Source organism: Ixodes scapularis, unplaced genomic scaffold (assembly GCF_016920785.2).
Source record: "Ixodes scapularis isolate PalLabHiFi unplaced genomic scaffold, ASM1692078v2 PGA_scaffold8__174_contigs__length_109621045, whole genome shotgun sequence".
Taxonomy (NCBI): Eukaryota; Metazoa; Arthropoda; class Arachnida; order Ixodida; family Ixodidae; genus Ixodes; species Ixodes scapularis.
Genome location: NW_024609883.1, coordinates 67,154,913 through 67,227,001, shown reverse-complemented (window position 1 = coordinate 67,227,001; position 72,089 = coordinate 67,154,913). Strand labels below are relative to the sequence as shown.

At 45.4% G+C, this 72,089-nt stretch overlaps 2 protein-coding genes and 1 non-coding gene across 3 annotated transcripts in view; 1 reads left to right on the top strand and 2 right to left on the bottom strand.

The window, feature by feature from the left end:
* Positions 1 to 71, top strand: part of LOC115311298 (putative nuclease HARBI1) — an 870-nt gene extending 799 nt beyond the window's left edge. The window contains exon 1 of the mRNA XM_029969919.4: positions 1 to 71. This exon is cut by the window's left edge and continues 799 nt beyond it. Within this exon, the coding sequence (XP_029825779.3) occupies positions 1 to 71 (71 nt within the window).
* A 22,656-nt stretch (positions 72 to 22,727) lies between these two features.
* LOC120839665 (alpha-1,6-mannosyl-glycoprotein 2-beta-N-acetylglucosaminyltransferase-like) lies at positions 22,728 to 51,947 on the bottom strand. Its single transcript, XM_042287017.1, has 5 exons — positions 51,735 to 51,947; positions 29,248 to 29,454; positions 25,517 to 25,614; positions 24,412 to 24,511; positions 22,728 to 22,862 (listed from the first exon to the last, which is right to left on the bottom strand). The coding sequence occupies exons 1-5, from the start codon at positions 51,945 to 51,947 to the stop codon at positions 22,728 to 22,730; spliced, it is 753 nt and encodes a 250-aa protein (XP_042142951.1).
* Positions 51,948 to 71,940: 19,993 nt separating this feature from the next.
* Trnav-cac lies at positions 71,941 to 72,013 on the bottom strand. The gene has a single exon. It is a non-coding gene; the product is annotated as a tRNA-Val (tRNA).
* Positions 72,014 to 72,089: the final 76 nt, after the last annotated feature.

Here is a 72,089-nt window from a genome sequence, read left to right as displayed (position 1 = left end):
AGCTGGCAGACCACTTCATCTCCCCTAGGGGAGCCATCCCGTGGCAACACGACATAGTGACGAGGGAGTAGACGACGACACAAGGTTGTTATCAATGCTGTTCAATTTTTTTCTTTCCTGGCAAATAAATTGTATATATTTTCTCTGCTCTGCTTGCTTAATAGGGTTGACCGGCAAAATATATTTCGCAATCCCTCGTTGTTTTCACCTTCAAAGAGCTTACCTGTGAATTTCGTTGTACAGGGGAGAGCGAGGTAATTGGCACAAGCGAGGAATATTGGCCATCCATGTTTTTCGCTTACCACTGAGATACAGGCACGCATAGCAAATGATTGGCTTCTTATTAAGTGAACCCGCAGGAATGTAGTAGTGGCTCACTTGGAAAATAGGACAGCTTGCGTATTAATTACAAAAGTCGGGTTTAATCTTTTCATTTACACCACAAAGGAGTAAAATAACATTCTAGATGTACTTTCGATAAGCCTGCTTTTCTACTTGCATTTTTCTCGGAAATATAAACAGGTTTCGAGCAATGCGTGCCACCCACGAAGCGAATGTAATGGGTAGAAAGCATGTTTGATTAACGGTATTAGCGCAGGCTGTGTGTCTGAGTAGCAGATGATGCTATTATGTGCACTAGACATTTTGCTAATTTACACAAGCACCAAAGATCATGCCGGGTTTGCAGGTACACTCGCTGCGCAAGGTATCGTCCACACTTGTGTGTACCTACATTCCAAGCCAATTCCTTGACGCTTGGGGTAAATTTGAAAAATGTCTGTAGGTGTTCTTTCAAGCTATTTTATGTGATAGGCATCCCTGCAGCTTGCCTCCAAGAACAAATTCTGAAGTATTGAACTAGGGAGTTAATAATATTCAGATTAACATAGACTGCTTCACAGATTATGTCTTTTTTTCTAACGATGTAGTAGAATTGCATAAGCAGAGATTGCTCTTCGAAAATGTAGTTCATATTAACAGAATGTGTATATTATCAAAACATTAGTGGACACGTGTGCCTTCAGATGCACAAAGGTCGGGGGCGTTTTATTTCTGCTGAAATTTACATTCATACTCATACACAATCTGCATAACACAAGCCCTGAATTGGGTAGTGGTGACCTCGTCCCAACGATCTAGAGATTGTGCTACAGAGTAGGCAAACGCCTCGTTCTGTGTCATTTTAGTCCTTAAATGATTTAGAAGTTCTCTCTCCATTGTGTCAACCTCCCTTCTACGTGCAGAATGGGGGGGGTCCTGGGCACCTTTGTGACTGGCCTGATGACCTCCTCGAGGTGCTTGATGTTGATACAACCGAGGTGGACGGCGTGGCTGGGACAGGAGCCTCGGGGCTGCACTGCAGCTCTTCTTGGGCAGGCTCGAAGTCAGTGGGAATGGTCGAGTCGTCAGGAGAAGATTCCACCATTTCCATTAATAGACACTGTGCTGTGTCGCCCACAGGTGGTGTCTTTACGTTGGTGGTTGCCCTGCAAGTGGGATTAACATATGGGAGAGAAATTTAGTTAGACAGCAAATAAGGACTCATGTTTTGTTTACATACTTTCTGGGTCGGATATGTTTATCGTAAAACGACATCATTTCCAGGAAGGCCCATTGTTTTTTCCGGACGAAGCCACTGCCACTCCTTGTGGCAGCTTCAATGGCGCGGACCTCCCGAACATACCTGTCGCGTACAGGCTTCCACGCTTTTTGTGCGTCCTCACCTGAAATAAATATGTCAAATTCAGTTCTGCCAAATGCAGACGTGATACAAAAATAAAATGCTGAACAAGTTGCCATGTCAGGTAAGCCGCTTGCACTGCTTTTCTGTTTGAAGGCCTAAATAACTAGAGCGCCTCAATGTCTTTCTGTTTGGATGATGCCATCGTTTGTAGTACCCGATGGCGACAGCACGCGCTCACAGGGAAAATACAAAGAAATCGCAGGAAGCAAAATGTCGCCGTAGCTACACCGTGGCCGTAGCACAGTCAGCGCCACGCGCGCGTGCAGGGACACGCTCTTTTACGCGCTTCAACACACACACACACACACACACAAAAAAAAGCGTTCGAAACAAAATGGCCAGATGTCGTCACGCCAAGCAAAGCGCACATGAAATCACCCTAGTCAACTTACCGGACTTCATGCCGCAGGCAATGCGCACGGACTCCCAGGCATTCTTTTTTCGCTTGGAATCCCTGTACTCTATAGAGAACCGACGTCATAAAGACACTCGCGCTCTCTCACCGCTTCAATGAGCCGCTCAACCTCGTCCGTCGTCAGATCGCTCGGTTCGCACTCCGCGGCACCTCCGTTCGCCATTTTTCTTTCCAACTGACGCTCGCGCGAGGAATTCTGGGTGACGACCCTCGTCGGCCGACGCCGAGATTCGAGCAGCGCCTACCTCGACGTGAGCTTCGCCGGCGCGCGCCGAGGCGCGTTACGTTGCGAGGCGGTCCACTTGTGTTCGGAGTATAAACTCTCCTTTCGCAGCAACGTCACGCAACGCGCTCGGGAGCGCGCGCCCGTCGACGTTACGTTGGAGTATAAACAGCCCGCCTCGACGTGAGCTTTGCTGGCGCGCGCCGGGGCGCGTTACGTTGCGAGGCGTTCCACCTGTCGTCAGAGTATAAACTGTCCTTTCGTAGCAACGTCAGGCAACGCGGTTGGGCGCGCGCGCCCGTCGACGTTACGTTGGAGTATAAACAGCCCTTTAACGCCATGAGGTCGCGCTTCTAACCTTCTCCGCGGTACAACATAAGGTGAAACGGAGTGTAAGGAGTATTCACTGGCGGCCATAGCTGTGTGCGTGAATGCTGAGCGCGTGCTGACGGCGAGCTTCCACAGTTCTTTTGCAACGTGCATTCCGCACCATCAAGAGTGCCGGTCTTAGCAGCCTATTGATGTGAGCTCGTTCTGAACATGCGCTCTAAACAGCACCCACAAATATGGCGTCCAGTGAATACTCCCTATAGAGCCACTAAATGAGCTGCGCTTAGAGCATCGACACCCTGTGCCCTCACATCAACGTTACTAAAACACTCAGTTGGGAAACTCGCCGTCGAAACCTGGGCTGCTGGCGTCCACCGAGACCGAGCTAAATACGACAACAGCGCCACTTTTTATCCTTTGTTTGTACTGTGGTCACATTGAGCTTTTAGAAAGCATGTTTTTGAGTAAAAACAAACGGAAAATACTTTTTGTGTAAAATATTTTGAAGTTTAGTACAAAATGAAGGGCGCGTGATGTTTTTATAATCTTTAGTTTGCAATGTTTTGCGGAACAATTAATATTGTTTTTATACAACCATGCCTCGGCGGTGCTTTCAGGTAGCGCGTCCCGACCTAGGTGCATTTTAACTTCGGTAGTAATTCGCGGCGCGTTCGCTGGGGAGACGGGGGTGGCACCCTTGCAACCTCATCCGCTGTATCTGTTTCGGCGCCGAAATGGCCGATTAAAGCCAAAATAGAAGTAACGTGCAGTTCCTCGAGTGGCCGCTGCGGGAGAATTGGCGGCGTCGTGTTCGCCATTAGCTCGGTTCTGGAGGACAGATCGGGGCCACTTTTTTAGAGCAGTCTTTATGGCACTTTCCCAACTGAGTGGTTCTAGTAACGTTGCCTGACATTGTTCTGGGGGCCGCCATTTTGGTGCTTGTGCAGAGCAGACGCAACTGCCATCTTCATGATTAAAAAGAGCGATTTCCTCAGCATCAGCTTTGGTGTTAGGAAGGCCGAACAATGTTGCTTTGCTCTGTCGCGAACTGTTTAAACATTTGTGGAGCGTTTTCTGTGATTTCGGATAAAGCTTCAGATAACTTGCAACCATGATTTTAAGCCACAATATGGCCAAGTGTCGTTACTTTGAAGTGTAGCTTATTTAGTAGCACTATTGTGAACCACAGTTATGCCGGCGTCACGTATGCGTGGAACGCCTTAGTGAGATCGGTTTATTCCCTGCTGCAAATCACTCCCCAGGCTCGAAGTCGGGCAGTGCCACGCATTGGCCACATTCGCACCAAGTACACACTTTGTGCTTGACGTTTGCGCGTGTTTCAAGATCTTACCTATTCGTGTTCATGAGATGAGCGATGTGTTCAGCCAGGAGGAGGGGCGACGACTCGGCGACATCTTTGTGCGAATCTGTTTGGTGGTCGGGCTGTCGTACGGAATACATCCTAATTGTTTGGATCGGTAAAATTATTTTCTTTCGGTGTTAGACACATTCACCGGTACCGCGAATGACAGACCTGGAGTAGTGGTCCAACGCCCGTCGTCTGCCACCCCCGATTAGTCTGCTTCGTCCTGTCCAGCCGGCGCCTTCCACGGAGCTCCCGCGATCCCGCGATACGACGCCATGTTAAAAATTACGCGGTGCATGTGACTTTTTTTAATCAACGTATTTGCAGTATTTTAGAAGCCACAAAAATCGGTTTAGTATTTGTTTCTATTGCTATAGGGAGTATTCACTGGACGCCATATTTGTGGGTGCTGTATAAAGCGCATGCTCAGAACGAGCTCACATCAATAGGCTGCTAAGACCGTCACTCTTGATGGTGTGGAATGCACGTTGCATAAGAACTGTAGAAGCTCGCCATCAGCACGCGCTTAGCATTCGCGCACACAGCTATGGCCGCCAGTGAATACTTCCGATTATTGAGTGTGTGCCTTCGATTACCTTCGATGACCCACGACTTTCATTACATTTGGTGGTTGCCAGAATGGTACGTGACCACAAAGAAGAGAGTGAGCGCGACCCAGACGGGCCAGTTCTCGAACGGCGGTTTTCGGGCGAAAAAAAGGAATAAACGAATTTTAAGCCGCAAATAGTTTATAGACACTTCATAGACTGCTCCATATGCTCCTTGTGTGCTAATGTCATTTTACAGAGATAGCAGTCAAGGGTTCTTCCCACCACTGGAAACGACGTCCGTTGTAGTTGCTGTTGTTGTAGGGAGTAGGGCGTAGAGTGTCCGTCGCCCATGTTACCAAGACCTTAAAAAAGATCGTCCGCCACTCGTGGTATTTGAACCTGGGTCTGCATGCGTGTGAAGCCGGAGCGTTACCACTGCACTAGACCATAGCTTTTTTTTTTCTTTATTGCCTGCACTAGACGGCAGCTTTGACTAAGCTGCCTTAATGTACGTCCTCCTGTTTAGGGTGATACCATTCTCCAATGCCTATGGCACGCACTCTGGAAAAGTACACAGATAGCCGATAACAAAATACCGCCGTAGCACTGCCAATGCCAACAGCTCGGACTCGTGCAAGGAGACGAGCTTTCACACGCGTTCCGGTAGAAAAAAATAAACAAAATCGTTTGGAAGAAAATTGTCAGGTGTCCATTTTGTTCCAAACGCTTTAGTTCACGGACCCCACGGTACGCGATGTCTATTAGTTATTTCGTCGTGATGTGTGCTCATTTCTACATTACCACAGAAGCATAGTATAGAAGATCCCGTGCTCACTTGCTATTGTAGAAGTACTCACAAGAGTATGCAGAAGAAATTCACTAGGTGACGGCTCCCGAAAGTCTTGACGTGGCTCACTAATTACGCAATCCTAGTGTTTCTTAAATTAAAAAAAAAAAAAAAAAACAAGAAAAAATTTGTTGTCTCAGGTCGTTACGCCCTGTGGGTAAACCAATTTACAATGCGTCGCAATGTTTGCTGGCCCACCATAGGTTGTGCCATCAGACTGTTCGTCTTGGTATTTACCTAACGGAGGACGAGGCCTTTAAAAGCAATGACACTTACATTTGTCAATCCAGCGTTTTTTTAACAGTCATGACGTGAGACACATGTATTCATGTTGCATACGAAGACGGCGCGATTCTGCCACCAGGTATGGCTCGCGGCGCAGAACCCAGGCATCCTGAGCTCAGTCCCCACCCTTGCCATTTCCCTACCGCATGGACCTCGTACCGGCATGCGGTTATGTATTGCTACTGCGTGATGTACGTTAAAGACACAAGGCTAGCGGGGGCAATGCACTGCATAAAGTTTTCATGTACAACGGATACACTAATCGCACATAGGGATGATAAACTTTCCTCTGTCTAAACGAACACATAACAGAATTATTTTATATGCCACACAGGGAGTGTCAGTAGTGATAATCGCACGTCTTGATAAGTGTACAAACAAGAGCATTTTGAGTTTAACTTGACGTTCTTTAATATATCTATAAATAGAGAGTGCTTAGGCAAAAACATACAACAGGAGAACATCGCATCGTGAGGCATCAATTACCAACGTTCAGGTTGTGCGACGAGTCATGGCCATGCAAAGATGGTGGTCCCTGATGTCTGACCAACCACCACTTGGCTTCGGAAGGAGCATGTCACCTTGAGTAAAAGCAACGAGGGGCATCTGTCTTGTATCGTTTAGTCCGAGGTTCTGAATGTGGCCCCGTGCTATATTGAGCAGTGTCTCATTCGCCGGCTTCGACTTCGTGTGGATGCCACTGCAGTGTGGTGCAAAAAACAGGCACTTAAAACCGAGTAGGTTGCCACAATGATCATTTTCGTTGTGGAATACCTTAGGAACACAGATACCCTATGTTCTTAAGGCATCCCATAACCTGAAAGAAGAACGTGTCGAAGTGGTTTTGTATTCCCGTTTTCTTTTCCGCGCCAAATCAATTTTCTTCGATATGCAAAATCATAAGTGGGAATTTGGATGATTCAAGGGAGCTGGAGGAATTTGTAGCATGCGTCAGGCTACTAAGCTCCGAAAATTCTAAAAAGGGTCACGTACAAAAAACCCTTTTTTTTTGTCGTGCTGGAGAGTGTATATAGGCCAGACGGAGAGATGCACCCACGATGTAATTAAAGAGCACTCCGCTATGAAGAAGCAATCCCCGCCTGGCCACTTACCTGTACACGGCGAGCGATATGACTATAGCCCAAGTTTTGACGAAGAAAAAGTGGTAAGAAACTCCAAAAAGAAAATGAGAACGCACAATTTATTATGCTTATATAATTAGACAAAGGTTATATGAGCGCTCCTTCGGTAGCCATATTTGATAACGAGCACGCCTCCATCACCAGAGTCCCAATCGTGCATTAATGCTGTCTGGTTTTTCTACTTTTTTTTTATCCGGGTGTCTTTCTCATGCGCGAATGCAGTTCTCAATGTTTCCATGTGTTGTTTAAAAAAGAAATATTCAAAAGTACGTCGACGTTTCATGTCCCGTAAAACCTCACTGTGAATGTTTTCCGTGTCTGTTACAACCCCTTGTTTCAACTACGGTAACTAGAACGAGTGTTCGGCTGGTGTGTTTAGCGTCCTATCCTTCCTATACACGAAAAGTGGTTCCGAAGTAGTAACGAATGAGATGAAACAAACCGGCCTGTCATGCTGTCGTATATCGCGATCCTGGCGGTCAGTACTACAAGTCCCGGCAGACAGAACGAACGCATGCGAGTGTCGCATCTCGCGGCAGATTGGCACTTCTGGCTGCTGAAGCTTCCATAAAGTGTCAAGATGGAGCGCGCTACTTAGAGCAGAACTGATTTCTTCCACGTCCACTACCGCTGCTCCGACACTGCTAGAACCCAGACGGGCGATAGCATGACACTTTCATGATGCGATCAGTTGGAATTCGAGGGACCACTCTTTTGGACTCGGTAAACACGAGCTTTGTCCGAAATGGGGGGAAACGCTTTTCCGCCCTTTTGAGTATGTTAGAACAACCCACGCAAAGCAAAACGACGTGTCTGAGCTTCCTGGCACCGTCACGCAGGCTGGGTAGCTCGCATTTTCATAACGCAACGATCGCCAATGGTACTTGTTCTGCACTAAGCACCAAAATGGCGGTGCCCATGAGAAAATTATCGCAGCGCAGCTCATTTAGCAGCTCTAAGGTAGGTCGGTATTGAAAAAAGTGTCTGTTGCAAAGGCGACGACAGTTGTTGTCACCGACTGTGTCATACGCTTACTTGTCTCCGATGTGGAAGACCCTGGGCACGCTGTAGTTGATGGCGAGACGGCCCTTGGGCAGGCAGGTCCTGGCAACTCTGGTTAAGGTAAGGTCCCAGTTGTAGTCGTCGTAGCCACAGAACACCTGCGTTGGTCGTCAATCATGATGACGATGGCCTCCCGAGCAGTATCTGGAATTCTTTCAAACTTCCTATACTGATATAAACCATATATATTATAGTCAAACAATGGCTAAAATCAGCTGTCCAATGTATTTTTTTTTACTCTGTGGGGCATGCCAGCAGGTAGAATTAAACAAGAAAACAGAATATAAATTGATTGTGCTTTTTTAGCAGCCCAATCCATATCATCGTACCACCTTTGGAGCTCAACAAGACGGATTGGTACTGTTGTCGCCATCAAGGACAACGTGAGACTGTTCTAGATTTTTGTGGATTTTCGAAATAATCACCCAGTGATCTTTCGCCATTGATATGCAATATAATGCTCTCTACTCTTACCGTCGTGCACTCACTCGAAGCTTTTATACTTTGTCTCATCCTACGATGGACTAAAGGCGAAAGCCACGGGCAGCCAGGTCCAATCACGTTCCACGCTGTACTATGAAACGCTTAACATTGATTAGGGGTAGACGAATAATGCTCGAATTCAAAAGCGCCGCATCATTTCTATAGCTTCGACGCTGCAAAGAGCCTATATGTCGTGGCTTTCTTTGCGATGTAAAATTGTTGAGTCGCTCAGTGCTCTTCCATACGAACCGCTGTCAACCCGTCCCCTCATCAGTGATCATAGATGCGGGCAGAGATACGTGCATCGAAGCGAAATCTCGCACAATTTCTAAGTTGCTCGTGATTGGATCTGGCGGTCCGTAGCTTTTCCCTTTAGTCTATCGTAGAATGAGAAGAGGTATAGTGCTGAACCACGCCAGTCGCCTATAGTGAGTCAAGCCAACCACTGGAACTTTTTCACCTTGGGCGGTCCGCACAGGGAAACGTCGTGAACCTTCGACACGTCGGGTGAGACGTTTCGCACTTTCCGGCTACTTTTGAAAGTAGCATTTGGATTCTGTTAACGGCAGTAGCTTTACCAGTGATCATGTACATGCGTGCTCGAACCTAAATATCTGAACCTGGTTTTTTTAAGTGTTTCACTCAGCATGGTCGAAGTAATCTGTGCAGAGCGTTTGCGACGTAATTAATTCTTTGTTTACAAAAAGAAAAGAAAAATGCATGTTATATTATTCATACGCTTCTACCTTTTTTTTATTGCTCAGACTATCCGTCAGATAGGGGACCTATCGATCGGTCAGCGGTACGTTCTTTAAAAAATGTCACGCTCAGAACACACAAAGTTAATTGGGACGGAAATCTAGCAGTTGCTGAAAGAGCGTATACTATATCGATCAAAATTTATGCAAACAAAGAACGGATATACAGTCACTGACACAGTAAGAACGTCAGGCGTTCCTTCAGTTACTCTACTTCACGTACTAGCGTGCTACCTTCGGTGACAGTTTGGTTCCTTGTGAACCTGGCGCGTGCACATCAGCCGAAACACGGCAGCAGACAAAGAACGACGGATCGAGGCTACGCGTCCAAAAGTCTTGCACTCCGCTTCTTAAGGCCTGTTCACACATGCAGCGGAGAGCTACAAGCATAGCGCTAATCTCGCGCTAAGCGCGTGCTGACGGCAGCGTTCACCAGCTTTGTATCGCACCGTCAAAACTGTTGCTCATGGCAGACAATAAGTAGCTGACGGCACGTGAGGAGCGCTACATAAGCGCTTCGCTGCATGTGAGAACCGGCCTTTATTCTGTCAGTGGCTATCTAGGACTCGAGGTTGTTCATTTTCGATTTCTTATTGCCAAACAAAATACGGGGCTAGGTGGGATCCTTAGACTGGCAGGCGACATTTCAATAAGGCTTCTCCAGGGATAGGTGTCGGGGAATTTGAGGTTACCGAAAATGCTTTTGATATTTTCGAGAATCTAAAGTTACCAGAAAGTTTTAATTTATAAAAAAAATTGGCTCGATCAAAACATTGAAGACATCTACCACATTCACAGTATACGCACTGAAAATATAGCATCTCAAGGTGAATAAATTGTACTCTTTCCCCCAGTGTTATCGTGATATGAGCCACCAGGTTCATTGATGAGAACGGCAGGGGAGTCTTTCAGTTGTGCCGCTTCCCCATCGCAAGCTTTGCACTCTCGATAACACTTCGGCCTTTGTAAGCTTTGATCGTGCAAGCACAGTCAAGCGCAGTAGAAGGCAATTGTAGTGTGTGCTGAAGAACGGATATCTAAAAAAAACGAAAAACGGCCTATTGTTTTTTTTTTGTCAGTGACTATGTGGAGCGCAATTTCGGATGCTTCTTGCACATAGGTTGCGATAATGTCAGAAAGCTGAGCACGTATTGGCAGATTTAAAAAGAAATAGTGGGTAGACCTCAAGGCATCTTGCACTAAGGTCTACCCGCTGTCTTTCCAATCACAGCCAATGAGAGCTCGGCGTCGTTTTGACGTCACCGTAACACCTGCGCAAGAAGCAGACGACTTAATTGCTCTCCGCATAGTCCTGTAGTCAAGGGCAGCAAGAAGGCAAGGCTTGTGCATTTTCTACTTAAACGTCACCACAAAGGTGTATCTGCACAGCCCTGCCTAGCTTGCTCTAGCATCGCCGCCAGAGTGTCTCTCAGCGTCTCACAGCGAGCGCGACGCTAGCGCGTAACAACGATGCCAAGACGGACGCGTCTGCCACTTTGCGGCGTCTTCCGTCAAGCTCCGGTGTGCTTTCTGCTTGGGGCGGGTCGTAGGTCCACTAACAAAACCGTCATGCGCAGGCCTTGTCTTGTAGGCGGTATGATATGCGAAGCGTAAGTTCGTCTGCTTTTTGCGCAGGGGTTGTGGTGACGTCAGAACGCCAAGATCTGACTGGCTCTGATGGTAGGGATAGTGGGTGGACCTCAATGCCAGCTGTCTTGAGGTCTAGCCACTATCCTTCCAATAGGAGCCAATTAAAGCTTGGCGCATTCGACGCCACCGCAACCCCCGTGCAAGAAGAAGGCCATCTTGTGCTCTTCGTAGTTGTAGGAAGCGCCGCTCACCTCCTGACAGCGAAGTATAGCTTCCCAAACGTCTCTTGTGACGACAATTCCGATATTGTTGGTGCAGTCTGCCCACCGTCGAATGTCGACCTGCATGAAGGTATATAGACCCAGCTTTTTTATTTGTACCACGTAATGTGACCAAATCGTTAGGGTAGAGAATTCGGCGTCTGCTGATTTATCCATCTGCGAAGCATGCAAGCCATGGGCCACGCATTCAAACAAAGCTTGATGGCAGCTAAATTTTCCGGGAAGATCTGGAAAACAGTTATCCTAGATACCTAAGATTGGCAAACGGCGTTTCACATAAGAAAGCAAGTTCTGCTAACCTGAAGATAAGTTTTCTACGAAACACATCACTTTGAGGCTTCACCGGTGTGTCCCTCTCTGTGTCGTAGTCAATATAATTCATTTTGAAAGCAATAGAATAGGAAGTTTAAAAATCCCTAGATGAGTGAGTGATAGTGTTTCCGAGAATCTTGCTCGTGACGCCTGTGCAGCTTTAGACAGCGAGGTCCTAACTGAGTTTTATTACGTCCGGTAGAAACGGTACACACTGAGAACGCATCGCAGAAATTAAGAATTTCATTTTGTTTCAATGCAGTCCATCATCAATATAATGGTCCTCGGAGGCGTGCATCCCCCCTCCCATATTACCCTTTTGTATTTTTGGAAAAGAAATGCCTCCTGGAACATTGCAATATATAATATATTTAACATGACGTGTCCGAAAACAGTTCACCGGAATAAGATATAGGAGTATCAGAATCTGTACGGATGACATCATTGGCGTTAGAAAATGCCACTGGATGCGTGTACAACGTCGTACACTCGTTTCTCCTCGAAACATTTCACCCTGTGAAATGCTATATGGAGAAAAGGCAGTGGCTATACACTTCGTATCAGGCGGTCGATCCTCGCAACTGAACCGATTAGTACATGCCAGAGCCTCTACACAGAGGGCAAAATGTTTTAGGGCTGAATAGACCTTGGATATTTCTGGTGGTTGCTTCAGTGTAGAAAGGAACCTGCTGCTAGTAACCATATGAGTTATAGGTAGGCGGTATGCGTTCTGGTTTTAACCGAAAAATACCGTTAAACATCCACCGGTGTCGGAAATGAATGAAAAATCGGTTCAAACCGACAAAGACCGTTTTCTTTATTGTTTTTTTTACAACCGTCAGTTTTTTCTTTCTTTTTTTTTCAACGAAAAAGTTATGTGAACACACTCGTTAGTTTCCGTCTTTCTTGTTCTAGAATCCGAAATGAAGGTTCTGGAATCAGGAAAAAAACCTCGTGCACTAGGTGTTTTGTCCTCTCGGCGTAAAAATAGAAACTCAATTTTCTGAAAAGATGGAGTACTGTACCACTTGAAAGCTATGGCAGTGTTGATGCACTTCTGAACATGACTGATGAGGCACTAAGGTTAAAGCTCGTTCTTCCTCTTCTGTCTACTATTACACGAGCGAAGTCAAGTAGCTTTATACCGTTTCGTGCAGCATCCCTGATTAGATGTGAACTGCAGGTCACTTCTGTGACCTGCAGTTCACAGAAGACTCCCTCTTGTTTTGCGTGCCGATAGTTAATATTTGCGTCAAGGTCAAAGAAATATTAGAGAGATTCGTTCCCCATGAAAGCATGTACAAGCTTGTCGTGCACGATGAATGTAAACGCAGCGATGTGGAAGCTGAGTTCCTCCATTACCGCCAGTACGCTATTAGTGTCGGGGTTGACTCTGCACCGTTTTAAAAAGCGCCATTCACCAGACTGGCCAGTGCTTTCCCAAGCCTCTTTGGGTATTTTGTGACTTCCCGCGTCTAGCGCAAATGTAGAGCGCGCGTTTTCGATATTGCGCGTCGTCAACAGGAAAGAGCGGGCAGGAATGACAGATGTGAGCCTTGGAATGCATGCCTATATTACAATCATGAAGTGTGAAGAATATTGTGTATCAGATGTAAATAAATGCTGAACACTTTCTCGTCTTGATTGTTCGTTTCGATTCGCGATTTTTTCCCGTCGATGAATGCCGTTCTAAGTGTCTGCGCGATACAAATTACCGAAATGCATGAGTATATTTTTGAACGAATTATAAACACCGAAAATCATCCGATGTATTTTACATAAATAAACATCGGAAAGTATACGGCCTAATTATAGCATTGTGCGAGTTGTTCTAAAACTTCGCACCAAGTTTTGCATGGTGGAATGTTAGGAGGTAATGCGTGCGCAGTGTCGCACAGGCTTAATACCTAGTATGTTACCAGACACATGGTGATAACATATGAGAACATGCCTTTCGCGGCTACCGAAGACAGTTCGAAAACAGGAATTTCCTTCCTTGTGTGAGCAACCCGCGCGAATGCTCGTCGACTGGATATCTCTTCAGACCAATTCCACTCATCGCTGCAGCAACTAACCCATAACAACTTTAGATTATCTTTCTCCTTACCTTATTTCTGGGGGATTTACTCCACGTGAGACTGGATTTAATATTTCCCACCATACAGAGACATTCATTTCTACCGCAAAATCTGGAAGCAAAAAAAAAAAAAAAAGAAAAGACCTTTGAATGGTCACAAATTACAGTTTCAACGTAAAATATCACAGAAATTATTGGCGTCAGGGGCTGGCTACGCCATAGATCATAGAATTAATACATGCTAGAGGTTCAGTTGGGCTAGTGTGCTTTTGGAAATCGAAGCAGACAGCAAAGGGTAAAAATATTTATTTCTGGTAATGCATTTCTACGAGGAAAGGTAAGTGAATTTTTTCTGAGCGCTTGGTTATGAGAGCAAACACTGCGAATAATTATAGCGTAGTAAATAGCTTGAAACATGTCTGAGCCACATAAATGGAAATATTGGTAAGTTACAGTGTTTTCCTGTTGAATTCATTCCATTAAACACTGTGTTAAAACAATGTATTTATATTCACTGTCGGGCACTATTAGCGCGAACACGGCGTCGGCGCTTTTCTGCACGGGGCATTTACGTACCAAGCGAACGAAGGACATGTGGAGAACCAAGAGAGAGGGCAACAACTACGCAGTAAGACTGGATGAGTAACTTTCTCTGCATGTAGACCGAAATAAAGTGAAATCCAAGTTCATATAGTCCGATTTGCAATAAATAAGCATTGCACTTTATTTTATCTGCTCGTGCATATGTGCGAATACTTGTCCTGCTTGAACTGTCTTCATATGGAGTGTGTCTTGAATTATGCGAATGGTTTGACAGATATTTGCCATTGCGCTCAAACACTGTTCGGGTTGGTGACTGTTTCTCTAAAAATGTTTTTCGACGTCCGGTGTTTTCTAGGGATTAATACTGGGCTCTCTTCTGTTCTGGATCTTCATAAATGATATAGTGTCCTAAGTAAAGAGTTCTTAAGCAGTTCCTTTTGCTGATGACCTTAAGTTGATCAAAAGCATTAATAGTCTTAAAGATTACAATGCCCCACAATGTGACGTTACCAGCGTTCTTCAGTCATGTAAAAATAATCGATTGCAGTATAACCCCCCCCCCCCCCCCCCCCCCGAAAAAAAAGAGATTTTTTTTTGTTGTCGGTGTTCTTTAGTCTACTTATTATCTCGAGGGATCACCAATACAACGTGTGTCAATCTTAAAGGACCTTGGTGCTTCTGTTGACAGCGTTTTATTTTTTTAGGAATCATGTGTCGTTGGTCGTGGCCAATGCTTTTAGAGTGTTAGGGGTAATTTCTCGTTTGACGTGTAATTTTAGAAACACTCATTCAGTGTTCATTGATTGACCTTTTTTATTCTTAAATGAGGTCACAACTCGAGTTTCCTTCTGTTGTATGGAACTCGATATCTAAGACAAGGCTATGAGTATAGAAAATGTTCAGAAAAGAGTTGACCAGGTTGTTTAATTATGATATATATTTTGAGCGGCACTTTTATTATAGGTATTAATATATAACAGTGTTGTGCCCGTTACCGAAAAGAAGTAACGAAATAGCGTTACTCGTTAGTTTGGTAAAAAGTAACGCGTTATCGAGCTACGTTACTCTTTTACAAACTTAACGATATACCGTTACCGTTACTTTTCAAAAATAACGAACGTTACTTTTACGTTACTATTACGTTACTTTTCTGTTCGAGTACATATGTTTGACAGAGATGTATGATAAGCCTCCTTAACAAGCTTGGATAAAGATAAAAATTTACAGAGTGGTTTCATAGTGTTTTGATGCGCGAAGCAGCTTAATTTTCGGCATGCAGATTAGGCATTGAAACTGTAAATTACCTGATTCTGTCTCCTTTAGTTGATACATTTCATTCAAACCTGCTGGTCATGGCGACGGACTTTCGTTATTCGTGCCCATCTCACGCGCAGAATGAGTCGGAGATGTTAGTCAATCGGCTTTTATAAACTACAGCATGCGAACGAGGACTGCTGGAACACAACCAGCCAAACAACCCCCCTCATCTGTACGCCGGTTTTAGTAACAGTCCGGTTCATACTATTACCAGAGATTGATTTACTTCACTATCTGGAACAGGACACCGGTTACCAGCACACTGGCTATAATCACTTGCTGCCTCTTACCAGCAGTACCTCTTAGTTTTTTCTGTATAAAAAAAAAAAAAAAGAGGTTTCGGGTTTGTAAGTTTTCTTTCCAGGTTTAAAACTTTTTTTTAAATTCTTTATCATGACCTTAGGGAATTAAAGACTAATCAGGCGAACGATTCTTCTGTGTACAAAAATGGCCACAGGAACTTTCAGGCAGCGAGGGGGAGAGCGAGGGTAAAAATATTCCACAAAGGATGTTTCTTTTTTTTTTTTTGAAACTAGAGAAATGAGCAAATCGCTTCGCCACTGTTTGTTGTCCAGTTGTCCACTGTTGTAAACGGATGTCTCTCCACGGCTCCCCCCCCCCCCCCTCCACGTCTACTTCTGCTGCACAAAGCAGGGGGGGGGGGGGGGGAAGAGGAGGGAGGGGAGGAGGCTGTAGCGCAGTCGTTCGTTCATGCCTTGTAAAAAAAAGAAAAAGAAAAAGGAGGATGAACGGAATTAGCTGGTAGCCGAAGGTTTTTTTCCCCTTCGAGAAGTGAGTTTTTTTTTGTTTGTTTTTTAACTTTACTGTGACGGATGCTGGTTCCGTGCAGCGATAAGCTGGTGCAGGATTTTGAGATAAGCTCGTGCAAGATTTCACCAGTTTTGGTCAAAAGTAACGAGTAACGAAATTGACAGCCGATACCGTAAAAAAGTAACGGAAATACTTTACTCGTTAGTCATTCAGAATATAAACGAGTAGGTTACTGCGTTAGCGAAAAATGTAACGCGTTACCAGTAACGTCGTTACTAGTAACGCGTTACCTCCAACACTGATATATAATAAAAATGTTTTCACTTTCACTACTGTCTAAAAGGAAGACTGTTCGAGATTTAATTTTTCTGCAGAAGGTGGCAAATGGTGTAGTTAATTCGGCGCAACTCTTTAGGAAAGTGAAAATTTGTATTCCATTCCGAGTGACCAGACACCTTGTTTGTTTCGATGTTCGCTCGCCATTGTAATACCTCACCTTTCTCATGGATTCAGTCATGATATAATAGCTTCACTCCACCCCACCTCTACATATCTGCATAAATTTCTATGTACTACCGTCACAATTTGAAAAATATTATTCTAGCCCCTTGGGTATATATTTGTGTTAGATGTTTTATTTTTTTAGTTAGCGTGTTTAGATACTATGTATTTGCTTCCTTATTTTATTTGTTTGTGTTGGTGCACCAATGAGAAGACCAATGTGGTTGTTTTTGGGCACCCCCAAGAAATTAAGATTATTATTTTAAAACATAACCCGCACGCTCGAAACCTGAAAATAGGGATAAGCAAAAAAACAGGTGCCCAATAAAAACTGTCCGACATACGAAATATTAAAAAAGACACACCTTTCCTAGGCCACACACTTTATTCTTTACCTTTTGAATGTTTTTCACCGCTCATAAAGATGCACGACGGGTCATTTAAGGCTGGGCAATTGATCGAGTAACCTTCCGATGAATCAATTAATGCTTTAATCGCGATTAATTTTTTTAACCGGTTAAGTGCTAAAACTTGGACGGACCAAAAGAAAGTACATATTACACACTTTCACCACGCAAACGTGGACGAGTACACCTATATGGAATGAAAACATTAGTTCAAAATTAAACTGTAAAGCAGTATTTCGAACTCCTGACAAGTGCAGAAGCTCACACATGTCCGGGGCACTTCAACGCCGTTCGAGTGCCCATTTAGCGTAGCAGAGACTAATGTAAACAATAAAAGAAGATCGATCATGCCGGAAAATATCAGAACCTCTTTGCTTTATGCAGCTGAAGTAATAATGCGTGTGCGAATGCATTGACCATGTTCTTAACTACATATCGATGTTCATTCATATTAATAATTTATACCACATGTTCACTAGAAAAAAAGGAATAAGAAAAATGTAATTTTTACTTTTTTTAGATAGGCATGGAAAGGAACGAGACCGATTAATAAATAAATTAATCAATTAAAGGATGCCGATAATCTGGTTTAACATTTTAACGCGATAGCGTGTCGCAGAAAACAGGCGTCGGCGTCGGTAACGTTGTGTCCGAAAAATTCTGATTGGTCGATAGGGTCACGACGTCACAGCCACATGATTTCGCGAGGGGATTCCGAACAACCCACAACACTCATGTGAAACGTGACGTCACGCGTGGAATGAATGTGGATAAAACATGACATGTGATGCGAATGAAAGGTCGCCGCATGTCTGAAACGAGTTCACTTCATAAAGTAATTCAGTTGCCTCAAAGAAAAAAATTTAAATCATTTAAACAGGATTCCACCCCACGATTCTCAGGTTGCCAGCCAGACACGCTACTCACTGGGCTAAGAAGATACTTTTTTTATTGCTTGAAATATTTACTGGGCTTCATGTAATAAGAATGAAATCAGGGCCCATGTGCTTCTGGGTATGTTTTCACACCTCCATTTCTAGAAGGACGTGTAGCTGCGAGCCCCACTCTGGCGCTTCTTCGCGCGTTTGGTAAACGCTGTTAACACGAGCCACGATCTCGTGAAACTAATAACACACAAACTCCGCGCTGACATCGGCGTTCCTGACAGCCAAGCGGGACTTCCAAATAGTGTACATGCCAAAGAGCACAAAGGTAACTTAAGATACAAGGTCGTTTTCCTCCACCAGAAGATAACGAATCCCTTTGGCTGAAATACACAAGTCCTTTTTAAAAGTTATCTGTAACACGTCCCCAAAAAACACTGCATCCCAGCAGTCAATAAAGGCATGTTCATTTGTCTCAGGCTGCTTACAAAGCAGGCAGTTTACGGGCCAAGGAAGAAATATGCCCTTTGAGTCCAAACATACCTTCACAGATAAATTAGAAGTATGGAGCTTGAAAAAGATTGTTTTTGCTGCCGGTGGAATACTCATCTTTTTTTTATTTTTCTACAATAGTCTCAAGGTCATAAGGCGCTATAGAGGGGAGTGGGTGTTATGTGCAATGATGGAAACTGCGTCTCGAAATTTCATGGGGTCCTAGGATGGTGACGATATCTTCGCGAAGGTAATTCCAGTTCACAATTCCGTCAGGAAGAGGGGCATGCTGGTAAGCTGGGGAAGAACACTGCTGCCGGTCTATTTTATTCCAATGATGGAGTGTGGAAGAAAAATAAGCCGGAGATGAAAAAAGGAACGGATTTAGAGATGGCGAATAAAAATCTTTATGCAGAAGGCATGGACGGAAGAGTTTTTTGGCGGAAAAAAAGCAATAGGTGAAAAAGATTCGATTTTAATTGAGGGATGCTAGAAAAACTTTAATAATCGTACCGAATAAAACGTGCAACGTCGTTTTGACCAGATTCAATGCAGTCTGTGAAAGTATCTTGATGGGGGTCCCAGACTAAGGGTGCGTATTCTCATATAGGCCGCACTAGGGAAAGATAGAGGAGCCGTTTTATTTGAGGAGGGGCGGATTTGAAATTGCGGCGAAGGAAACCCAAGTTTCTGTCAGGGGAAATTACAACGAAGTTAATATAATTTACCAAATAAGAAGTTTTGAGTGAAAAAGTCACCGAGATACGTATATACACCTGAAGGCTTAAGAGGAATACTATTGGGGAGGGTAAAAGCAGGGGAGGTTTGTAAAGAGGAAGAAGAAAAGTGCATGCCTTTCGAATTTGTTGGCGTTAAGCGTCATCTGCCAGTTAATACACCAGTTATGAACTAAGTCGAGGTCATTTTGTAGTATTAAAGAATCATGACGGGATGCTATTTTCCGGTAAAATACACAGCCGTCAACAAATATGCACAGGGGGGAGGATATCTGAAAAGGAAGCTTGTTAATGTAGATTAGGAAAAGTAATGGACCAAGACCCGTTTTAGGGGCACGCCAGATGTTACGGGCCCAAAGCAGATGAATTATCGTTAAAATATACAAACTGATGACCTTGGGAGAGAAAATATTCAATCCAGGAGAGTATAATATTAACAAAATTGAATGACGAGAGTTTTAGGAGCAGCCGGTCATGTGGAACTTTGTAGAAAGCTTTAGCAAATCGAGAAATCCAGCGTCAGTGGGGAAGCCAGAATCAAGGTTAGCGAACAGGTCGTTTGTTAGGCAGAGAAGCTGGACCTTATACCGCCGCGCCCTCCGCGGCGACGCGGAACTAACTACTCCTGGTTCGAGGCTAGCTCCGAACACGATCTGTTTGCTCGCTCCCCGCGGGTGAGCGGTGAATGGCATCACCTAAATGTGTTTCTTCCACCGTGGAAAAGGAGATGATTTATCACCGCTTTTGTGAACCAGAATGACCTTGCCGATTTTCAAAACCTCTGGAGTGTAGCCGTATCGAATGATTGCTGGAACATTTTTTTGGAAATAGGCTTGAGGAATATTTTGCTCTGCGATACTTTGGAGTTGATATTGTCAGGAATGACAAATGATGAGGCGACGATAACTGAAGAAACTAAGCGTTTAAAGGGACAAACTTGTGCCCCCCCCCAAAAAAAAAAAAAAAAAAAGAAAACAGAAGAAAACTGCGGAGCGTCGCGGGCGTCGATGTCTGCGAAACCGCAGGATCGAGCGCTGGGGCGAGATTGACTCCGCTCGCCTTACGGAGTCCCTTATGTACAGTTATAATCACACTTGTCTATATCGCGCGAGCGTGCGGCTTTCTCCGGGGAGCGCTAGACTGGTGGCATTCGCGGAAACTAAGCTAGTCACGTGGCGCAACATGGAACGGCCCGCTCGAGGGGTGTCCTGCGCACTCTATCAGTTGGCGGCGAACGTGGAAGGCTGCTCGCATGCTTTTTACAAGCATCATTGCTCGAACAATAAACAAACTAAAGCATGAAGGCGTATCCATCATGTCGTCATCAAAGAACAAAAATATATCATAAGGTACTTTACTTTTATCGCTTATTAAGCTGATAGAGTGGGCAGGACACTCCTCGAGCGGGCCGTTCCATGTTGGGCTACGTAACTAGCTTAGTTTCCGCGAATGCCGCCAGTCTGCGCTCCCCGGAGAAAGCCGCACGCTCGCGCGTTATAGACAAGTGTGATTAGCACTGTACCCTCGTAGGTGTCTGGATCATTCGGCGTAGAACTTTCGGTGCGTTGAACTTTTGGAACTTGATCAGACGAGAACGTTCTCGACCTTACGAGAAGGCCAAGTTGAAAAAATAAATAAAAAGACAGTCCGCTGACTGGAATCGAACCTACACCTTCCGCGCGACAGTCAAGCGCGGTAACCACTCGGCCACGCACGCGCCTGCTCGCCGACGCGCGTGACAATATTATCGACACCGCAGGACGAGAATATTTTCAGCGACGTAGCAATGTTAACAACACCATAAAAATCTGCACGAATTCGGTGCACGAAAGGAACGCTGCTAGTTGTCTCTTTTCTTCTGTAGCAGCTGATTTGTGCTTCAGTTTTGTGCAAATTGTTTCACACACGGAAACCAAGAGGCCAATCAGATACTCAGAATCACGTAGTCCGGAAATTCACTTGTTAAAACTTCGCCCAATATTATGATTGCAGGATTTGCTTAAGGCCGATACTTGGTTTTACAGTTTTAAAATGTCCAGATGCAAAAGAAAGGAACCTTTTTTCTTGACCTTCGTCCATATTTCCAACAGACGTAAATTTTATTCAATTCCAATGTGAGGTCCAAGAACTTGATGGACTTATCAACGGGTAGTTCATGCGTGAATACAAATTGCGGGCAACTTTTTCGGAAGCATCGTAAAACGGCTTATTTGCATCCATTGTCTTCATCTTCTACCTCCGTTCTTGAAAGACTTAGGAATTGATCGACATACTTGAAGATGGCTGCAATTCTTTTATCATTCATATTTTCCTCAATGGTCCTGTCACATGCTGCTAGGAACAGATCACACAGTTGTGGTGCTACACGAGAGCCTTTACGTACACCACTTTTTGGTACAAAGTGGTGGCCTTGGAGTGCCAAGGACTTTCGTTTTTAGGTATGCACTGAGCAGTTCCAGGAAGGTATCCAAGTTGATCGCTTCCGCGTTTCGGAACAACGTGCTGTTGTGCTCTTCTATGGTTTTGCGGAGAATCGAGATGATGCTTGCATGGGTTGTAAAATAATACATATCTTGGATGTCTATCGGAAAGCCTGTGCAACATTCGATCCCTTTTCTTGAAGGTGTAAAATTAGTTGCTCTGAATTTTGAATCTTGTAGGGATCATCGCACTGTATTAAAGACAGTTGCCTAGCCAAGTAGGTTGACAGATGTACTTGCCATGTTCCTCCTTCTGACACTATGACCCAAAACGGTACACCCTCCCTGCGTGTGTTAGCTGAAAAGAATAACTTTAAGTGTCCCTCTTTTGTCCCTTTGATCTTTGCACATAGGCTGTTCAAGTGGTTCTCTTGAAGCAAGCTTATGAGGGCTTGCTTTGCAATTCTGCCTCGTTTTTTTTTTTTTTTCAAACTGAATAAAGTTTTCGGATGCAGCTTGAGAGGCTTTCTCGCCGTTCGTTCCCTATGTAAGAACGACAAAACCTCCCTCTTTATCTGATACACAAAGTTTTAGATCTTCGCTTCGGAGCTCCTGGACTGTGGAGCTGAAGCTCATACCTGATGGTTTTGGAGTCCGGTGGAATATGAGGCAGTCAATTGTTTTATTGATTATCTGGGAGGCTTTTTCATTATATTTCTTAGATGGAATGCTCCGAACTAGGGTAAGCTGTTCAATGGGCTCAAGCCTTGGTGGGAAAGTATACTTCGTACCTTGTTCTTCTATCTCTGTTTCTTGCGTTTTTTCGTCTCCCAAGTTTAAGCCGTCCCTATCCTACCTTGGAAGTGTAGAGATAATCCGACAGGTTATCAGACTGGTGGCAAAGGTCAAGGTAGCTATACATATTTAGTAATATTATTTTCCCGTTCATTAGTACCGCCGAAGGTGCATACACTTATCTCACTCGAATTGCAATATTTTGTAGTATTGCTAGTAAAAGTCTTAAACTTAGCGTTTTGTATATTAGGTAAATACACTTCAAATAAAAGATCAAGAAAAAAAAAACTGCAGCCGTCGTATTTAAGAGTTTATCTATCCACCTAACGTATAGATTGATTTGCTCCTCATGGACAGAAAACTTTTAGAGTTGTCGCGTAATTGCCTCTATATTTTACCTTTGCTTGTTATCCAGCAGCAGTCGCGCGGCGGAGAGATAGTCTGGGGCAACGTAATAGTCTTCTTCGAGCAGAAGGATGGGGCCTTGGTGGCTCCGTGTGACGTTAAGAGTGTCCATGACGACGTTAATCTGGTGGAAAAGAGTGTTTAGATTTGTGTTGGAGGTGAAACATTCAGGAGCAATATATATTGATTATATCGCTTTCATTATGCAATGTGTAAAAAGACTCAATGCGTTTTCATACATTTCACACATAGGAAAAACCGGCCGATGTATAAATAACCGCTTGCGTGAGCACAAAAATGAAACCACTTCAAGAACTGATTCATCCGATCGCGGTTCACGCGGATGAGTGTATTGGATGCGCGACTGACTTCGCGGGAACAAAGACAAAGGGGGGACACCGCAATCGCTACGGACATGAGATCAGCGAATCCTTTCTCACCCAGAACGCAGAAAACAACGTTTCATCGGCCTCGGTAATCTTATCAAGACGGGAAATAGAATTCATCAGGCCTGGACTTGAAAAATATCGCAACTCCCCGGAAAAAAACACACCATCACTGTAGTTCTGCCCGTGCCTCATGGTTCGTCCTCCCCTTTCCATCCCCCAGTTTTCCGCCCCCCTTATCACCCTATCTTAGTTGTTATCTCGTTCAGGGTGAAATTTTCCTGCCCAAGATAAACGTTTTTGCTAAATACAAGAACGCGAGGGTCCTGGCGCTTGTTTTCCGGTTGCACCAGAGTGCTACCTTACCACTATATAGTTACCCCTGGTAAAAGCGCTGACCCTGCTGATGCAACGCCGATTTCACGTTATATTAATGGTACAAAGCTGGTAACGGTGCAGCGTCAGTGCTAAGTCACGTTCGAGTCAGCGCTGCACCAGCGCTTCTTTCTGGTGTGAATTTAGCGCTCCAGGTATGAATGTGTGAACCCACCTTAACAGACAAGGATTGCGTGTTTCTTGTACTCATGCGTCTATTACTGCTGTGAATGTGGGCACCTGAAACCTTGTTCAGTGCATGAGCCGCATTTACGCTGAGTGGTTTAGAGAACCACAGAACCTTAAACGTGCGTGCTGTAGTCGGAGACAATTTAAGAGTAAAGTGGAGGCTCCTCCCACCTCCCACCTCATTCCACTTTACACTTAACCTGCAACCGACCACTAGCATTTAAACGACAGCGCGCGCAGGCACCTAGTTTATCATGATGTCTAAATTCGAGACTGTGATAAGAGAAAAAATAGGAAACATTAAATTCGAAAAAGAAAACACGGGGGAAGACATCGTCTCATGTCCCTTTTTCTTCGACTGCGAGGCCATCAGACTGCAAGGCCCCCTAGCAGGTGTCCAAAGTATGGTGCGGCTATACTTTGTTTCACCATACGTCTGAGCGCAGCCAACATCTAGAAGGCGTACAAACACGAAGGCACAAGTAAAAACCACAGGGTCACGTACGGCTCATGTACTCAGCTTCATTGGATTAGTCGATGATAACACAAGTATAGAAAGACAACGAAATTAGTGACGTTACGCATTTGTCTCTGCTTGAACAATCGTATCGCCTGCACTCGTACTTATGGTTAAACAAAGTATAATATCATCAGTCAAAAACCAACCGACAAAATTTATCTTTAGATGGCACAAGTTGTAATGAGCTTCTCTCCAAAGATTACCTTCCACCACCAATGATGTTTGATCTGAGTAAATTCACTCTCCCTGTAGTGGCCGTAGCTGTCCGAATACTTGGCGTTTAGGCACTTCACTTGAAAAGCCCTGGAGAAAAAATATAATTAAATACCTTGTAATTGGCAGCGCTTCATTTACAAACGATATTTGTCATGGGAACGTTTTTCGTAAATCTATTTTCGCTCGTTCTCGCGTGAGTTGAAACGCCGAGGCGCCAGAGTGCAAATAGCCCTCAAACAGTTCCGGATCTAAGCCAGACGGCGTGTTTCGAAGTAATTTCAAAATCAAATATCCACGCAATCTTCTGAAAATGTGCTGAAACCGGAAGTGGGTCGGGATTTCCCAACAGATGGCGCCACCAAGTTTGTTTCAAAACAAAAAGAATGGGCGATTACAGGGAGAAAGTGAAAGGGAGTCTGCAATAAGAGCGTGTGGTGACGTCAAGACCACTAAGCTCTGACTGGAGGGAGACAGTGTGTAGAGTCAAAAGCAGCTAGCCTTTGCGTTTACCCACTATCCTTCCAATCAGAACTCCCCTCTCTGTCGTCCCAGCACGCAGCCATTTCCTCCTCTACTGCAATTTCTCGGCATACGAGATTCTAAAACGTTAATGATCTTTTGTGTATTTCTATCAAATGTATTACCTGGTCGCCATAATTTCTTTCTTTCCGCTACTTATCAGACTGCGTCAAAAGCGCACCATAATGGTGTTCCTAATTTTAATGAGCGTGTTCATCTGTCGCTGGAACAATTATCTACAAGAAAGCTAGCCTAATTACTTGCGCGCTTCACGCTGTTTTTTTTTGACCTCAGTAGATGCCAGTGTCGGCTGCGTCTGGGGACTTAAACTGAAACAAAGTAGAGCAATACCACAGAGATGGTGCGAAGACGTTTCAGGTATAGTGAGATCGGTACATCCCATCACCCTTAATCGGAAAAAAGTAAAGGCGAACAGACTGGCGGAGACGGTTTTGCTTGCATTTCGTCAACGTTGTGTAGTTTTGTTAGCAAAGCGAGAACATTTACGTAAGCCTCCACACAGCACACGTTTGGACAAGGAAGAGAAATGATCAAGCGGAATGAAGCCCTTACCTTTCTTTGCCGATGTCCCGGGCACAATCCATCGGGTCACGTCCAGGGAATTGGTTGGGAAAAAGTTGAGTCGAATAAGGGAAGAAGATTTGCATGACCTGAAGGAAAAATCGAGTTCTTTGATTAAGAAAAAAGAAAGGTTCTGCTCTTCTTCCGCGTGCCAGTTAGCAACTGCGCAGGTAAGAAGTACATGAACCCGTGTGTTCAATTTTGGCAGGTTGTCCCGAGTGTCTTATCATCGCTCCGCAGCCGATGAGATTGCGAGATTAGGCGATAAAAAAGCCTGAAATACGAAACACATGAGACACTCCCCGTGCAATGTTTAAGCTATAGGGAGTCATAATACTGTTTACACATTTTACTTTATGCTCATAAGACATGGGACAGGCATTTATTACGAGCACCACGGGTTAGTTGCTACAGAAAACATAAAATGAATTTAAGAAGGGCTATCATCTTCAGCTTGTGACCAGAATATTGAAGTTGTAAGTTCTTTCGTCTATTTGCACCAAAAACGTTGAGCATAGTCGTACGCCTATTGGCCGACAGTATAAAATACATAGTCGGTTATGGGCGTTGTAGTAATAATAATAATAATAATGCAAATATTAATAATAATACTATTAATAATAATAACAATTATTACATTAATGTTCCATCAAAAAAAGAGGGGAAAACCCGAATAAAACCCTGAAAAACAATTTGACAGGTACCCGGCCCCCCGGGGGGCAGAAGTTGCCGACTTTTTTTATTTCACTCTTATGAACAAACATAAGAGCACTGATAGGCTATCATAAGTTTATATTTCATCAAAAAATGGTACTGATAGATTATTATCACTTTATTTTTCATCAAACAATAAAAGAAAAGCAGAGAAAGAAAGGCTATAAAAAGCTATCAGCGCCATTATGCACAAACGTAATGACACTGATAGACTATTGTATACAGAAGTGACGAACTTCATTTATGGTAAGCAAGCCAATGTGCAATCGCAACTAATAAGGCTTTTTAGTAAACAAGGTAGAGTATATTCAACCCTTTTTTTCTCTCCGTAGTTTGTTTCATGAGGACCCATCTCCCAACATCCAGCTTGACGAGTTAGGTAGGCTGCAACATTTTTGATCATCATCGCAAGATTGGCCAGAAATCGGGAATTTCGTTTTAGCTGTCTTTTGAAATTTCCGGTCAATCTATATCGATATGATAGCGTATTTATTTTTAACAGCCCAGCATTAGATCATGTTGAGCGTTGGAAATAATTATGATCATTTTCTAGGAATATCTTTTCAAAATTTTCGGTCGTGGTCGTGCACCAGATAAGGTGACAGTAGTTATGGTACGAATAACCGAGTGATTTATAGTTACTAGTTTTTCAGAGGTTGGTAAAATAGATCGATTGGGTTTTACAACCCCGACAACGCGGGAGAATTTAGGGATTATATATCCGCTTGCCTAGCGGTAGCCCAGTGGGCACCGCACCAGACAGTCACGCAGAGGTCCCGGGTTCAAATCCTGGGATCACCAGACGTTTTTATTTACTCCCAAGACGATGCTTCTTGAAAATTTGAGAACGACCTTCTCAAAATGTCTAGATTTTTCATGGTTCGTTCTAGACCAGAATGTTCTAGAACTAACCACGATTTTGTTTGGATGTTCTAGAATGTTTTAGAACATTCTGTTCTAGAACATTTTAGAACAAAATGTTCTAGAACATTTGAGACCAAAATGTTCTAGAACTAACCACGACATTCTCAAACATTCTGTTCTAGTTCCCCACTAGAACAGAATGTTCTAGTGCGGAATGTTCGAGTACAGAGTGTTCTATAGAAAGGAGAGTGCTATTAAAGGAGCCCCGAGTGGCATTATACAATCAGTTGTCGCATGCGCTCGACCCTGTTTTATCGCCGACACTCGACGCCTCCGACGTGCTGTTATTTCCCTTTAATTTGGGCACAAGCTCGCCCCAATAGACGTTTACTTTGTTCAGTTTTACTTCCCCTCGTTACATATTTTTCGTGACAATATATTGAGCATGGTGTACCATGTTTTCCTGATAAAATGACGCGCAGCCTTTTGAAGCTATCAATTTCAAAAGGCGTCTTCTTCAAGGTGTAATAGGCATTTTTTAGGGCGGATATCAATGGCTTTCGTTTTGATTATGTTTAATCTTAATGAGTTAGCCGGAGTCCAGAAATCTAAACCCGATAAAGGCCTCCTGGAGAGGGCCATCAATAAATCTAATTCGTCAGCTAAAAAAAAAGAAGAAAACGAAAAAAAACCGCTTGTATTATCTGCGTAAATGTTTGGTTTAGCGTTTTATTTTTATTTGCGATATCGTGGAAATGTGTATCAAACAGGAAAGGGCCCAGTATCCTCCCTTGTGGCATACCTGATATAATCGGCTTGACTGTAGAGAAACAGTTATTCATATGCACAGACTGATTTCGGTGTTTTAAATGCGAGCCAACAAGCACCAACCCACTTCCAGGAAGACCATAGCATTTAGGTCTCCGTAAAAACAATTTGGAATTTAGGCTATCGAAAGCTTTCGTAAAATCCACAATAACACCAAGTACTAAATATATATATTTTTTTATTTTCAAATTGTTTTAACATGTTATATTCACGAACTAATAGCGCTGCTTCCGTTAAAAGATTTTTTGAAACCGAGTTGCGACGAGTTGACTAAGTTGTATTTGTGGGAAAAATGGGATAAAAAAAGATTGCATACATTCTCAAAAACCTTTAAAAACAGGAAGTATTGAGATCGGACAGTAGTTTCCAATATCGTCTTTCACTCTCTTTTTATGCAATACTAGCACCTTGTGTAATGGCATGTGTTTAGGAACAACACTCGTTTCAATGGCAACGTTGAAATGTGCTTTAGCAAGCGAGCAATACGGTCAATAACGTACTTCAGCAGTCTGATTTGAATATTATGAGCGTCAGTGAAGCCACATTTTTTAACAGCGTTATAAGTGAAAGTACTTCAAAAGGGAGCGAATTGGTCTAGAAATATTGAATTAGTATTGCCTTGATCAATTTATCTGCAAGGATTAAGACTGAGTGAAATATTTCCTAGTTTAACGAAGAACTCAGTTACCGTAATAGCTAAGGAGACGTCTGTTAATGTTTTCTTATTAATGTTAACCTCCTCAACTGTATTCGGTAAGTGGTTACGATTTAGCACAAGGTTTAGGTTTTTTCATAATAGGTCCGAAAGCTCTTCCAATGACTTAAACAGGGAATCACAATAGCGCTTCCTAGCACATCGTAATTCTTTAGTAAGATTGGTGCGGTATGCTCTAAAAATTCGAGCCTTCTCCGGCTTTTTTTTAACGCTTGTATAGTATATTTTTCTCATGAACTTTGCATGACAAATTTGGTATTATCCATCGCTTCAGTGCCTTATTTGACACTTTCAAGAGTATCAAAAATTAAAAAAAGACTCGGTTGACGTTGTTCTTGTGATCAATCAGCCAATCCTATTCAATCGTCAGGCCCGCTTCCGTATAAACCCGGGCGGATCACGGTGAAGTCCAAAGATTTTCCGAACGCGAGAATGAAAATAAATTCTCCGCTCATATATATCTGAAATTTCCAGCGGGCGTCAAGTTACTTTCTCTTTACCCTCATGTGATTGTCCAGTTATGTTACTCTGCGCAGCTAGCAATTAGTAAAAAATAAAAAAAAAATTCGTAGTTCCTTTACATCTGAAAAAAATTATCTACCTTGCAGAAGGAGATAGTAGAAGGCAGCAAATCCACGTGACTGTCATAGTAGTCATGGCTGATGATTAATAAAGCCCTTTCAATGCCCTGCGCTCTGGAAAGGCTCTCAAGGAGGTGTTGCAGGTAGTGCCAGCGGTCGTGTACCTGAACCAGGATCACAGGGTCATCGGGCGCTAAAGGTCCAAAGTTGAGGAGGTTGTGAATCTCCTGAAAATAATACGCAATTACGCAATTAACCGTAATCCTAGACCATACTAACTCTTCTTGCAACTATTCTTCAGCAGACATGATGTCGTGAATGCTACCTCCAAACCACTAGATGGATTTGAGATGCAACCTTTAGCTTTTCGTACTTCTAAGTTATAACTTTTTGAAGGCTTGTCAGAGAAACCATGACAGTAATTAAAAGTGTAATAGTTGTGGAAATTATGCTTCAAGAAGAATATATTTGGACATCTGGAAGACTGCCGTCATGGGAGCCTTAAAAACATGTCTGAAAACACTCTTTTCAGCATTGGCTCCAAATAGCTAAATTTTTGCACTGAAGAACCTTTCCACTCCCTCCAACAGACTCTAACAGTGAAGATCTAAAAGGGTTTAGAGACGATGCTATTAATCACTGACATCATAATAACAGTAGGGAGGACCCCCAGTTATGCAGTCGCCATGCGAAATTTCTACCTGCTTTAGCGTTTCGGCAGTCTCTGGAGTCCACGCGCAGCCAAAGCACGGAGGAAGGCAACAGGCGGGCGCTGGAGGCAGGGTATTCGAAAGAGACGGAATGTCGTTCTCATCTTGTCAGTGACTACAGGATACAAACAGGTTCAAGACGGGTTTTTCTTTAAACCCAATAGCATTTTAGTGTGCGAACATTGTAGGGGACATGGGACTTTATGCATAGTTTTGCAACGCCATTATCACCTTAGGGACACGTGTTGGGAGGATCTGACTGAAAGAGAGCGTACTCATCTAGAAAAAGAGAGTTCGTGAGGGATAAAGTTGGCTTTATATAGAGCTGCTTTAAACGCTACCTAAGCTGCGCTGAATAAGTGGCATTTTGTGCTGATCTGTCATTATATATCAAAAGCGCAATGCAAATTGAATTTCAACGGCAAGTGTAGTATTGTTTGACGGCTGAGTTCGCTTCGAGAGCGCATTGGCACGTTTGAGTTTCCCTCCTGTGCAAAACGTGCGGTAATGGTTTTGCCACCGTAGCCTAAATGGAGCAGCTATTCTGATAGAACCATTCATGCTTTCGTGTCCGTCCTTCTGCTTGTAACCAACGAAGCTGCCATTGGCTGCGGCAGAGATACCACGTGATCCGCAGCGCGTCCACCCCGTAAGCTAGGACCTACCCAGATGTTGCAATAATGCCGCTAAGATGCAAGGGTTACAGCCAGGTGCCCAGGAGATTGCGGAACAACTTGACACGTGCAGAGAGGTAAAAAAACACAGGCGAGCTGGTGAATGATATCCATAGTAACCCTGAGACGTAGAAGAAAAAAAAACGGACAGTGCAACGAAGTCCCTAACACAGCTGTGTTAGAGACTTCGGTGTACTGTGCGTTTTTTTTTAAATTTTTCCTACGTCTCAGGGTTACTATGGATATTGACACGTGCATTTGCGTAAGGCTTGAGAGACAAGAAGCAACAAGGGGGCGGGTGTTGGGAGGGGGGCAGCGAAACGGACCAAGAACGGCGAGTTCGGCAGCAACGCGGTCGAGATGCGAAGCAGGCGAAGAAGTCTCGCGAAACAGGTGAAGGGAGGCATCTTTGGCTAAAACGCGTACTGGACGACAAGCTGGTGACATGAGGAGCGTCGGCAACGGAACGGCGCCACGACGAGAGAATACGAACGTCTGTTTCTTCAATAGGTACTTCGAAAAGTATCTCCTAACAAATCCGTTCTGAGTGGTTAGCGGCTGGTGGGAATGTATGTGGTTTCAATCGGACGTGAGCGATAGGAAGGGCCACTTCGCGTGAAATCTCTGAGCGGCGTTCCCCGACAAATCGGTAGACGGGTTTGTGGCGTCCGCAACGTTCAGGACAAGTCTAAACGTCCGCAACAATAACCTCGTCTGTCCCGCAGCAACGCAGTACAAGACGGCGCAAATCTCTATAGTACGTCAACAACAATCTGCGCAGCGATTTTCCAACACGTTGTTTTTCTTACTTACAAATAATAATGGGAGTGTCTACATCCACGCGCGGGGATGTAGCCATGTCGGGAGGAGATAAGGCTCCATCCACGCACTACGTCACTTCCGGCGCCCACGTCACTTTTTTGCGTGGACGGAAGCAGTTCTTTTTCCGTCTTCTCTCCGTCCACGCAGCAATCAACCTACGGTCTTGTCTCCCATTGTTTTGCCTTGTGCTCGGTGGCCATTGCTCCTTGCGTTCCTGCCGTGCGCGGACTGCTGTTCCTGCCTGGTCTTCCCCAAACCCCAAGCGGGTTTATCTGAAGTTTTTTTTTTTTTTTTTTTTTTATTGTTTTCTTGGTCAAGAAAACTTTGTGTATTCACACGGTCGCGCTTCTGATATGCCTCCAGTTTTGGTTGCCGGGGATTCAATGGTGAAATACTTGTCCCAGTATTTCACATCGAATAACCGGGTGGCTGTCGAAGTGCGGGTGTTTAGTAACATTAGGATCAAGGCTTTGCTTCTCGAAGTGTCTGACGCCCTGCTCGATTTGGGCACAAACAACACCAGCGTTTGTGCCTGCGCGTACGTTGACAAGTACCGTCGGCTGGCCGCTCAGATCTTGGAACGCAATCCGACGATGCAGATCGCTTTTTCTTCCGAGTTGGGAGAACAGGTTCTTTTCGTTGGAGTGTCAGCGTAGGCAGAGTGCAGTGATCCAGCCGTAGAATGATCGGCACAAAGAAGTGAACTGGCTCCTGCAGGAGTTCTGCCGCAAGAAGGGCTTCGTGTTCATCGGTGATCTCGTGGATGAGTGGCATCTGTGCATCGGCTACTGTTTTATTTGTCATGAAATAAACTGTTTCTGGAATCTTTTACCCAGTTTTCTCGATTGAATGCTCTCAATAGGTTTGTTATTACTGAGTCTAATGCATGCTTTCCCTTCTCGCACAATCTTTGTGAGATAGCGAGCGTGCGCGCAAGTCAAGAACATACGAAGCGTGTGCTCGCACTTGTCCCCTTCGATGCACATAAGCTCACACTACAACGCCTTCAACGAATTAAGCCAATCACATACACGGCGAAGCCTCGCCGCCTCGCCTCGGCAGCGATGTGCACAAGGGCGAAGGCCCCAGAGGCCGCAGCCGCGCCAAGCCAACCAAGCCCACACCACATGGCTGCAGGCTGCACGCCCACACGCACGGATGGCACGCACGCTGCCCACACGTGTGTGTGACTCCTGGACAACATAAATATAAAGACATCTACGGATACTATTTTTATGACGCATGATATTTGCTATCGGTGTTAGAAAACAGTGAAACATTAATAAATTGTCTAAGAATTTGTAAAGTCACGTGATATATTAACTTTAAAACAACAATAAAATGTAACCTCTTTATTTTTAGATTTTATATTTACTTGTAAGAAAGCATAATATGCACATAAAAACAAATTATCTCTTTATGTTATAAGTCACGTGACCTTCTGCGTGGATGGAGCCTTATCTCCTCCCGACTTGGCTACGTCCCCGCGCGTGGATGTAGACTCGGCCAATAATAATACCTACTGGGGTCGAAGAATGCTGATGTTAAAGATAGAAGTATATAACACAAATGCCTTACTTGTTTTCTGTTGATAAGATTGGCGGCTTCTCTGACTGCGATAAGATCCACAGTCAGGTTGAATTCGCTGAAGTTTACTGGGAAGAGGATTGGTCGCTCCACCTGACGAGAGAATAGCATGCTTTTACGCTTTGTCGCAAGGCATGGATGCTAGAGTTAAGCTCCCAAGCCAATGATTTTGGCACCGCCGCATACAACTCGCAAAGCATTAAAACAAAACTTAAAAACAACAACGAGGAAGTCTTATTAAAGCAGACGACTCTTCGCGAAGACGTGGCGGTGGTGCACGCTTTATTTATTAAAGCCAGGAACGCACGCATCTGGAATGCAAACATCGTACTTAGCAACGCTTCGGCTTCGGTAACATAAGCACAAACCAACTATAGCACACATGTTACATCAGGAAAAGTATAAGGCTTTTATTATGCCCACCACCAAAAGTTTTGTTTCATTTTCGTTCGCCCATACTCATATCACAGGTCTGAGTTTTTAGACTTAATCCTTCTTTTGTCAATAACCCTTACATTACGCTTTGCAATCTATGGATTACAAGAAAGTTAAAGTATGGAGGCGAGCTATAAGGTTAACAATCCTTATAACTTAAGCCACAAAACACGGATAAAAGGAAATGACAAAAAAGTTGGTATTTTATTCAATTTCTTTGCGTCTTAGGATTTAGATTAAATTAGGCTCGTTCGATTTACCTTTACATCCTGCACCGGTGCAGAAAAGTGTAGGGCTGTGTACTTTCGGTCGTATCTCAATGCACAAACCGGAAGTACACTGCCCAGTGCCCCACACAGCTCTGAACCGGTGCTGGTAAATCGGACAAGCCTTAACATATGTATTGCGTTTCGGTCGATTCCCATGCGTGGAAGCACGTGTAATATGCGCGTGAAGATAACTTTGGCAAGCTTTCAATTGAACGTGCTTGCCAACGCTAGAAGAGACAAGGTGGTGGCCAGGTTCCTGGCTTACAGACTGACCTTACCCAACGTTGGCCACAACCTTAGTTCAAAGAAGGCAGGCGGCACTGCCAGAGTCATGTTTAGATAGAGTTTGGTCAATGGGAGGAGCGGGCAAAGTCAGGGCGTGCTCCAGACGCAGAAAGAAGGCTTGACATGCTCTCTTGACCAACCAGAAGTCGAAAATAATCCCCAAGCGTTGGTAGTGAGAAACAGTTTTAATCATTGGTATATGGTTTTAATAAGCGCGTAAGAGCTAAATGTAGATAATGATCATGTAGAAAGATGTAAGAAGCGAATATGGCCGCTCGAACTCTGTTTTGCTCGGACAGAGTGTGACCGCTCGGACGGCACATTCCCGGCCCTGGGCGCCTGGCGTCAGATTATGTCCATCGTTCCGCTGGTCGCGCTCTTACACCATGATTTTGGATTACCGCGATTGAAACATCGCGCGCAGCATATCTTTAATCACCGAGAGTTACTCCGACACATCTATTAAGTTTTTTCTGGCGACCAGTGCCAGGGTATTATTTCCGGCTCCTGGTTGACCACATTCGAATTTGTGAAGACCGCCCTGGAATAGGCCCAACCCGCTTTCGGCCAATCGCGCCTCCTCATTTGTCTCCTATACTTACCACTTCCCAACGAATGGCCAAACTATCTACATATACGGCTCTGTCTAGTGAGGTCTAGGTATATTCAACACTACTATTGGCGACGATATGTTTTGGTGGCTCCTTTTTTCGGTTTCTATCTAAGACGTCACGACCCTGACAATCGATTGCCTACGACAATTTCAATGGCATGCGTAAAGAGTGCGATGGAAGCTTGGAGTCAATGCGTTTTTTGAACCAACACCATTAAAGTTTACAGTCTGGAATTTCCGTTACTCCGCCAATAATAGTAGAATTAATTACACCCAAGACGTTACACTGAGATTTTGGTCAGTAGTGGAAGGCCGACCGTGGGGACGGTTTTGGTCGTGCACGTCGTCTATGGTTTGCACTGACGTCTCTTCAGCGGCCATTGCTGCGGGGGTACCTTCTGCACCATACTTTTCTCAACACCGAATTTGGTTTTCCCCGATGAAAACGACTAGGAGTGACTATTAGAACGGTGGGATGACGTCAAGTACCAGCCATGTATCTTTATTCTTTATTCATCATTGTCCTGCCGCACCATCAGGCATTATCGCAGGGGGCGAATTAACTTGAAAAAACATTTCTGAATTTGCGGCACACACAATCGTACTGGACAAGGCATTCCACTCCTTAATTGTTTCAACAAAAAAAAAAAAAATTGTTTTGCCCAATTCCGTCCTGGTGCGATATTCTCTAATCTTATGAATGTCGTCTTCTCTTTTTGAGATATAATTTGGTGGTAATAAGTAAAATGAGCTATTAATGCCAGTTTTATTGTTATAAATGTTGTATAAAAACTTCAAGCGCAAATTCCTTCGTCTTAATGCCAATGTAGACCATCCTAGTTCTTTTGTCATGTCGGTTACACTCTCAAAGTGGCCGTACCGCACCAAAACGAAACGAGCGGCACAACTCTGAATTCTTTCTAAAGCAACAATGTGGTTTTGCTGAGAAGGATCCCAAACGGTGCAGGCGTACTCTAGCACCGGGCGTACATAAGACAGATAGGCGAGCTCTTTGATAGATTTAGTTGATTTTCTTAAATTTCGTTTTAAAAATCAAAGCGCTCTGCCGGCCCTCACAACAACGTCGTTAATGTGTGCGTTACAGGTGCAGTCAGCTTACAGGGTGACGCCACGATATTTAACTTTTTGCTGTTTTGTTACGGTTTCATTATTCAGATGGTAACATTTTTCAACTTTTGTTTTGGTTTTGCGGGTAAAATTAACATGGGCACATTTTTCAACGTTTAACTCCATCTTCCACTTTTTACAGCATTGCTCTATTCGATTCAGATCACACTGCAGCCGCGTGGAACTCCCCTCGTCTGTTATGCATGTATAGACAACACAATCATCGGCAAACAATCGTACCTGTGAATTAACACCGTCATTAATAACATTAACAAATATTAGAAACAACAATGGACCCAAAACAGACCCTCGCGGTACACCAGATATTACCATAACAGTATTGGAAGTTTTAGCATTTGAAACAACACGCTGGAGACGTGATGACAAGTATGCTTTTATCCAATTTAGAATAGTCGTGTCAAAATTCATGCGCTCTAGTTTGTAAAAATAATAGTTCGTGTGACACCATATTGAACGCTTTTTTATAATCTAAGAAAACACAATCAATCTGTCCGCCTCCGTCAACCCCCGTCATCAAATCATGATAAAGCTCAGTTAGTTGTGTAGTACATGAGTACGCCTTTCGGAACCCATGTTGTAAGTCAAATAAAAAAAATATGACAGTTTAAATGCTTCACGATGTGACAAGATAAAACATGTTCCAGTAATTTACAACATATAGATGTCAGTGAGATCGGTCTGTAATTCGTAATTTCTTTTTTGTGCCCTTTTTTGTGCACAGGCACCACGTGTGCCACTTTCCAATCGTTTGGCAATGAACCATCATTCAACGATTTGTTATATATTACAAAAAGGTATGGAGCGATCGTATCTGCACAACGTTTTAAAATTCTCGGAGAGATCCCATCTGGGCCTACTGCCACAACTTCATCTATGTTTTAGAAGTTCCAACACAAGTTCAACTGGTGCATTGCACTGAACGTGACCTGGCATCTATCGTAGTCAATGCTTTTAGGAGGCAAGAAAATTGATTGAAAATATTGATTGAAGGCTTCGGCTTTTTGCCGGTCATCGGTAATTATTTCGTTGTTGACTCATCACGTCTCCTATTCCAATCTGATCATTACCACAGCGCCTCATGTACTTCCAGAACTGTTTGTTGTTTGCTTTCATCCCGTCCTCCAGCCGTTGCAGATAATTTTCTTTGGCTTCCTTCACCTTTATTTTATACAATGACGTAAGTTCTTTTAACTTATTTAGATTTCGCACCGAGCTCTTCTTTTAATACCGTGCATACACACGCTTGCGCCTCTTTATCAGCCGCAGTAGGCTACCGGTAATCCATGGTTTTTCTCTCTTTTTTAACTTCGACGAGTCTATGCTCCATACTTAGTGCCCAATCAGCACAACGTCGCGAAAGCTGCTTGCGTAACCTTGTGTCTGGATTGACAGTTATTTTGTTATTTAATTAGGACTCTCGTAGAAATGAGAAAAGGATGCCCCGCACTCGAGGCAGAAATAGCGCCGGTATATTTTTGTGGTGGCCTTTTACGGCTCTAACCCGTGACCTCTCGACCGGGATTTGGTGCGTCGTGGCGTTTCGTGTTTTAATCCTGGCTTGTTATTATCAGTTGCAAACGACAAGTTAGACGTGTGTAAAAAGCACGGAGTAGATCGCATTCTTAAACCAAGACGGTCAAAGTTGGCAGTCTGACATCGTTCTTATTTGCGTCGATGAAAGCGAAATTAATCCAAATAAAGACGTCACAATGAACGTTCGGTCAATCGCGAATGCCGACCACAGTGACACTTTGGGCCGCGCACGTCGCCACTGTGTTCACCGCGCACGCTCAGAACGAGCTTACATTTTTGTGCTGCTACGATGCACGTTGCATAAAGGAAGAGGAAGAAAAAAGCGCGGAACTTTGTTGTTAGCACGCTTTCAGCAGCCACGAACTCAGCTATGACCTACAGTAAATACTCCCTGTAGCTTTCACAGTGTTGTAAACCTACGTTCGCGAGAATTTTTTTTTTTTTTTGCAAAACGCTCGTGCGTTGTTGGACGTTGCTGACAGTGCAAGCTCAGAACTAGCTATCATTTATCGTCTTTCAAGAACAACGGTTCTGATCGTGTGGTGTGAGCGTTGAACGCGCATCCTCGAGCATTCCTCACAAGCAGTGAGTGCTATGGGTACCTGTGCTTTCGCACACCTTGAGCACCGATCAAAACTGTGCACGCGAGTTGTTCGCTGCTTCTGAAATTCAAAAACAAGTTGTCCTCGAGCATCGTTCTGAGTATGCGCTACTACAGTGTTCTGGAGGGGATTGTAGTGGCCAGAGCCGTGTATTGAGAGAGTTTCGTCAATGGGAGGTGCGGGCAGAGTCAGGGCGTGCGGCAGAGTCGGAAAGAGGGCTTGGCATGCTCTCTTGACCAACCAGAAGCCGAAAAGAATCCCCTAGCGGTGGTAGCGGCAAACAGTTCTGATCAAAAGTCTATGTTCGTATATGGTTTTAATAAACGCGTAAGAGTGAAGTGTAGTAACTCTTTGTGGTTGAAAATAGGGTTCACGGGTTGTTTTGATCATGATCATGCAGAAAGATGTAAGAAACGAATGCGCCGCGCAACTCTGTTTTGCGCGGACAGAGTGTGACCGTTCGGACGGCAGATTCCCGGCCCTGGGCGCTTGGCGTACGGATCATGTCGATCGTTCCGCTAGTCGCACCCTTCCACCATCATTTTGGATTAACGTGATTGAAACATCACGTGTACCGTATTTTCAGCCATTGAGAGTTACTCCAATGCAGTTATCAGGTTTGTTTCTCGCGACCACCGCCAGGGTATTATTTCCGGCTTCTGGTTGGTCACATTCGAATTTCTGAAGACGCCCTGGAACACGCCCAGCCCGCTTTTGGCCAATGGCGCCTCCTCATTCGTCTCCTATACTTCCCAACGAATGGCCAAACTCTCTACATTTACGGCTCTGGTAGTGGCAAGAGTGGCGGCCGCTTTGTGAAGATTTTGCGCGTAGACGACACCATGGCGCTGCTGTTCTGTGCCCTAGGAGCGCGCCCCCGTCAGCCCCATCATCAGCGCTGTTCGGCGCTTACTACTGTGGTTTGACTGGGGCTTTTCGCGGTGCGAAACAACTGCTAATGTTGTTCTGTATAGTCTGTTTCACCTTATGATGTACCGCAGGAAAGGCTACAAGCGCGAGCTCTTTGCTCTGGGGCACATCTCGGCAGCAGACGCTCTCGTGAATTAAGAGCAGCTGCCAACGCTATGAGCTCGCGCTTCTAGCCTTCGCTGCGGTACAACATAAGGTGAAACGAAGTATAGTAAATTGTAGTTTTGCCTTTGGACTAATGCCTCTAGAGTGTGTACTATCCTCTACTTGAAATATTCGCGTGTTTTGAGGGGGATTATTTAATTAATATCGACTTCCCCCCCCCCCCCCCCCCCCCCCCAGTACTGACACATCGTTCAGCAACGCTATCACTTGGGCTGCAGGCTTAATAGCTGCGAAAGAAGTTCTACGGTGCTACATTTTGGAGAAGCGTACCGCGCCACCCTCGTCGTCTTCTTCGTTCATCGCTCACGTGCCATTAATTCTCCTAGGGCACAGAACTCCAGCGCCACTCGCGGTATCTACATCGACCGTCTTCACGCGCTTCATTGTAAGCGGGCGCCGCTCTTGCCACTACACCCTCTAGAACACTGTAGCGCTACCAACAACGACCAACAAAATGGCCTCCCGTGAATACCCTTTATAAACCACGGTGCCCGCGCCCCAACATTCGGCAGTATTGTCTCCCTTCGTGCAAAAGAGACACTGCCGCCGAGCTTTCTGGAAGCGCAGCATGTTTGCGACCGTAGTCAGGTCTACGATACGACGTGTTTGTGATCGCAGTCAAGGCTACGATACGACGTAGCCAATCAACCAGCGCCAAAACTGCATCGGTCACAACGTCCGTCGTCTTCGTGCGTCTGCAGTTAGCTGCTAAACCGGTCACGCACAGAGAGAAGCACAGGATCAAGCTGCATTCACTGCGCGTGTCTGAACACCACGACGATGCACGCCGAGCTCTGACTGGCTCTGACTGGAGGACATTGGGAGACCTCAAGGCAAGCCGCCTTGAGGTTTACCCATTATTCTTCCAATCGGAACCCATCTGACTCAGCGTTTTTATGACGTCACCACAACCCCGGCAAAAGAAGCAGACGACCTTGTGCTCTAATAGGCAAGAAATATCAGGACTGTGCTTGTCTCCCACTCACCTTCAAAGGTGCAGAACCCCAGCGTGCCTGATTAGCAGATTTGGACCTACGGGGAGCCAGCCCGCTACGGACCGACCATTCCTCGGAATGGCGTCGCGGCCGAAAACCGACCACGTACAAGGCTAGCACGACGCAGCCCAGGGAGACCGAAGCTCTGGTGAAAGAAAGCCGACTTAAGGGAATCAGTCTTCTCGAAAGCATTCTGCCGGCAAGATCCAGAACCGACGATGGTTGCTCCCGCAGTCATGTGGATCGAACACGTGCACGTGCAGTGCGTGAGCTCGAGAGATGCCACCGAGGAGACAAGAGCCATCGCTTGACGTCGGCGTTCAGTACATCCGCGACCCGCCCCTAGTGGCAAGCACGCCGTGTGGCAAACACGCCGCAAAACGGCGTACACAACGAGGTAGAGGGGCTTAGAGCGATAAACCGGGGTTCCGGTCTGCACTCGAAAGTGACCCCCATAAAAGTGTATCCACACGACGGACCAAATTGCTGTTTTGGTCCGCGGCCGCGCATCACGTGATCTTACGTCACCACTTTTCGAGGTCCGCCGGCGGTCCGCGGCCCGCGCTTCTGAGAAATGCCAAGCGCTTTTCTCGCCCGGACCTTGGCGGCGGACCGCGGCGTTTTTAGTATAATTGAAGTGCTAATTCTGGCAACAAGCTGACTTTTGTTGTTTAGATTGGAATCCAAATCCAAAGTCGTGTTCTTTTGGCGCCAACTGTTGAAGACGAAGAAGACGAACCTTTTGTTGTGCAACGATGGCGGCATGGTGCGACGATGCAACTTTTTACTTCATCGCGCTCGTGGAGCGATTCCCCGCTCTGTGGGACAATAGATGCATGCCCTTTTCGGTTCACTTAAGTCCTCCTCGTCGTCAATAGTCAACGCCAGGGCCACCGCGGCCAAAAGTCTCTTTCGTTCAACCTCCATCTTGGCTCCTTACAAATAGCCTCAAAGCAGCTCGTTGCATGCTTTTGGCGGAGCTGTGAGGTCGAGGGTTAGGCCGGCCCGTTCACTCTGTCGTCTGCTCTTTTGGTCCGCCGTGTGGATGCTCATTGCAGCCGGACGGCCCGCGGGCCGCGCATCACGTGATCAATCGGTCCGCGGCCCGGTCCGTCGTGTGGATACACCTTAAGGTGTATCCACACGACGGACCAAATCGCTGTTTCGGTCCGCGGGCCGCGCATCACGTGATCTTACGTCACCGGTTTTCGAGGTCCGCCGGCGGTCCGCGGCCCGCGCTTCTGAGAAATGCAAGCGACTTTTCTCGCCCGGACCTTGGCGGCGGACCGCTGCGTTTTTTAGTATAATTGAAGCGCTAAGTCTGGCAACAAGCTGACTTTTGTTGTTTAGATTGGAATCAAAATCCAAAGTCTTTTTCTTTTGGTGCCAACTGTTGAAGACGAAGAAGACGAACCTTTTGTTGTGCGACGATGCAACTTTTTACTTCGTCGCGCTCATGAAGCAATTCTCCGCTCTGTGGGACAATAGTCGCGACGAATACTAAAATGATAATCTAAAGATGTCCCTGTGGCAGAACATCTTGGCCCAACGCGCGCCAGGAGCTGTAGAAACTGCTCCTCGCTGACGCGTAGAAGCCGGCGGTACTCGTCGGGGTCCGAAACCAACAGCTCCGAAAGAGTTGACTATGCAGACCACGATCTTTCCTGCACATCCAGGGCTTCATGCAGCATGCCCTTTTCAATTCACTTAAGTCCTCCTCGTCCTCAATAGTCAACGTCAGGACCACCGCGGCCAAACGTCTCTTTCGTTCAACCTCCATCTTGGCTCCTTACAAATAGCCTCAAAGCAGCTCGCTCCATGCGTTTGGCGGAGCTGTGAGGTCGAGGGTTAGACCGGCCCGTTCGCTCTGTCGTCTGCTCTTTTGGTCCGCCGTGTGGATGCTCATTACAGCCGGGCGGCCCGCGGGCCGCGCATCACGTGATCAATCGGTCCGCGGCTCGGTCCGTCGTGTGGATACACCTTTAAGGAGGCTGCCATTGTACGCAAATTTGACCACACGTCACATGACCAAACCAAATACGTGACGTCACAGGAAAGATGGCAGCGCCCATGCAGCGGCTGGCCCCAGCTGGGCCGGAGCTTGTCGGATACTTTGTTGGTTGTCGTTCGTCTCGGCGAGTTGATTTCAGACGCGGAAGCCGTCATATGAGGCCGGTCGAAAGCGAGTTCAGAGTTCAACGTGGTGTTTGACGTAGGTATAACGTGAAAATACGGAGGAACGGTGTGCATTTCGCTGGTGACCGACCGGGATATTGCCACGGAAGAGACAATCTGACCTACGTTGCTCGGACCTCGGATTGATTCGGATACCGCTAGGATAAAATTTAAGGCGACGTTTCTGTGCTCTCGTTGACCATCGGAATCTTCGAGGTTTTCAGTGAAGCGTGTGCAATATATTTGGATACACAGTTTAGCGACGGAAATTGCGTGAGTAGTGCTTGGCGGTGTGCAATCGTGGTGCAGCTTCGATCAAATGACCGAGGGCTTACTTCGGTTGTGCGGCGCACCGGAAGGCTGCCTTGAAGCTGGTAGTTCCCGTGCCGTGCTGAATGATGCTGTGCTGCTTACAAATTGTTCCGGCGTAGAAGTGCACTTTCACGGAGCACAGGTGTGCGGCGCACCGAAGAGCTGCCTTCAAGCTGGTAGTTCCTGTGCCATGCTTTAGGTGATGCTGTGCTGCTTCCGAAATTGTTCCGGCGTAGACGTGCACTTTCACGGAGCACAGGTGTTGCAGTTGGTATTGATCCCGCTGGTCTGTCGCACGTTTCGTCAACACAAACGTTTCATCCACACTCGTTACGCGAATTGCAAGCTGTCCGGACATTGCATCGAGCGTGTTACGTACCCAGCTCACGCCGCTTTGTGGCAACAGTCTGCAGTGGCTCATTACCAGAAAAGTGGTCCCACATCCATTTCAGTTCAGTTCGTCCACGGCAGTCGCCAAACCCCGAAGGAGAGGATTTATTCGGACAGAATGCCACTAAAGCAATGCAGCTTCTTCAGTGGTCAGGATAGATTCTCTTCTGCGAGTTTTGTTATGCTGTCACGGATCCTTGTTCCAGTCCTATCTTCTATCAATATTCACTATTCTGGGACACTGCAGGTCATGCTCAGCAGTAATCGTATGTTCTGGTGGAGGTGCTGGGCACCCATAGCCCTTCACTCTGTGTGAACCCGGCGGCTCTTCAGCCGAGTTACTCGATAATGGGACACGGCTGGCGGACTATCCTGCGTCTTACACCCCCGTCGAGCCGTGAGCAAAGTCCTGACCCGATCCTGGCAGAACAACCGCAAGACGACCGAATACCACAAAAAGTAACCTCGGAAATACACCACGAAGCACCTGAAATCCGAGCCAGTTGCTGCTACCAGGAAAAACCACCGGAATTCGGTCTCCTGTCAGAAAATCCGAAGCTGACTAAGCCAACAATGACAAACCTGTAGCAGCAAACCGTGTCCCCTCCCACCATTGTTTGCATGCCCGTCGCAAATCACACTCCGACGCTTTTTCACGCAAGGTGTATGAAGACGTCAAGGACTGGATTGAACAATATGACAGTGTCGCCCGCCACATTGGGTGGACAGACAACCAGCTCCTGCAGAACCTATACTTCTCGTGGAAGAAACTGCCGGCGCTGGTCTGAGAACCATGGATCCTCCTTAACGTCATGGGAAGTTTGCAAGATCGAGCTGAAGCGCGCATTTGTCAGCCAACATCAACAAGAGAGAGCCGCATTCTTGATTCTGTCCAGGACACTGCCCCAACGAGAGCGCCACCGCACTCGTGGAGGATGTTTTGCGCTTGATCGAGCGCCCACGCCCACGCCGACCTTGATGCTACAGAAGACAAGAACCTAAGAATCCCATGCCCCTCACGGGAGGGACAACACCTTCGGCAGCCTTGTCCGCAACCCCCAACAACAGTCGAAGTGTTCATATCACCGAGGCTTCCAACATGGAATGTGCACTGCATGCCCGAGCCTGCCACTATGAACAACTTCCCGGCGTCTCGACACTCGAGTTGTCCAGCTACTACTTCGACGCCAGCCTCCCAGGCATCCACGACATCATCCACGACGTTGTCTGGGAGGAGATCAGGAAGCTACTTCCTGCCATCAGTTGCCTGGCTTTTATTTTGATTGCCGAGATTGTTTCGGAACAAGTTTGACAGGTATTTCAACCGAGACTTCTGCGAGCGAAGCGGCATCTGACAAACCAAGGGCAACTTACGCCACAATGGCACGACGACCGCCACCAAATGCCTCTTAGTATTCAATGCCAATTCAATGAGACACTCTAACGCCGAAGCATTCCCGACATTGTGTGTAGGTTTGTGCTCAACAAAGTACACCGAGGAAAACGTAGGTGATGCGAATGCGCGACCGAAAACCACTTTGCTTCCACTGCATGAAGCCGACCATGTCTACCAAAGCAGCCCGTACCAATGAATTGGTCTGCGATGGTTCGTGCCAAACGACCCTCGATTACGTTTCGAGTAGCGACCACGAGAGATTAAGGATTACCTTCGGCGACCTTTGTCCCTGATGCCGAAGGTGCTGAATCGAAGATTCTGAATCCCTGATTACCCCGAAGCTCCTCATGTCCATCACCTCAACAAGAGGTAAGCACGACAAAGCAGGTGAGCGGCGATGCAGTGACAGTGGATTTGGTGTTGGTTGTCGTCCAAGGACAATACCTAAAAATTTGCTGACATCAATTTTCTGTGTCCACTCCACGAAGCACACAATTTCCAACTTTGAGGGAGAATGCCCCTGAGTGACTTGAAGGAATAGAATGGTTGGTTGCTCTCAAAAGTGAACTGCAAGCATCACCAGACTTGGATAGCAAACAAACATTGTTGCCAGCTATCAAGTCAACGGTACAGCAAAAGGCACAGCCACGTAAGCAATACATGCCCGAGCTTGCTGCATTGATGCCGAAAACTACCAGGAAAATTTTCGGATTAGAAGCCAGCCCTGCAGCTTCAGTGCATCAGACGTCAGTGGCCGCACATGACGTATGATTACAAGACAGCATCAGTCGGTCAAAGTTGCCACTCGACCAAACTGAACACCGACGTGCCAGGAGCGTCATCCGACAACAAGGTCCACAGGTACTACAACTGAACGCCTGACACGAGACTGTCGCAGAAAGAACTCGTTATGGAACCATTTCCTAAGAATCAATAATTATGTAATCAAGTGGAAATAAACATATTTGATACACTAACCAGATAAACATATTTCCGCTTGCCTTCATGCCTTGAGAGTCTACACACCGAGAATTGTGTCCACTGCACGCTCTGGACCTTACGAGGACACTCGCATCTCTGACCCTTCAATATTAATTAAGGGGTCATACGAGACTGGCAGACTTCTTGCAAGGGGCTGCACTCGTTCAACCTTTCCTGAACATGTGGTGCATCCGAAAACCAACTCCAGAGATGTGAAAATGTTATTTATTAATTTATTCCTTCCATGGGCCTTCGTAGGCATTGCAGAGAGGATACTTAAAACTACACACATGATAATAGCATTAAAGCACACTGCTGTAACTTGTTAAATGGAAAAACAAACACACCTCTGAGCATATAGTTTAATAGTATGTGTTGATGCATTGTTATATAGCATGACACTTCCTATATGTATGACACAATAGACCCTTTGCAGAACCTTATCAAGCAACACAACTGTCACCATTTTTTTCGGCGTAAAGCACACGAATGGGCCCCAGTTCACGTCGAACGCTAATGCAGCATTCGAGTCCAATACGTGCTGAGCCGAATTCACAGGGATGGCGGACATAACATTCTTGTCGAACAAATGCCCAAAGTCTGAAAGCTTGGGGTAATTACAATAGTAGCTACTGTAATTTGTTTCATCAGAATTTGGCAGACGACAAAGGCTACCGTCTCGGTGAGTCAATACACACATTGGAGAGAGGCACATGACAGCATATCACCAGAGTGCTTGTCTGCACAGATTTGTCACACACCTTCGCTCCGTCTCTCTGATTGGCTCGAGGGGGCTGTGGCGGTTGGCCTTTTCCAAGTAACGGTGATGCGAAGTATAGACAGCCCACACTTTTAAAAAGAGTCTATTGAAGAGTCCGAAAGGAATGGCAGTCAACATTTTTCAACAAGACTGCTCTCCAGGCAAGGGATGAACACAAATATGAATCATCTTACCCAGGTAATTAGAACAATTAAATAATTGACCGACTAATACAATGCACTCTTGATGGAAAAGAGTATAGCTGCAATAAATCCTACAAAACAGAAAAAATGCGCAGTTAATCTATGCATGCACCAAAACAGTTGTTCTTATAGCAAGTCGAATAGCTTTGAAGCAGGTGCCTGCAACGATTTATTCTTCCCCATACTCAGTAAAACGCCATCCTCGTAGCTGAAAATAAGGGTGCACTTCGCACTCACACACACACAAAAAAAAGGAAGAAAAGCGATCGAATGTAGAATCGTGGATTAGCACAAAAGAATCGCAGGAGCTTCCTCGCTAAAAGTTGCTATGGTTGTTCGGTGACGGAGGGCTGAAACAACTTCCCTTAGGCCCTAACGCGACGTATACATTTCGCGTAGATTCTCAGATATTTCAACGTTCAAACAAAGCTAAGAGAATGCGAAAATTTCATGTTAAAAGCACTCAAAGTTCTATCGGTCCTCGGACACATCCCGGAATCCGAGCACCGGTACGGCGATGCTGTCTCACAGGCGTTAATATCCAGATGATCCAGAGCGATCTTGCGCAAAAACGGTATAAAGTCTCATTCCTTCATATTTTCACATTATACCTGCGTCAGCGAGCACGAAGAAGCCCGAAGTCGTCGGAAAGCAGCTGCACATCACGGCTACCGCTCACCGAACAAACTCGCATCCGCCAGCTCTGGGCGCTGCCATCTTACCTGTGACGTCACGGCTCTTGGGAGGTCACGTGACGAGTGGTCACATTTGCGTAAAATATGGCGGCAACCGGGGGGGTGCCACTTCCGAACTTCCGGTTTATCACTCTAAGCCCCTCTACCTCGTTGGGCGTACACAATCTACAATTTGCAAAAAAGCTTCTGCGCATGCGCGAGCAGAGCGTGTTGCTAGCGCCCCCTGTTTGGTTATAAACAACGTTACTAAAACACTCAGTTGGGAAACTCGCCGTCGAAACCTGGGCCGCTGGCGTCCACCGAGACCGAGCTAAATGCGACAACAGCGCCACTCTTTTTCGTTTGTCTGTACTATGGTCACCTGGAGCTTTTTGAAAGCCTGTTTTTTGCGTAAAAACAAACGGAAAAGACTCTTTTTGTATGATTTTTATTGGAGTTTAGTACCAAATGATGGGCGCGTGATGTTTTTATCATCTTTAGTTCGCAAGGTTTTGCGGAACAATTAATATTGTTTTTATAAAACCATGCCTCAGCGGGCCTTTCAGGTAGCGCGTCCCGACCTAGGTGCATTTTAACTTCAGTAGTTCAACGCGGCGCGTCCGCCGGGAAGACGGGGGTTCACCCCTGTCAAAGCCAAAAATAGATGTCACGTGCAGTTTCTCGAGTGGCCGCTGCGGGAGAAATGGTGGCGTTGTGTTCGTCATTAGCTCGGTGCTCGGAGACAGATTGGGGCCATATTTTTAGGGCTGTCTCTATGGGAGTTTCCCAACTGAGTGTTTCAGTAACGTTGGTTATAAAACAAAAAGGCGTGCCGGCTATTCCTAGGCTGCGACAAAGTAGCGGAAGCGAAGACACCGTGAACGAAAACGAAGAAAGCTCGTGAGTCGCTTTTGTTTGTCGCCATGCCGGCGCACAGTATTTCGTATGGCTGCGCGAATTACTTTTATGGTAAAGAGAACCCCAAGTTTTTTTGTTTTTTTTTAGATTTCCGTCTGCAGCAGACTACAGGGTGAAACAAGGAGACGGCAGGCTCTTTAAAGCGACCGGAAAATTCGGCTTTCTTAACCTATCGCGCTACGACTTTGTGCAGCGTTGCCCACAGATGGTGCATTTTTTTGGTAAAATTTCCAAAGAGCGAACTCACCTGAGAAAAAAGTAAAGAAAGAAAAAGGCTTAGCTCCTATGGAAATGCAGCGACGCCACCGGTCTGCAAACAACACGGCGCCGTTTCGCACGGGAGACAAGAGATGGCGCAACAAACGCCGCCAACGAACGAGCATACGGCGCCGAGAGCAGGCCTTTTTAGCAGACGATCTTTTCGACTCAAAAGCGGCGCGCGTTCCGCAGGCGGCGACAGTCGCAGAAACAAAAAAGACAGGCGCGGTAACAACAAGGAACTGCAGTTCCTTGTCTGCAAAAGGGCCGGCTCTCGGCGTCGTCTGCTCGTTCGTTGGCGGCAGTTGGCGTCGCGACCGCTTGCGCCATCTCTTGTCTCCCGTGCGAAACGGCGCCGTGTTGTTTGCAGACCGGTGGCGTCGCTGCGTTTCCATAGGAGCTAAGCCTTTTTTTTTCTTTACTTTTTCCTCAGGTAGGTTCGCTCTTTGGAAATTTAACAAAAAATATGCACCATCTGTGGGCAACGCTGCACAAAGTCGTACCGCGATAGGTTAAGAAACCGAATTTTCCGGTCGATTTAAAGAGCCTGCCGTCTCCTTGTTTCACCCTGTATATTCTGCTAAGATAGGCTTGGATAGCTGTCGTGAAGAGAAGGAACATGCACGGCTCACCAATGGCTGCCGAACGAGCACTGACGGATCTGCAGCACACATTTTGTCACGGGTACGTCTTTTTTGTACGCTCCTGGGGGAATTTTCCACACTATTCAATCTAGGTCTTGGGGCAACTCTTGGAACAGACGGTGCGCACGAACTTTACGCCTCACATATATCAAGCCAAGCCATGCATTTTGAAGCCTAGTGGTATTCCAACGACTTTCCAGCCTCGCACCCAAAATGTCGAAGTTTCCGGCGTTGCGCGATAGGCGGCGCGCACTATTTTGCAAATCGTGGATTGCATCTGGCGTCGCGGCGTACTGGCGTCGCCTTTGTCCTGAGACGCTGCAAAAACGCTCTGGTAGCGACGCTGACGCGAGCAAGGCCTTGTTCTCTGTACTTCGTTTCAGCTTAAGATTAAACCGCTCGTCACTCAATGCGCGAATTTCGCTACACAAACCTGAGTTTCAGGAATGCGCGAGAGTGTTCATTCTTTTGGAGGTTAATAATGAAGATGTAATGAAGGTCGTACGGCCCTTAGACTTTTCCTTGAAAGCGCTGAAGATGTTTAATAAAATCCAGAAATATGACCATTTTGACTGCTTTGAGCGCGTTATGAGGCATTTTTGCAAATAAAATAGTTAGAAGACAAACGTGACAAAAATCTAGGCCGCACGCACTAGGGGTTCCCCTAATTTTAAGACCACTACTAGGTAACTGAATATTGCTCTATTTGCGCATGTGTGTAAATAAAATCTCTCTGTTCATTTTGTTTTCAACGTGTTCAACTAGATGGCGACGTTAGTACTAAATACCTCAAACCGGTGATTTATTTCTTGTTGTTTTTCTCGCGCGCTCGAATTCTACCGCGATGGCTGGTGGTTCGGGGATCGGTAGCACGTGTAGCGAAAGCTCACACTGTAAAGCTCACTGATCGTGGATTCAAACCCTCGCCTTTTTCCCTTTCAATCTCGATAAGTATCGTACCGGCGTACGGCCACGTATCACTATAGCGTGATACATGTTAAAGACGTCAGACTAGCAGCGATATACTGCACTGGCTTTCATCTCCAACAAAAAGACCAGACGACCTCGGGGCTGACTAACTTCCCGCTGTCTAAACATAGACACAACAGAAGTACAATTGATGGCTTCGTTGGTCTGCACTTTTTGAACGTTGCAAAAAAGAATTAATGACCGACCCGAGGTTCTGCAACTTTGTCGCGAAGCTGCCACACACCTGCGATCAACTTAGACCCTTCCTTCGTGATGCCTCAAACTACATTATCAGTGCCGCACATTATATCGCACAGCATTATCATTATCACCGCCTAGACGGGCTTCAAAGACATTTATTGTACGGGCTACATGCCTCTCTGTGGAGCCTGCGCTTACGAGAAAAAATAAATACATACCTACCTACAAACGAATATTTTTGTTTTATGCTTTACATCAGTGAAAGCGGTCGTGTTCCTTGCTGACACGGGGAAAAGATTGATTTTTGCAAGTGCTGCTGAAACCCGAATTTGACGAACAGTAAGAATGAATGCCACGCATAATAGGTTGTTTAAATTCCCATACACAACAGTTGCGTTTTAGTGCGTTTGATTGCACTGCGTCGAGAAACGGAAACGAGTCACCGGCACATCTATGCTTTGTATGCAGCGTGGAATTCAATTTAAAGAGTAGCGCGGCACGTGACGTACGAAGCAGGGATGCCCTGGTTTTGCGCAGCCGCAACGCAATCATACACACTCAGACGCTCGCAAGTTAAACTGTATTTATGGGCCCCTGCCGCTGGTTACCGCGGCCACGATGTATTGCGCGTGATGCGCGTTGCAGAGCATGCCTCAAAGTAACAGCACGAGCTTCCGGTTGTTTTTTTACCCTGGGCTGTTGTAAGATCACTGTGCTCATGCGCAACTCTAACGAGGGTGTGTAGTGTGCCATCAGTCATCTAGATGACGCCAAAAGTTTATGGTGTGCATACACGGCTCTGATAGTGTGCAGGCTCTGGTAGTGTGTTGTTACATTAGAGAGTTTTAGTAGATCGTTCCGATACCTCCGATAGCCCCGATAACGATACTATACATGCACAAGGGAAGCGGTGGCGGAGTATCGGGTATCGTTATCGGAGTCATGGGAACGATCTACTAAAACTCTCTAATGAGATGGCGCCACGTGCTTGACAGTGGAACGCGCTGTCTCTAGGTTGATGTACTTACATATCGTAAATAGAACGAGTCTTGATCGAAACTCCGAGCTGGCGTGACGTGTCTTCCTTTACCGGCCGGCTTGGTCCCTGGCCACCGACCATCTCGCGTCCCACGCGCCACGCAATGTAAGCCTTCCAATATCTTTACAGGCCTTCCGAGGCGCTGTCTTTATCGCAGCCTTTCATGTCTCTCTCCCCCCTTTCATAGTGGCTCTCTGCGACCATTACATTTTGGCGACGACGTCTTTTTATTCATTTTGCCATTTTCGCCTCTCGTGAGCATTTGATCAAACTCCGTGCCGGAAATGAGTGGTGGCAACACCGGCAAGTATAGTTTTCTTTTTGGTGTTAGCTAATAGAGAGTTTTAGTAGATCGTTCTAATGACTCCGATAACGATACCCGATACTCCGCCACCGCCTCCATTGCGCATGCATAGTATCGTTATCGGGGCTATCGGAGGTATCGGAACGATCTACTAAAACTCTCTAATATTGTAGCGTTCGAAATGTGAGGTCCTCTCGAATATTTGCATTCACCACATCTTTTCCGTATGAAATGTAATACATGAAAATACTGTCGACGCATAGCGACACTCGTTCCATTTCGTCCGTCAATGTTCCATTTCGATCGTCAGTATAGGTTACGCGTAACGCGTTCGAATGGTTCTTTTCCTTTTACGCACGTAGTGCGCACAGCACGGAAGCGTCTTTTTCCCATAACTCAGGAAACTGCCTTCGTTTTCATTTAGGGTGAAAGCATGCCGGAAAACACGTTTAACAAGATCAACCCCAAGCAGCAGATCCGGCTAAAGAAACCGCCGCGCAGTTTTGTGCATTACTTCAGGGGTTTTATTCGAGTCATCGGATGTTTTCAGACCAAAGTCGGCTTCAAAGAGCGATCCGCCGAGATACTTTTCTACGTTGTTCGAAATGGCCATTCCCTGCTGGGGGCAGATGCCGGGGACAGATGCCGTGCACGGACTTAGTCTCAATTTGTCGGGTGCTCCACTCAAATGTTTCCATGTGAATTCAGCGGACTCTTGCGCAGCCATCCCGAGCCATGTAAAGTCGGCCAGAGTCCAGCGATCCCTGTGTGCGGCGGAGCCCAGTCCGTTGAGTCCTTCAAGTGCTCCCCGCAAGCACACCCCAACATCGTCACCTGTTCTCGGCGATCAGCCGTCCACTTCATCCTCATATTACTCAAGTAAAGGCGTCTTCGGAGACCAACCTTCAAGCGATTCGTGTGCGTCGCAACGGAGTCCACATTCAATGCCGGTGAGAGATGTTTCTAAACTTCCTTTTGGCTTTGAAGAATTCGAAAACATTTTTTCACCCAAATTAGGGTTAGTCAAAATCAAACCCACACTGTCACTGTCCGGCACCAAGTTCCGCCGGTGCAGGCCAAACTTCGCCAGTTACTGATCACTTTGCGTGATGACGTTAGTGCAGAAATCCAGAAGCTCGAGCGCCAAGGCGTTATCGAGCGCGTAAACGCATCAGAATGGGTATCCTCCACCATAGTAGTCAAAAAGAGAGACGGTGGAATTCGTTTGTGTGTCGATCTGAGGGCGCCGAACCAGGCAGTCGTAATACTCTTTTCCGCTCCCCCATATCGACGAGCTCCTGAACGCCCTCAGTGGAGCATCTCATTTTTTTAAAGTTGGCCCTTGAGTCCGCGTATCACCAGGTCCGTCTCGACCCAAAGAGCCGTGATTTAACCGCGTTTTATCACCCATGAAGGGCTTTTTTCGTTTTAAACGAGTTTGTTTCGGTTTGGAATCCGCGCCAGCGGCCTTCATACAGGTCTTGTCCAAAATCTTGAAACACTGTCCAGGGATCCAGTTCTATCTGGACGATGTAATCGTCTATGGGTCGTCTCAGAAAGAGCATGATGACAATCTCCGTCAAGTCCTCAGATGTATCAAAGAGGCCGCCGTGAAACTCAACAAGAAAGCAGTTTTCAATGTGTCCAAACTTTCTTTTCTTTGCCATCGTCTGTCTGCTGAGGGCTTAGCACCCCTTCTGTCGAAGATAGACGCGGTCCTGAATTTTCCAGTTCCATCGGAACCTTCTCAGTTGAAGGCCTTCCTAGGTCTAGTCGAATATTGCTGTAAGTTTGTCCCGCACTGTGCTACCCTCGTAGAACCCCTTCGTAGGCTTCTACGTAAAGGAGCATCTTTTGTCTGGTCATCTGACATGGAGGCCAGTTTTCGAAGTGTAAAGTCCTGTCTTCGACAGGCACCCATTCTCGCTATGTTCGACCCCACTCTTCCAGTTGTCGTCTCGACCGACGCATCCAACTACGGGATAAGAGCTGTTCTCCAGCAACAGCATGGAAAGCAGCTAAAGACTGTTGCCTTCGCTTAGCGCACACTTACTGAAGCAGAACGAAAGTACTCCGCAGAAGAAAAGGAAGCTCTCGCAATCCTATGGGCTTGCGAGAAGTGGCATGTATATCTCTGGGGTCGACACTTCAATATTCACACCGATCACCAGGTTCTTGCCACAGTAATGTCCACTCAAGGGACAGGTGTCCGTCCACGACGCATCAGTCGCTGGACGGCTAGACTCTTTAATTACAATTTCACCATGAAGTATCGCAAAGGAAACGACAATGTAGTTGCCGACGCTCTGTCTCGCCTTCCGGTCCCAGATACGGAAGAAGGTATGGCTTTTGAGGAGGAAGTGGTTTCAATTGTCCGTGCATGCCTTACAGAGAAAGTATACAAGGAAGAAACTGCAAAAGATCCGGTATTACCAATTCTCATGACATATTTTCCCAACACATGGCCTTCAGAGGACAAGTGGCCTTCTGAGTTCAAGCCATATTTCGTTCTAAGAGACCAGCTGTCAATCACAGATGCATTGTTGTTCCAGGGAGAGAAGATAGCGGTCCCGTCCACTCTCCGTGATCAGGCCATTGATGTAGCACATGAAACACACCAAGGTGTTTCGCGCACCACCAGCACCATCAAGGAACTTTACTGGTGGCCGTATCTAAATCAGCATGTCAGGATCAATGTTCAAAACTGTAGAGTATGTCAGTTCACAGATAAGCATGCAAAGGCACCCCCCACCCCTCTTCAACCAGTTGAATTTCCCACTCGTCCATGGGTAAAACTTGGTATGGACATTGTTGGACCGCTCGAACCGGCTCCTGCTCTTTATCACATTGGTAGATTACCACAGCAAGTGGCATGAAGTGGCACCAGCCCACAACGCCCCGACTGCTACAGTCATAAAGTTTTGGAAGTCTGTCTTTGCCCGCGAGGGTTTTCCGCAAGGGATCACGACAGACAATGGTCCACAATTTATTTCAAAGGAGTTCAGCGATTTCTTGAAGACGCATGGCGTCAAACAAGCAAAGTCATCTCTCTACCATCCCCAAGCTAATGGCAGGTAGAGCGATTCAATCGTGTCCTTAAGTCTGCCATTCCGTTGGCTCTCGTCCAACATCGTCCGCTTTCTGAAGCCATTACGGAATATCTCGGTGTTTACCGAAGTACTCGCCATGCAGCGACAGGAGAAACACCAGCATTTCTTCTACTTGGTCGCACTCACCGGACGCGACTGCATCTCCAAGGGTGAGGGACCCCAGAGTCCGCCGTCTCTTCACATGTCATTCAGGAAAAACTTTCTGATAGAGTCAAAGAGTATAAAACAAAGATGAAAAAGTATTCAGATACCAGGCGAGCAGTTAAGCACAATGCTTTGGCTCCTGGCAATCAGTAAAGGTGTTCCAACCCAACATTACAGGAAGAATGCGCAACAAGTATGGCTCCACCGCAACGCATAAATGAACACGTAGAACTAGCCACATATAAATTAGATGACGGAACCATCCTGGAACGCAGCCAAGATGACACATACAACATTGAAACCTCCACAACATCAGCCTTTGTGACTTATGGATGAGGATATTTTTCCAACACCGTCCAATGCGGCTCCAGCTATAAATCTGGGCCACGTGCCACCTGAGGCTCCCACACCTACAGCTCAGCATGCTGCAACCCCTGCTGCCGTTCCTGCTCTTGCGGCCCCTGCTGCCGTTCCTGTACTTGCGGCCCCTGATGCCGTTACTGTCCTGACGGCCAAAGATGTCCACCCCGCGGTGGCTCACGGTGCCGCCAACGTTACTGCGGCCCCCGGTCCTGGCCATGTTCCTGTGGTGCATGGCGTCGTCCACCATCCTGCGGCCCTTGGAGCCGCCCAAGTTCCTGTGGTGCCAGGCGTCGTCATCGTCATGCGGTTCCTGCAGACCATGTTCCTGTGGTACCTGGTGCTGTCCATGTCCCGGCGGTACCCGGTGCCCTTCCCGTTCCTGCTGTACCCAGTACCATCCCTGTGGTACCCGGTGCCCTTCCCGTTCCTGCTGTACCCAGTACCATCCCTATGGTCACCGGTGCCGTTCCTGCCCCTGCGGTAAGCTGTACCGTTCAAGACGCTGGGGTTCTCGGTGGCATTCCCGCCACTCCAGTCCCCGGTGCCGTTCCTGCTTCCGACTCAGTGGCCTTCCGCGCCGTGTCGGCTCCTGTCCTGCCTGCCGTTCCAGCCTCCCAGGTCGGTGTCGAGGAGGGTTCTGAGTCTCCAGTTCCTTCAAGCAGTGCTATGCTATATAAGCACCGCCTCAAGTACATCTCAGCTTGGGCTCGGCTATTGGAGCGAGCTCCCATCCTCCAGTTCTGCAACGACAACGACCTCGACGGAGTCCCTGAACTCCGTGGGGCCAGGAGTTGCTGCACTTCACGAACCCCCAGTGCCTCGTAATTTAACAGAGGGCTCTGGAGATAGTCGTGAGGTGACGCTAGAATCAGTACCAACTGCAAGTGATCGTGATGGATCGGAGCCGTCCACCCGTACGACTTCCCAGGCATCTCCGTCGGACAATCATCGTCCAAGGCGGCAGAGACATCTGATGGTACGATTGAGAGGCTATGTGCTGGATTTTTGTTCACCCAGTCCCCCTACGAGTAGAAAATTTGACATTTAGAGTTACTCCTACATGGACATTTTTGTTTTATAAGTCTAGTGTTTTTGGTGCAAGCGTCAGTCTAACTGAATGTTTCTCGACGAAGAGCAAAGTATCCCAGGTAAAGCCCATAAGAAGGAAGCAAATTATTTTTGCTCAAAGGTCTTTCCATATAAGAAACTCATTCTTTGTAAACAAGCTCGTTCGCCTACAGGAGCTGTGGGCATTGCGCATGCGCGATAAACCAACAAGGTACTGCGGTGGGCTAGTTGGTTCATACTTAGTGTTTGAACAGCGCAAAGACGACAGGAAGATAGAAGAGAAGAGGGCAGCGCTCGTCCTGTCCTCTTCTCTTCTATCTTCCTGTCGTCTTTGCGCTGTTCAAACACTAAGCGATAAACCAGTTTTAGCAAGAAAGAGACACCAGCGTGGGCGCAGTCTAACATGCAGCGCCACCGCTTCGGCATGACGTGAGCAAGTTGAGTTAATGTATACTTCGTTTCAGCTTAATAGACTTCGGTCGAATAATTGTAGTAGTTGTTCCATGTCACGTATGGATTAAAGAACTGAAAAATAAATTTTGCCTGCGCGCGTTAGTGCTCTAGAAAAAAAAAGTAAAACAATTGACGTTTTGGGCGTCTCCAAACCACCTTCAACTCTTACAATTTCTTCTGAGCCACGTGCGCAGTGACGCGCAATGGGGATAGGGAGCATCCGGTTAGGATCTCTTTCAGATCCTTCAGCGCGCGCCCCCTCTGCTTGAAATCCACATGGCGACCTTGACGGTTGGTCTGGACTCTGAGCGATGTGGAGAGGGGAAAAAAAGGGGGGGGGGGGGGTAGGAAGCAAGGAGCTTGCTTTCTTGTAAAAAAATTCGACTGACGTTGTAGCACAACGAGGTGAGGCTGAAGGGAGGAATAGTGTCTTTCACCTCGGGCAGATGGCGCCACTATAACTGACTATAGGACAACCTTGTTGATAACATGAGGTTTTTGAGGTATTGACTCATGTTGAAACGAGAATATTGATGAAATATGGCATTTTATTGAGCACGTAATGGCACGTTTTGGCAAGGTTATATACCCATTGCGCGTCACGCCTTAGTTCCTGTGCCCGCCACCGGGCGGCTGCGAATCGCGAAATATTCTCGTTCTTTTCTTTGCTATTACGCAACGGAATCGCGATATTCTGAAAGAATCCGGCGGTTTCTCCGTTCTTTTTGGAAAAGTAAAGAGTAAAAATTCCAAACTGCAAATTCTATCAAAGTTAATATTGTTACATCGCCCCTTTAAGTCCAGACGCAGCCGACGCTACGAGCTAATGGCACAATTCAAGCAGCCTCAAAAGCGCAAGTCACTGGGACATTTTTGTTGTTTATTATTGATTTAGTTATGATAGAACACGTGCGGAAACATGATGAATACCTCAGCTCGTGGCGTCGGTTGCACCCGGATTAAAGGTGAAACGAAGTACGGTGCAAGCCGGAGCGCTTCTAGCGTTTATGAGCTCTCAGTAAAACGAACAAAACAGTCTGTGGATCAGCGAGCTTGACAACGGATGTTTTCAGCTCGACTTCCAATGACCGGACGTGACGTAGACGCACACGCGCCGATCTTTGGCCATAGCTGCGCGCGTGTGGGGCGCCTGTCCGTCGGAGTGTGTACAGTTCAAGGCTGATGACTGTATGCATATAAACTCTCGCTCTCGAACCTATGCACTACAAAGTTCCGTGCAGCACGCAAGAGCCACGTAAGAGAATAACTTGTTTTATACCGCCTGCATAGCAAATTGAATCGCTACGCACTTGTCGTCATGGCCCCATCAACTGTCTTACTGCTGGGAATCTCTACGTTTCTGCTTGCCGGTAAGTTGGTAAAAACGCGGAGGGTTTCTTTTTTTTTTTTTTTTCCTTACGTTTTTGATTGATGAGAAAGCTCGTGTTTTCTCATTCGTGTCTGCTTGGTAAAGCATCGCCGCCTAGGATGCGTCCTATCTGACCCATGCGTCAGAAAGTGTTCCCAAAGTGGTAACAAATGACGTCGCAGGAGCCGGCATATCATGCTGTCGAATATCGCAATCCTGGAAGTTAACGGTAGACTTTATGAAAAGCAAAAAACGACCGAACGCAAGGGTTGTTGTCGTCGTCGAGTCCCAACGCCTGGCTGCCGAAGCTTTCATTAAAGGGGCACTGACACCCCAAAGGTCGTATTTTTTTTTATTGTCTAAAACGATGCAAGTTGCAGTCATAGATAGACACGCAAAATAAACCGCATCGCGAGAAAAAAAACTTCCCGCGCGCGCGCGCGCCTTTTTATTTTTGGCGTTTGATTCTCCCGCCTCTTGCCTCCTCGCTTCTTTTGATTCGTGACGTCAAGAATCATGAAACTTAGAAGCTCTGTAGGCGACGTCTCTATAACATTTAATAACGGCAATCCTAAAACATGTTTTTTAACGCAATTGCGAACGCACTACGGCCCTTCTTTTCGAAATACCAAAAATCGGGAGTTCGTTGTGGTGCCGTCTCCTGGATCTGTATCCTCCCACGGAAAACAGGCGACACCGCTCAAAACCGGTCCGCCGGCGCTGGCACTTTCCCTCCTCGCTTTCAGTCACCATGGCAACAGCGAGTCGTGAAAGAAAGTGGACTCTCAGGCCTGGTTCACACTTGCGAATCGGCGGGCGAATCTGCAAGAATTCGGCCGCCGGGCGTAGCGTCCACTGTGCATTGCCGCGGTCGATTTCGCTTCGGCGGCAGCAGATTTGCTGTAAGTGTGAACCAGGCCTTAGGACTCCGCAATATTTGGCGTCAACGAACCGGCGCGGATCGCGCGGGAGCTTCGAATTCGGCATTTGGAAATTGTTTTTTTACTTCACATATACTGAATTCAAAAATTTTGAATTTTGAGAGTAATGTCCTGGCATCGTTTTCAATCGTTTCGGATAATAAAAAAAACAAAAAAAAATGATTTTGGTGTGTCAGTGCCCCTTTAACCGTCGAGCGACAGAGGGCGACCTGCAGCTGGCAGAACAGGTGTCAGCCACATCGAGCCAGCACCGCTGCTGGAACACCGCCAGGATCCCGGCTAGCGACAGCATGACACTTTTATACCCTTGCGAGGCGGAAATCTAGAGACCAATTTTTAGGACGCCTGAAACACACCAGTCGGATACAAGTTTCAGGCAGGCTGTGTAGAGCGCCGTCGTAGATGCAGAGCAATGGGCGTCTCGCATTAACCAGGCGGCGCTGCTGCTCTTCGCATGACGGAATGGTCTTCCGCCAAAGTTTTGCACCTTGTTTACTGTAACAAGCTGACCACGGCATGGTGCCACCAGTGTCATGCCGTCGATCGTTGCACGACAGCTATAGGGCCAGTTCTCAAAGTTTTGTTGCACCTGTGGAGCGGCTGCCAAGTTGCCACAACGCGAAAAAGCTTGTATTGCGAAAACTTAAGTGCTAGAAGCCCATAGTGGCCCCCATCAGAAAGATACTCCCGACTTGAATCATCGAGACCACACGGTTCCACGATCGTCTTGTGCCTAGTCTGCAGCGAAAGGCTGACAGAGATAGCATTTGACTCAGTGTCAATTTATTGCCACATTAACTAAATCACGCCCGTGGGTTTTAAATAAAAGCTATGCACGCCACCAAAAAGTGTGGTCAAGTCTGAGAAAACCGCAACCCTGTCCAATTGGGGTCGTCACTTCGCCAAGTGAGGAAATATCTCCTAGGAAAGAATCCAAATCATTGCAGCCCCCTCCAAAAGAAAAACAAAAATGCTACAAAGAAACATATTGACATTGTATTAACGTTTGTCAAGTGGCCTATTTAAGTATACAGAAGGTTATTACCGCTATGTAGTTAGGTTAAAACTTACTTTTTCAGTAAACAGCATGTGAATGAGTTCATTTAGAGGTATGGTTTTAATTAGAAATAATCTGGCCATTATGGAAAACATGAAACTACAAAAGCATGAGGCAGTCACAGCATATTAGCTTATTTAATTTATAATTTATCAATTCGGATGCGTTCTCAACTTTAGGTTCCCAATCGGAAGGTATATCTAGTATCTGTGCGTGAGTGACCCCGCTCCCCGTGGCCAAAGTGTGCGACTAGCGCTTCGTCACCCCTGTTGGAGCGAAAGAAGTGTGAGCCGGCGCTGCTGCTGTTTCAGTGAGATTGCAGGAATCAAATTTGAATCTTGGTCTGAACTCCATCACGCAAAGAAGGCTTGTCGGCCCACGTTAGTTGCGCGTTGTGGCCACGGGAAGCGGGGTAGTTGTAGTATGCGTTTTTTTAGGGGTTTGAGAAACCGACTGCTGTTGGGGAGTACTTATCCGGTTTCTAAACTGGCTAACTACGCCCACCCCCCTTCCCCTCAAGAAAAAAAAAAAAAAGAAGAAGAAGCGAAGCGGGACTGTTGGTGCAACGACGCATTCCATTTGGAGATCGTATCACAAAAAGGGCTCCAAACCAAATCCAAATCAAATGCATGTGCATTGCATTTTTGTCGAATGGGCTAGGCCTCGGGCCCAATTGTTGGGTTGGCGCCATCAATTGTGATGATATTCCATGGAGGAAGAGAAGTCTGTTCACGAGCTCGGGTTATTCTATATACTCTATAACCTGGCAAACGACCAAGAATACACTGTCTCAGTGAGCCAATCGGGGCGTATGAGGAGGGCATGTGACTCTATCACTTGTTGTGTACAGTGCTGTCGAAGCCACGGGCGGGAAAAAGAACGCCATTTTGTTCTAAGTTTAAACCACAGACTAAATCTGCGAGGGGACAAAAGCGACCTCTGGAACACACAAAAGTGGTCCCAGGTAAAAGGGTAGTTCCTCCTTTCAATTTGTTCTAACTTTTTGGGCTACACTCCCGCCTTTTTGTCCCTATAGTGAGAGCAGTCATTTGCTTTAGCTCCGTCGCTCTGATTCCTTTAGCTCTGGTGGGCTTAAGAGGTCGTAGCTTTCGCTCTTTGCCGAGTTACGATGAATCAAAGCATAAACGGTGCCCCCTGTTCGCTCCGTTTTAAAAATATATAATACTTTGTACAATTTCAGGGCTGTCGCGAGCCAACGACTGCACAAAAGCAGGCTACAGCTGCGTGCCGGAGGAGAACTGTCCGAAAGAGTACCGCCAGGACATACCAGGCTGCGAGACAGTCTGCTGCAACCTGAGTGAGTTGGATTGTCGAGGCTCACACAGTTTTCGCGTTGAATCAGTTTATATCACATCTTTTATTCGGACAACTCACACAAACAAATGTACACTTGCCGGGGGACCATCGCATAAGACAACGAAGATGTCTGACGAGGCGACTGACCCTCTTCCCTCTCCTTCACTTCATTCAGCGTGGCGAACAACAAAATACATTTTACAAATAACTATCACGCAGGTAAAGTACGCATCACATTTTTATCGTGTACATCCAACAAGCCCACCTTATTATGTTAAAATAAAAGATACACATAATTACAACACTCGACAAAAAAAAAAAAAACTGCATTGCGACAAAGCACAAGGAAGCATAAATGAGAAAACACACTTGAGCAGAAAACGTTCCCTAATAATACCAAAAATGCACAATCATCTTTTTTTTTAACGCTGATACAGTATGTTGGATTGTATTGCAATCAGATCCGAATTGTCAGTTTACGAGGTTTATGAGAGGGTCGGAGAGCACTGAGCGAAATGACATATTTTACGCTTCCTTAACTGGTACGGTGAAGCATAGGCTTCCGCAGCCTGAACAAGCTGCAGAAAGCAAACTATACGGAGCGCAAGCTCGTCTGCGCTCCGCTTTGTGCATTGCGCTCAAGTGGAACCAAATTGATTCGCACGTCTCGACATTAACTACATTTATCTTGAGATTTATCCAACAACAAAAGGTTAGAACGAACTATGAAATGTCATGACATACTGTGTTCTTCTTTGCTTCATTTTAGAGGACGTCAATACATGCGTTGCAAGAGGCGGAACGTGCATCCCGGCAGGAGAAAAGTGCAATGGAAAGATTGAGCCGTCGCTCCCTTGTGATCGAGGACAGCAATGCTGCATTCACTTCTAGGGAGGACCCTATTATCCTCGGGAAGAGCTTTGCCCCCGAATAAAACAACATATGCTATCCCGTGGCCTAAAATATGGGTTTTCGATGCGGCATAACACACAATTCCAGAGCTCCTTGACGTAGCATGGGCCTTTATTATAACCTCTCCCGCTGTTCAAACTGCAAAGTTGCAGCTGGTAAGTTACCATAATGCACCAACACCTGGTACCACTGTTCAGAGTATACGCGTTGACATACCATTAACAGCTATTGCAGTGGCCTTGCTACTTAGCGCGCAATTTTTGCAGGTTGTATTTCAAAGGATCACCGACACAGTGCTATGACGTCACGTGCAAGCCATGTTTTAGTAGAGCACGGACGCCGAATGGTCGCACCGGTGAAGGAGGATTCGTCCAACCATTGCATAAAAACTCTATTGTGATGTTTTTGTTGCGAAACACATTTCCGAAACCACGTACCGATTTCCTCCGGAAGACCCACATTTTTTATCTCAGCTACACCAAAAAAGAAAAAGGAAGAGAGATCGTGAAATAAAATTGGCGAAGTGTCGCGTTTTTTTCTATTTTTTTCTTTTAGCCACATCTAAGATTGAAATTTTATCAGTGAACCTTAGTAGGTGATGCAATTGCACCTGGCGCTCGACAAAGCCGACTGCAAAATTAGGTTTCTTGTGGAAGAGATAATTAAGAGAAAACAGCCCCACCATCTATGTCTGTTCTGGTGCTCGTTCTCCACATCCGTGTTCTACATCTTCAAGAATATCTGACCAACTCAGTTCCCTGACGACACTTTGACCGATATTGTTTGCAAATATTGTTAACCGATGCCAGATGAAGTCTGTGCGACTCGCTGCTACAATGTGAGAGCGTACTTTGACCGATCGTAAGTCAAACTCCATATACATGACAGTGAAATAAAAGACTCGGCGGTGTTCTCAGCTTTTGCTACTTGCTAATATAGTGCCTGAAAACTTAAGAAACTCAGCGTGCGACTCGTCGCCAGCAGCCTGCTTTTTAACGACTTTAAAGCGTTTTCATAACGAAGTTGGGTATAAGAAAAAGTGTTCCAGCATCGTCGGTGCTTTCAGCTTTTATAAGAAAAGTATCCTGAAGTACGTATGATAAAGTTTCGAGTGATTCTCCAAATGGTGGCTCCTAGTTGCAGATCGCCACCTTGGTGTAATAATGGATCCTGAGAGGCGTCGTGAATGTGTTTGATGTGGATCCTAAAGGTACTCGGATAATCCACCCTAATTGTATGTCGCGCGTGGATACGAAAAAGTTGGACGCGAGCGACACAAGTTTCTTCGCGGATATCGGATATAGTCTCCTGACTGCCGGCAGAATTTTCTAGTGGGCTATGTAGTGATTTCAAGCAAAACCTGTAGACACTCGGCGCTAAAATTGTCACCCTTTGGCGCAAGAAGATGCATTAAACAATTAAACAATTTTTAGCCCTGTTATTGTTGAGCTTTCACGTTCCACCTTCTTTTCGACCTAGATGAATTACCTTCGCGCTGCCCCTCCCGTTTGATGCCACTTCAGTCTTCCCAGCCAGCAGGTATAGACTTCCACAGCACGAAAGTCCCATTAGACGAGGAAGCTTATAGTGTGTTTATTCATCACGCGTTGGTAAGGGACATTTGCTTTTTTAAACAGAATACAACAAATAATAATTTACTTCCTCACCCGAAGCAGTGTGGTCCTGTCCAAAGCGAATCCCGCACAGTATTTTAAGAAAACTTTGAGACTGACGAAAAAGATAGGGGGAAGCACCCCACCCAGTCTTCAGTCTCGGGGTTTCTCAAATACGAATTGTCATCAGCTCGTTTATTGTTTGAGTCTTATATCTGCACACTATCACCTGCTTCGTCGAATGGGTTTCGTATTTTGTGGGAGACTGTACTGTCTGATTACGTAATCCAGTCGCTAGAGTAATATTCCCACTTATAAAATTGAAATATATCACTTCTCAAGAGATGAGCAAAGGTTTCCTTTCATAAAAGTGCCTATACAAAGCGCTCGTTATTCTTGGCGTTGTTTTCATCGAAGCATCTGAAGGTGCTCACTTGAATGTTGAAAATTTACGAACTCAAATTCCGCCTGTTTCCCACAAGTCCTGTAGCGACCCGTCTAAGTTCGTAGCTGTTCGTTTTTTGAGCTCACAAAACATATTATTAGACATGATTTCTTTACAAGCCTTCCATTATTGCGTAAAATATCTTGTAGTGTCGAGCTCATTTTGTGTTAATAGCTACCAACTCATTCATATATCTGCACCAGATCACGTCTTTGTTCAGCAGGCGTATTCCAGGACTTAACTAATGAATCTACTCCTGAAACGACCCCTCGTCTGCCACGATTTTATATGCTGGGCCTGTTTATAGCGTAGGATCATCCGGAGTATGTGAAGGATGATAGTCGCTTCGAAGGCTATTTGTGTGTTTTTAAATGAACTTTCAAGCCTTCCTTACGGCGTACTTTAATTTGTTCTGCAACTTTTATTGAGCTACTGGAGAAAGTGTCTAAGTCAATCTGCGTTCTCCCTAAACAAATACTACTTAACAATAGTGCTACTTCTTGTTCAGTAAATTACCGTAGGTTACCAACGTTAAAGAGTTTTGGACATAGCTGGTGGGATCGTTTCAACTGTCCAGTTTTCCAACGCCTGAACGTCTTTCTAAACATGCGCCTACGGAAAAAGCAGTTGGACGTCTTATCATTTTCAGGTGACTTTCCCTTCTCTGAATGCACATTATGAGGATCGCGCGTTCTGGCTGCTTGTTGACCCGCCTCAAGCCTATCTTACATTGCACCTTTCTCTGTCAATTTCTTACCAGCTGACCCTGCAGCGAGCATCGAGAACAACTAAATTCTAATGATAGTAGCCTGTTCAAACCACAAAATGGCGTGTTATGAATCTTTTTATGGCAAAAGTAGAAATAAGCGTATCACTGTGCGTGCTAGAATAGCTGATGCTAATAGAAGCGACTTCATCTTTATATCATGTTCGCTTCAAAGTGGCCTTTTTCTCGGTTTTGTACTTTGCGAACAAAAAGCGAAGCATTCATCTCAGTTTTTTAACAAACTTCAGCTGACTATTCACACACCTTAAAGCTGATACTGCGGAGGAGGATTTTTTTGTTTTTGCTGACGTATAGCTCAAATATATGTTGCAGGTTTTTCAGCCGTACTCCACTCTATTCTCGCATGGCAATGACGTGGTAAGATTGACACGTGGCATGTTCAAGAAAATTTACGTAGAACCCCTCAGTAATTTGTGATATTGAACGTTGAACTGCATGGAGTCATACAACTTTCTCTGCCCTTTAATTTCACTGACGGAAGCCAACGACAGGTAGATTTTCGAGGACATTCAAATACTGGCATTATACTCATCTCCGATTTCAAAACGTTTGTTGAAATATGGTGATTGCTTTAACATAGCGCGTTTCCTTTTTTGTAGCACGTCACAATTGCGCCAAATGTGACGTGCTTTCCGCTGGCTGCTCTCCGAGCGCTTGCCAGAGTGGGCCGTTTCTAACGAAAATTACAGCCATCAGGCTGAAAATACAAACGTGCAATTGTAATTTACGAATATTTTGGATTATATTCAGCCTATTTATGAACACGACGGCTATATTTGAAATTTCCTTACATTTTAAATAAAGTGTTATTACTCGGTAAATGATTATATCCACGCCACAATATTGGCCAGAATAGCACCTATGCGAAGACGCAGTCACGAAATCAAAGGCCAAAATAGAAAAGCATTAATTGCGGTTATACATACAAAGCACTATATATATTGTTCATAATTTTTGTGATAAACCACACTCATTAATTGCTACTAGTAAAACATAAAACAAAAAAATCTTTTTCTTGTAATCGGTTTTGCATTTGCTCGATTTTCGAACATTTATTGATTCAAAATGTATTATATTTTTTACATATCTGTTGCATTTGTATTCATTTTCAACTAAGTTTCAGTTTCCTGGTGATGCCGATTGGTCATTAAAATATCTTAAGTACGTACCACTTGAGAACTTGTCTAACTTTGCCAAAAATCATCGAAGGAACACACTTCAATAATTAAAAAAATTCTAAAAATATATTTTTTAGGTACAATTCCATCCTTTTGAGGGTGTCACAGAAGGGTTCTGGTGCAGTATGTTGAAACATAACTAAATGGCGAGCGCATCAAGCATGTAATTCTGATAGTTGGATGTTCCGCCTCGGCCGCTTCAAATATAAATAGCCTAGAAAAATAAACACCCTAAGTTTGCAATGTTCGGTCTTTTTCATTTCTGAAAATCTCCCAATTTTCAAAATAGATAACACACGCCCAAACTATGACTTGCCGGTAAACACCCCGCTATTAGATGACTTGTCAATCTCTGAAGAAGGATTTTTTTTGCTGCTTAATCTTGATGATTAAAGAATCTGCCGTTATAAAGAACATTCCAAACGCTTTTCTGCGCCGTTACGCGGAGTGGTGTGCTAAGTATCTTGCAATATTATTTCGAAATTCTCTTGTAGAAGCCAGAGTACCGACTGAGTGGAAATACGCCAAAGTTATTCCCATTTTAAGGCCATAGACAGACAGCTGGTGACGAATTGCCGCCCAATTTAATTGCTATGCAACACCGGAAAAGTACTGGAACACATAATATCAGCTCACATTGTTTTCTTTTTTAAAGTCAAATGACTTGCTTCATCCCAGGCAACATGGCTTCCGCAGAGCCCTCTCTACTTTTATACACTTGGTGGAAACTATACGCACTATTTATCAGAAGTTTTAAACCGGCGTGGCCAAGTGGACGTAGTCCTCCTGGCTTTTTCGAAAGCCTTCGATAAAGTTTCGCACCCGAAGCTATTAATAAAACTAAAATCAATTTTAAGAAACGACACGATCACGAACTGGATTAGTGATTATCTATCGTCCCGTCGCCAAGCCGTTGGAATTGATGGTACATTCTCTGATTCCGTTTCTGTTGATTCTGGGGTACCGCAGGGATCTGTTCTCGAGCCCCTAATGTTTCTCGTATTTATTAATATTGTCCTGAACGACATTCCAGTCCAGATTAATCTCTTTGCAGACGACTGCATCCTTTATAAAGAAGTTACTACTTCTGGAGATCATCTCCTTATTGAAACTTCTCTGGAAAAAAATTAATCAGTGGTGCAAAACGTGGCAGATGACTCTCAACTACGCGTGCACACAACGCAATAAAGTCCGTATGTATGATCATTACTCGAAAAAAGAAAAGCGTTTCACTATTTCCCCACAAGATAGATGGCCTACCTTTGCAAAAAGTGGAATCTTTTAAATACTTGGGAGTAGTCATCATATCATCCGATCTGCGGTGGAACAACCACATCGACTACATTGTAAATCGCGCGTTCCAAAAGCTAGGCTATCTAAGACGGTCCCTGGGTCATTCTAGCATATCAGCAGAATTGATTGCCTACAAAACTTACGTACGGCCTATTCTTGAATACGCTGCCGTGGTATGGGATCCTCACACGGAGGTCAACATAACGAAGCGGGAGAAAATACAAAGAAAGGCAATTAGATTTATTTACAACACCTACAGCTGGTCAGTATCACCAAGCCAGCTCTTAGCAGATGCTAACCTTGAATGCCTGGAACCAAGACGCCGGAGGGACAGATTAAAGTTTTTGTACCTTATTTTGAACGACAGCCTAAAAATCAACAAAAGCAATTATATTTCTTTCTTCCAACCACGGGCCACAAGGAGATCACATCGACTGTCAATTAAAGAATTTTCTGCTAAAAACAATGCATTTCTTCATTCGTTTTTTCCGCGTAATATCCGCGAGTGGAACTCCTTGCCAGCTGACGTGGTCGAGAGCGTTTCTTTATCACAGTTTCTATCACAAACTTAACAGACAATCTTTTTTTGAACCTTACTGTATGCTTTCCTTGTTGGTCTCCTTTTTTTTTTTCGTCTTGCGAGTCATTGCTAGCCAACGTGGTCGATGGGGTTCGTTGTCAAGGTTTTTGTCGCGAATCTAGTAGATATCTTCTGCCAAAACTTTGTTGCACGTTTGCCTTGCTGTTCCCTCATATTTATTTATTTATTTATTTTCATACTCTCAATGCCCGGAGGCTCTACAGAGAGGAGTGGGTGGTACAGATGAAATCGTTGGCAAGCTTCTTGAAGTATGTGACGTCCTGGATGGACACGATGGAGGCGGGGAGGTGGTTTCATTCGCTAGATGTTGTTGGAATAAAAGAGTCAAAATAGATGTTCGTATGACATGTCGGCGTGCCAACCTTACACTGGTGATCGTGGCGAGGTGACACATATGACGGATGAAAAAGTAGTTGATCTTTTAGAATTGGATTAGAATAATGGACTTTATGGAAAAGACAAAGACGAAAGTATTTACGGCGTAAAGCAAGGTCAGGTAAGTCCAAAGTTGTCTTCATTGATGAAACACTAGCAGTACGAGAATAATTAGAAAGGATAAAACGGGCTGCTCTGTTCTGGACTGATTCGAGAATGTGTGATAATGTTACATGACCCGGATCCCAAACGGAACAGGCGTATTCGAGTTTTGGCCTGACTAAGGCTTTATATAATTGCAGTTTGACGGGAAGATTAGCGGAACGAAAATGGCGCCGCAAAAACCCAAGCATACGATTAGCATTATTAGAGACATAGTCGACGTGCATGTTCCAGGAAAGGTTATGAGTTATGTGAATACCAAGATACTTGTATGAAGCAACAGCATCTAATGGTATATCATTAAGGATGTATATGGCAGGGTCAGTGTTTTTAGAGAGTCGCGAAACACGCATGCTTTTACATTTAGTAACGTTAAGCTTCATTAGGGATTCAGCGCACCAAGAAGAAACTACGTCGAGGTCTGACTGTAGTATAGCACACTCTTCGGCATTAGTAATTACGCGATAAAGTACACAGTCATCCGCGAACAATTTAATAGAGGAGACAATTTGCGATGGGAGGTGACTAAAAACAAGAGAGGCCCTAGGACAGATCCCTGTGGTACCCCGGACGTTACAGGAGTAGTAGAAGAATTATGCCCATTGACAGAAACATATTGTGAGCGGTTAGATAAAAAACATTTAATCCAGCCCAAGATGTTAGGATCGATATTAAGTTTACTCAGTTTCAAGAGAAGTAGGTCGTGCGAGACAGAATCGAAAGCCTTAGCAAAATCTAAGAAAATGCAGTCAACTATTAGCCCGGCATCAATGGCAACCATCAGGTCATTAGTAAACGATACGAGCTGTGTTTCACAAGAAAAAAATTTTCGGAACCCGTGTTGACAATTAGTAAAAAAAGAATTGGACTCGAGAAAAGCAACAAGGTGAGAGTAAATGATATGTTCAAGTAATTTACACGGCACACTAGTCAATGATATGGGCCTGTAGTTAAGTGGGGAGTGAGCAGTACCTGATTTATGCAAAGGAACCACCTTCCCTACCTTCCAATCGTTGGGTAACGTGCAACACTGCAAAGACTGTGAAAAAATTTCGGAAAGAATCAAAGATGAATAGGTGGCGGTGCTCTTCAGGAATTTTGAGTTGATTCCGTCAATCCCAGCACACGCAGAAATTTTAAGCTTCTGGATTAAACAGTCGACACCAAATGAATCAATACTAACAGGAAACATAGGACTATAATTAGGGCTGAAAACAATGGGGTAACAGGTAGGAGTCGTGTGGGAAAAATAAGAAGCAAACACATCATTCAGGACATTGCAACAATCGTTTAGATCTACAGGAACATTATTCGCATCACAAAGCTCAACCGCACTGGATCTACTACCGCTGACCACGCTCCAAAACTTTCGTGGGTTATCTTTTAAAAGAGAAAAAAGTGCACACTGATAAAACTCCCGCTTTGATTGTGCGACAGCTTGTTTATATTCCGTATCAGCAGCTTCGTAAGCGTCCCAGCGCTCAGCACTTTTTGTTAATTTTGCGCGCCGAGATAACCGTTTCTTTTTATTTCGCAGACGCTTAAGGCGTGCGTTAAACCAAGGTGCCTGCGAATTAGAGCGGATGCGCTTCAGAGGGATGTACTGGTCAGTTAGGTCACTCACTTTTTGCTTGAAGAGAGACCAATTTTCTTCAACCGTTCGCGTATGAAAACGTGAGATGTAATCAGTTAGAAACGTGTCTAATTCATTATTAATTTAAACAAAATCGGCATTTTTGTAGTCACGAATAATCTTAAATGCTTTATATGAAGAAGCAGATGTCTGCAGGTCGAACTGAATAACACAATGGTCACTTAAACCTGGTAAGTATGTTAAGGGAGACACCAGCTCAGGGGTTGTAGTGAGAATGAGGTCTAATACATTGATTCCGATTCCGATCGATTCCGATCGTGTTCTAATTTTGAAATAACTGTATTTTCACGTTTATCTTTGCACGCTTGTGTTTCTTTTGGTGTGAATTGATGCTTGCATTTAGTGCTGCAGTGCTGTGGGGCACTGCCAACGCCGTTGATTTTATGTAACAGAGCATTGCATATTTGAATTTATGTTGTACCACCCCTGCCAAAGCCTTGAGAAAGGCGAGCAGTACGAATAAATAAATAAATAAACAAATAAAAAGCGCAATTTTTGTCAAAATTAAAATAAAAATGATTCTATAGCCGTGCTTGAATTTAGATGTAAACGTTTTTCTGCTGTCGGGAACCGATGTTTGTCCACTCGTCATTTCCTATATTCTCAAAGTTCTGCTCGAGGAGTCTTCTGTGACGCTCTCATTACATATATTTCATTATGTTCAATGAAATAAAAGAAATATTTTAGAATATTGTAAAAATAATGTCGGTGATTTTCGGCAAACTTTGGCAAGTTCTTACGCGGGACCTTTTTATATTTTAATAACCTTTACATCACCAATCGTTCCTTGTTCGACGTCACTGGTCGGTGTACACTGTAATGGTAACTTGACAGGTCTAATACTGTGCGTACTCCATAATAAACGTTCATGAGAAATAACACGTATATATAAAAATAATTTATATATATATTATTTTAGTACATGCCAAAATGTATAAGTCTGAATAAATTTTATAAGTTTCGCTAAATTTAGCGGAACAAATTCCCCGGTAAAGAGCGGAAAAAATTCCGCGCTAAATTTAGCTGGGAATTCTTTCCGCCATATTTAGCGGGAAATTTAGCGAAAACTTCCCGCCAAAATGGGAGGGGAGCAGGATAAGAGGAGGGGAGGGTACGGATGACCATAACCTCCTCATAACAAGGAATGTTTTAAAAATTATTTTTTTTTCACGCACAATACGCGAGTGGAATTCCTTGCCGGAAAGTATGGTGGCATGTCAAGATGCAGAAAAGTGCTTTTCTTCATTAAGCGTGTTTCTAGATTATAGAGGAGGCTATGGGATGACATACCGTCCTCTCGGTACCTTCCCCTTCTCCTCCTCAAGGGCTGCGCTCTATTTCGGCGTTACACGGGATCGTAAACGCCTTTAATTTTTTTTTTTTTTTTAAGCAGCGCGACAAGGCAAAGGCAAAGTAAAGACAAGACAAACGACAGCGCTGGGTTCTATGACTGTCCTTGTCATGTCGCGCTGTTTTAAACACAGATGCTCATCAACCAACTAGCCCAAACATACCTTTAAGCAACCTTCAAAGCTTTGCCAAGAACTTCCGAAGTGGGTGCAGATGTCCCGAAATGTTCGGAACGATCCATTGCGGAAGCGTTTGTCTTTCTGCAAGCGCGAGAACACTGCTACACGTCCGAGCGTGCAGGGCTTAATTTTGCCCAGCCGTCTTGTACTCTGCCACCTGCCGCCTGTGCGCTCAAGTGATTGCGGCGTCAGGCATTCGCAGGACAGGTATGCCACAGAAAGAAGGTGTATACGGTCTATTAAACAAAAATGAAGATACATGTTATATACAAAGCTACGTGCTCTCAACACCTGCGTCCCGAAATATAATAAAAAAGTCGCTCTGTAAAAACGAAAAAAAAAAAAAAACTGTTTCCGCCCGGGATCGAACCGGGGACCTTGCGCGTGTGAGGCGCACGTGATAACCGCTACACCACGGAAACTGGTTGAGCAGGAAGTTCTAAAATGACGGAGAACAGAAAGCTATAATCAACGGAGCGACTTTTAAGTTTTACAGGT

Coding starts and splice junctions, on each gene's coding strand:
- LOC120839665 (XM_042287017.1), bottom strand. CDS start 51,947: ATGGCTGCGCAAGAGTCCGCTGAATTCACATGGAAACATTTGAGTGGA. Junction 25,615..29,247: donor CTACTATCTCCTTCTGCAAG/GTAGATAATTTT, acceptor TTTTTCCTTCAG/GTCATGCAAATCTTCTTCCC. Junction 22,863..24,411: donor AACATCATTGGTGGTGGAAG/GTAATCTTTGGA, acceptor CTTTTCCACCAG/ATTAACGTCGTCATGGACAC.